Below are 72089 nucleotides of genomic sequence, written 5' to 3' on the forward strand. Positions count from 1 at the left end.
TTGAGGATTTCGTAGTAGAAGACGGAGAAGTTGAGGGCCAGGCCCAGGCGGATGGGGTGTGTGGGCGGCAGCTCGATCATGGCGATGTCACTGGCTGCTTTGTACGCTACCAAACTGTTCTCCGCAGCTTCCTTCCTGTCGTTGCCCGTGGCGAACTCTGCCAGGTACCTGTGGTAGTCACCCTTCCTGCACACACACACCCGCAAACACACAAACGCAGACCTTAAACACTTCTGACAGCTGGGCTGAAGTAACTCAAAGCAGTTTTGAAGAGTGTGAGACAAATGTGCAGTTCTCTTGTAGGAAAAATACCTTGTTTTTCGATCTAATCTCTTTCTCTACCACATATTTTCTATTATATGTGACACATATGTAAAAAAAGGAGAAAAACTAGAATTTTTCAGTTGCAATTCGGTCCACTTCCATATGTGGCATTAAAATCTGATACATATCCAACATGAAGCAATGCAACTCAGTCTGAACGGCCACCTTTGAATTCAAGTGACCGTTATGTTAATTAAACATTCAACATTTGTTGACTGCCGTGGTGAGATAATAAACATGAAAGTGACAGGAGATACTGCTGTTTAAATTAAATTAGAAGATTTTAAGTTTAGTGAAACCATGTAGGTAATGCAAAGAAGTGAGTGTGGCTGGAAAAACATGAACTTTTTAGAAAGCTGGCATGAATTCAGTAATAAGACAATTCTGTGGCTAACAGCTAGGCTTAACAGCTTCTGTGGTGCTAGATAAATGAAACAGAACCTTCACGTGAAGCCCAGCTCTTCTGAAAATACTCATTAGTTTAGGAGTGTGGACTGTTCAACAAATGTTGGCTATTTGCAGTGTGAATGTAACTTACGTAATCAATTTAATTAAAAGTTCTGTGGTTGAAATACTGTTTCTGAATCAGTTTCTCCGATTTTGATATTTATAGGTATGAGTAAAATGAACATTGTTTAATTCTATATAACTACTGCCAGTATTTCTCCCAAATTCCATATAAAAATAGTGTCATTAAAGCATTTATTTGCATAAAATGAGAAATGGCTGGAATAAAAAAAAGATGCAGAGCCTTTAGCCCTCAAACAATGCAATAAAAACAAGTTTATATTTATAAAGTTTCAGAAATCAATATTTGGTGGAATAACCCTGGTTTTTAATCACAGTTTTCATGTTAGCATCTTGGCATCATGTTCTCCTCCACCAGTCTTACACACTGCTTTTAGAGAACTTTATGCTACTCTTGGTGCAGAAATTCAAGCAGTTCAGTTTGGTTTGATGGCTTGTAATCATCAATCTTTCTCTTGATTATATTCCAGAGGTTTTTAATTTGGTAAAATTAAAGAAATCATTTCTTTAAGTGGTTTTTAAGTGGTCTCTTATTTTTTTCCAGAGCTGTATGTACATACAAACTTCACACATTCTCTCCAAATTAAAACAGCTGGTCATAGGTTCCCAAAGCCATGCACATTTTAACTGAGCTGGCTTCAAATCCTTTTCTAAACACAGAGACAAACTACTAAAGTACTGTTAAGATAAATTAATAAGTTGAAAATCTTAAAATAAAAGAGTTATAATGTGTTAGTATGAACACTAATGACGACGGACATGCAACTGAATTGAGCTCAGGGCAGCATAAGAGGGCAGTATGTGTGTTATTCCTCTGAATGAGGATGAATAAGGACGTACATTTTGTAGTAGAAAACCTTCGACTCTCCCGTGTTGGCTGCAGGAATGAGGTGTTTGTCCAGTACATCCAGAATGTCGTTACAGATTGATTTCAGCTCCTTTTCAACCTACAGATGGAGGAAAGGAAAAAAAGTGGTGTTGGTTTACTTTCACTTTTTTAAAGGTTATTTTATTTCTTTGTTAAAGGAGTTTCAGTGAAGTTTCTTCAGCACAGAGGCTGGAGTAGAATTAGCATTTGCTGTTAACCACAGTGCTAGCTTTTTTCCGTTCAGAGATGAGTATATCGGACTGTTGTCTGTGCGTTTACTGTGTTAAAGCAAGCTACTTGGGACAAACTGCTAGCTGATAGTGCCCTGGGTTACCAGAACACTCTGGGTTCCTGAGTGTAGTGCATTTACTAGCGCTACTAAGTGCAGCTAGTGCTGCTGCAAACTGCGCTGTTGAAAACATTGGAAATCTAAGCTTACTGTAAATAAACAGAAGTGCTTTACTCAACCAAATAAATAGTTTTAGGAGAGAAATCTGCAGATTAATACCCAGCGCTTGTTTGATTTTTTTTTTTTAAGAATTAGTTTTGTTCACTTGGGTGCCTTTCAACCCTGCCCATGTTCTGAACCCACCGTTTGCCTGTATTCCCGGATCATTTTGAGTTTGTCTTCTCCTCCTTTGCTCTCCTCCTTCTGTTCAATGCTGCTGATTATCCTCCAGGAGGCTCTTCTGGCACCGATCACGTTCTTATAGGCCACAGATAGCAGGTTCCTCTCCTCCACTGTCAGCTCCACGTCCTTCCCCGCTACACTCTTCATCGACTCCACCATTTCTGCACAAAAAAATACAAGAAAAAACACAAAAGAAGAGTGTTAATTTCAATGTTTCATCTGTTTTACAACATGAAACCTTAATGCTTATACGAATTAGACCAGAAATGTCCACCTTAAATGATGCTGCAGTATTGGACATATACAGAACTGGGTCCAGAATGATCCACTGCCGATTCAAGAGTGCCAAGTAAAAGCATTCACAATTCACAAACCCTAGTCTCAAATCACACACCAGCAGCACAGGTCGAAAACGCACAGATACCCAAACTCAACATGGAAGAAGTCTCTTAAATCACTTTAATAAGTTAACATTAACCCAATAATTAACATTTAACTCCAAATGTGATGACCTTCAGACTGTTAACAGCGAAGGAGATAAAGTGATACTTTGCACAAGTAACACTGTGTTGCTGTTGGAATTTGTTCAGATGGGATGAAATGCTTGAGCTGTTGTGAGTAAACAGGTGAGCCCACTGTTTGCCCAGGTGAAGGCTGAGCCTCATTGACTAATCAGCACAGATGATGAGTTGAAACCAGATTAGTGCAGCAGATCCTGGATGAGCTGTATAAGTGTCTATAAGGCCACAGCAGGAGCAGAAGAAGAGTGAAATCTTACATACCTTACTATGGTTGATGGCAGCAACTATTACCGTATGTTTCGCTCTATAAAGCACAGTTAAAATCCTTTAATTTTCCAAAAATCATCAGTGCAGTCATGTTCTACAGGAGTTTTAGCTTAGTTCTCCAGCACAGGGGCTGGAGGAGCATTAGCATTAGCCGCTAACCGCTTTCCAGGTTGAGAGGTGAGTATTATTGGACTGTAGCCTGCTGGCAACCCCGCCTAGCACTGCTGGAGCAGTATTAGCATTAGTCGCTAACCGTGCTAGTTCTTTCGTTGTTCAGAGTGTATATATATATATATATATATATATATATATATATATATATATATATATATATATATATATATATATATATATATATATATATATATGTGTGTGTGTTCAGTGTTAAAACAAGCTATGTGGGACAAACCACTAGCTAATATTGCCCTGGGTTAGCCAATATTAATCAGGGTTCCTCAGTGGCTCAGTTAGCCACTAACTGCAAGCAGTTACCAGCTCATGTATACGCTCCAGCCTTAGTGCTGGAGAAATTTGGGAATCTAAGCTTACTGTAAATAAACGGAAGTGCTTTACTCACCCGAATGAACAGTTTCCAGGAGGGAAATTTGTGTAGATTAACATCCAGCACTTGTTTGCCTTTAAGAGTCTTTTTTGTTACAGTTTTGTTTACTAAGCTTAGCTTTACTTAACTTAGTTAGCTACACAGGTACACGTAGGTTCAACAGAGTAGTAATATGTTGGCTTATCCTTGCAGACTCCTGCAGTCTGCTTAGCTCAGGTTTGAGAAGTCATTAAATTAAAGAGTGATCACCCTGTGTGTCATTAGGTTTCTAACCTGCCAGTTCCCTGTTAGGCCCCTGGCACTGATATCCAGTCTCTAAAAGCGCAACCAGACTTTGGACCTGTTCACCTGTGACCCATATGTAAACCTCCCTCTCTTCTGCTGAGTGTCTCTCACTATGATGGTGAGAGTTTTGCTGAAGCAACACTTTTCTTTGGCCCACAGGAGTTGTCAGCTTTACAACCAATTTATTACACTTGCAAAAAAAAAAAAAAAAAAAAAAAACGGATACTGCTTAGCGAAAACTGCAGTTTGATGGGAACATTACAGTCTTAATGAATCAGTACTGATTATATTACAGCTAAACGTGTGGTCCTTTGTTAAGCCAATCTTTTAATGCTCCATTTATACTATGGTCATAGAGCTGACATTATTTCAGAAAACTGCTGAAGGTTGAGAATATTAATTTAACAAGCTAAATTTAAGTATCTGTAGTATAAAGCTACAGGTGCATCACCAAAAAAATAATATTGGAGTTACTTTATTTTAGTAATTCAGTTCAAAATGTTAAAACTCATTGTATAGATTTCTTTTATTGTTGATGATTATGGCTTACAGCCAATGAAAACCCAAAAGTCAGTGTCTCAGAAAATATAAGAATAAGAATATTATATAAAACAAATTGTTACATTTATGTATCAGTGTGCCAAGTCCTGCTGGAAAATAAAATCCACTGACTTTGGACTTAATAAAACACAGTGGACCAACACCGGCAGATGACATGGCTTTCCAAACAACCACTGATCAAGAGTAAATATTGCAATAAAACTGTTCTCCATCAAGTAGTGGAGATGAAAAAATCTGATGAACATCCAACATCCTGATGTCACTAAAGTTCTAGTTACTGAATGCATTCAATTCCTCTCAGAAAACCTCCACAATCTAGTAGAAAGCCTTCTTGGGGCAACTCACAGCAGAGAAACTGCTCAGTAGAGACTCTTTAAAACATTTAAATACCATCATTTTAATACACATGTCAATTTCAGAACAGAAAAACAACCATTTCTATTGGCCATTAATAAATCAAGAGTTATGAACAGACACACTTACAATATCACTCTCCAATTTTTGCCAACTTCTACCAAATACAAGTATGGCGATTGGTGTTTTCCCCCCCTTCATATGTAACTTATTGTCCAAGTTAGGACACTTCAATTTGGAAAAGTTGTCAGTAGTTAAATTAAAAATACACCAAACTAGTCAGTGATTTACAGTCTTAGCCTAACATGAACATTTATAGCCAGACCTGACCTAACAGTCATTACACAGAGTCATTCCAGCAGAAAGTAGAGAGGAGCAGTGTGCTTTTTTCTACCCAAACTCACCTTCGACCTTTCCCACCAAGCTGGTTGCTGAGCAACTCTAACCGTGGGGGGAATTCTTGGTGGTTAAGAGCGGTTGATTGGCTGCGCTGCATGCGTACAGAAACCAGGTTAAAGAGTTTCCAAGCCCTCCAGCTCTTCTTCATAGAGCTTCAGTGAGTGTCAGCAATGCATTTACTACTGCAGCCATTACTCTGCACACTACACACTACATCAGCCTATCAGAAAGGAGCTGTGTGTAGAACTGGGGTGTGACAAAGACAAAACCATTAACTCTGCAAAGCTTTAAAATTAGCTTTTTTTAACTCACTATTATCGGCCAATGATATGGGGTGTAGGGCTGGCCTGAATAGCGTTTTTTGAGCTCCGGATATTCGGCACTGATTCAAAGCGAATATTCGAATATTCGTTTTTTTAAAAAGAGGTAAAAAAATAAAATAAAAAAAGCAAATCACGGCCCCTTTAATCCACTGAAAAATGTTCAATTTGCTCTGACCGACGAGACATATTCACCCCGGATTTTTGGTGTTTTTATCCCCCATATTTTTGTGTTTTCACCCCATATTTTTTCTGTGTTTTTAGCCCAGATTTCTTTGTGTTTTCATCCCGGAATTTCTGCTGCCCCACACCGTGGCTTATCCACTGCGTAAGCAGGCTAGGAGGCTGCTGCACGGTTTCTCCGCTGCGCAAGCCAGCCCAGTAAATTGCTGTTTGTGTTTTCACACTTAGGCTATTTGCTTAAAAAAACAAACAAAAAAAAACGTTTGTTCAGGAAGTATTTTATATTCTTAAACATTGTTAATTATATTAGAGGACAGTCATTGTAAACTGTACTTGGTCTATTTCGGTTAAAGGTTTTGTGCAGGGCATATTACTGATTTTGTATTTTTGCACTTGGGCTATAAGCTCAATATTAAATATTTCGTTTGTTTAGAAATTATTTTATATTTTTAAACCATGTTAAATTATATTAGAGTAGAGGAAAGTCATTGTTAATGACGTTATTGTACTTGGTCTATTTCGGTTTAAGGATTGTGCAGGGCATAGCCGTATTACTGATTTTGTATTTTTGCACTTGGGCTATAAGCTCAATATTAAATATTTCGTTTGCTTAGAAATTATTTTATATTTTTAAACCATTTTAAATTATATTAGATAAGAGGAAATTCGTTCAGACATCATTTTTGTAGGCCAGGCTTTTGTAACCTACTGTTGCCACATTACCCCTTACGTTTTATTATATAAATCAGTTTCGAAGAGCCTGCATTTTTTTTTATCATGTATAATAGAGGTCTGCGCGAGACTGATTTTTAAACCCACTCTTCCACGTCTCGTTACCGCGCCGCAAAAAAATTGCTTCTTTTAATCCCGCGCCCGCCCGCCACATACACATTTCTGCCGCTCCCGCCCCACGTTCCTAATATAAATTAAATAAACTACATTTAATGCTTAAAATTTACTTATATATTTATTAAAACAGCAGCGCTGAATAGTGCGGTCCCGTTCCTTACCCCAGTCCAAACACCATCGGTGTGTGCTTGTGTGTGTCGGTCCATCCTGCGCGTTGAGAGTTTTCTTTAGGTTTTTTTTTTTTTTTTACAATTATTACAGTTTTCTTAACTATTTATTAATTTGCTGCCGCATCGTCTGGATTAAACTCCCGCTCCAGCCAATAACAGTTCAGTTCTGTCCCGCGCGCAAGATATTCTGACGGGACCCGCGAAAACAGAAGTGGTTAGAGTGAGGTGGAACTCTGGAAAGGAGAAAAAAAACGAATATCCGAATACCAAAATTAAAAACCGAATACCTACTCAACGAATATCCGAATACCCGAATATTCGGGTCCAGCCCTAATGGGGTGGAGGGAAAAAAGAACGAAAAAAGCTAATTAAGACTACGGCAGAGCTGACATTATTAAAATCCACCAAATAGGAGCATCTGCTAATCATGTAACTAGTGCTATCTAGATAGATAGATAGATATTTTTATAATCACAAAAAAAAAATAATGATTATACAGTGTGTAAAATCGGGATTACCCCATTAAAAAAAAAAAAAAAAAAAAAAAAAAAAAAACATTAAAATTTTAATCAAATTCATTGTGAAAAATCACCCAGCGCTACATGTAACAAACAAAATAGTAAACATAACCTTTGTTTATTTTACAGGATGCAGATTAGACTGGAGGGCTGATGATACAAATAACACAGCAAAAAGCAGAAATGGGTAATAAATCAACCTGGATTAGGTTTACACTACATACAGTGTGAAAGTGTCTCCTTCATGATTTTTTTCATTTTTAGCATGTTTGTCACTTAAATATTTTATAAACAAATTTAAATATTAGTTAAAGACAACACAAGTAAACAACATGCAGTTTTGAAATAAAGGTTTTCATTTTTTAAGGGAGAAATAATGTGTTTGACCCCCAGTTATAATATAACATAACTGTGGTTTATCACTCCTGAGCTTAATTTCTGATCTAAACCCTATTGAGACCCTAAAAAGGTGCTGGAAAACCCTCAAAAATAGTGGAAATACAACAATTCTCCAAAAATGAGTGGGCCAAAATTTCTTCACAGCACTGTAAAAGACTCATTGACAGTTACTGCATACAGTTGATTGCAGTTGTAGCTGTTAAGGGTAGCCAAACCTGTTATTAGGTTTAGGGGGCAAACACTTTTTTACACAGGGCCATGTAGGCTTGGATTTTTCTACCTTAATAATAAAAATCATTTAGTGTTTGTGTTGTCTCAGACTAATATTTAAATGTCTTTGAAGATCTGAAACATTTAAGAGCGACAAACATGCAAAAAAAAAAAAAATAAATAAAAAAAAAAATCATGAAGGGGCATACACTTTCACACCACTGTATATTTACAGTGTTGACTAATTAAGCAATAATACTCGAGAGGGAGTGCTATAACGTGTAATATTACACGTTATAGCACAAACCTCAAATGTAGCATTGCAATTATACCACATATCCATTGTCGCTGTTTACTAAAGAATTTAAGTTAAAAGAGGATGAGAAAATATGATCTGATAAAATTGTTCCATTGCTGCTCTGTTTGTAACTGCGCTGTTTAACTGGTAAGCACTGCATCATTGCTGGGTTTCCTGTATGTGGTGGAGTAATACATAGAGAGCTTCGGTTACAGTGCATTACCGGCTGATAACGGCACTCATAGAACACCTCTAAGCCAATCACATTGCAGGGTCGAAATTAACTGTGGTATAATATAGCTTGAATAACATGTGAAAGGACAATATCACTGTGAAACAAGCTTCCTTTTTACGTGCATTCTGGCACTCAAAGCACTTAAATCCCAGTGTCCCGACAAATCAATAAATTACTACAGCAAAATATAGTTTAGGGATTCCAACATATGTTGACAAGTTCTTGAGGCAGTGGTGGCTCAGCGGTTACAACACCAGGCCATCGACAACAAGGTTGCTTGTCTTGTCGTTGGTGGTCATCACTATAGACCACACCATCCACTCTTATACAATGATGGTGGGCCGAAAAGCACTTAAATCAGACATTCATGGAAACAGTTGAATCAGTTAAATCAGAAGCCCTTCATCAAGATCTTTTTCAGAGACTGTAAAAAAGATGGACGCCGTGTCGCCATTCCATTCATTCAATGAAAATGAAGCCAAAATCTTCCCTCCATGTTGGCGATCCTGAAACCCGAGTCTGCGCAGTAGAGACCAGAGGAGGGAGAAAGACTGTGGAGAGACCGCCTACTCATTTAAATAACCCTGCCCCTGAGGGCTGCCTCCACTGAGATATTCACAGTCTATGGTCCCGCCCATACAGTCATTGGTCCCACCCCGGCTAGGTGTAACCCAGCCCTTTTACAATAACCACACCTTTTTGAGTAGAGCTGAATAATGTTTAATTTAACAATATAGAGAGAGCAGAGGTTACACTAGTTGTTGCATTTAAATAATGGAGGTAGAAATACAGTATACTGGGAAAAAAAACATGATTGAAAGTTGTCTGTTTTGCCATTGAAACCTATGGCGATGGGTGGGGTTACACAGTGGGCGCCCGACCTGTGGTGGCTTCACTTTTGAGACGATGCTCTGTCCAGCTATACACAGTCTATGATCTTAATCAAGACACAGCTACTAAATCTGCTGTTAAGTGATCCAGCTCACTCTCGGAGCATGCAGGGCTAAAATTAGCTCAAAGAAACTAGAAGACAGTTCTACAGTTATATTCCCCATTTAATCCATTTAAAACCTTTAAAACAGTCAGAACACATAAAACAGTAGGACACTGGCTTTGGGTGAAGTTCTAGTAAAATAAACCTTCAGTTAAGCACAAAAAAAAAAATCCCAGAACTACATAAATCTGGTGTGCTCCTCCCCGTTAACGGTTTACCTTGTGAAATATGCACCAGCTTTGCTTTGAGGTTGAGCCCTAAAGGCAGCTGAACAGACTTCATAACCGCAGGCATGCAAAACAAGCATGCTACTACAATTAGCACAGATTTGAATGATCCAGGTCCATGAAAAAAGAATTCACAAGATCCCACACCTCAGCCTTGAGGAACCCCAGCCTGCCAATCAGCTTTCAGCTGTGAACACAATGATTTTCCTGCTTCTGTAATAATGAGTCAGTCATGACTCATCCAGTCATTGATTTTAATGAATTCAAAGTGAACGCTCCACTGAAGAAAAAAAAAAAAATAGGACACTGTGTGAGGTGGTGCTTTCTATTGGTCAGGTTCACATCACTAGCCTATCACTAGATGCCAACAGTGTGCTGGAAGTGTGTAGGAAGAGAACTTAAGCACCAATATTCCAGAAAACACCATTATCTCCACTGCTTCACAGATCAACACTCTCTTGTACAACTCTAGGGCACACCAGACATTGGGCAAGGTGCAAGATTCAGGGTTATCTGCTGCAGAGGGTCCTATTGTAATGGCATGTCTCAACATATTTACAGCACCAGTCAAACATTTACACACTTTCTCAATGTTTAATTTTTTTTCTTTTTATTTTACTACATTGTAAATAAATTTGTAAAGTCATCCAGATTATGAAGGAACACATTAGAAATCATGTAGTAACTTTTAAGTGTTCATCAAACTAAAATACTCTCATCTGTGGTGCTTAACTTGCATTTAACTGCTAAGCTTATTCTGTGCAACAGAGGTAACTCTTGGTACTACTTTCCTGGGGCAGTCCTGATACGTGCCAGTTTCATAACGTTTTTGATGGTCTTTTCGACTGCACTTAAGGATGCTTTCAAAAGCTTTTAAAATTTCTGGTTTCTGGTTGACTGATCTTAATTTCTTAAAGTACTTAGTCGATTAGTTCTTGCCATAATATGGATTAGAACATTAATCAAATATTCACTATTCACTGTATACCTGTAACTCTACCTCTTCACAACTTTACAACTGATGCTCTCAAACATATTAAGAGACAAGAAATTCAAGTAATAAACTCTTGAAGTTCAGCACAGCTGTTAACTGAAAACCTGAATTCCAGGTGACTCTACCTCATAAAGCTGACTGAGAAAATCCAGCAGAGATGTGCAAAGCTGTGAAGAAGTACTTTGCAAAGTTGAAGAATCTAAAATATTAGATTGACCTTTTTTTTCAACATTATTTTTTGTTTACGAAATAATTGCATGTTTATTTTTCTTCAGAGTGAGCATGCCTTTAATATTAATCTACAAAGCAGAACATTTTAAAATTAAGATATTTCAGTGACTCAGCAGACTGCATGATTGAGAATAAAATAGTTGATGCAGTGCTCACAGACTGTACTCTCTTCCCCATTAAAAAAACAATGCATATTCTTTTTAGAATTGAATCATGTGGTACCTTCCTCATCAGGCTAGGGCTAGCTGCAATGATTAGTTGATATAACTGACAAATGTCGATTATTTAAATTTGTCGAACACAAATTTCATTGTCAACTAATCGTCAAAGTGCTGGGGACAAAAGTGCAATGGGAGATGGGTAAATGGTTTGCTCACACAGTTTACAATCAATTTAGTTTGTGTCTCCAGAAGTGCCCAAACACAACAAATTACATATTTAATCCCTAAATATCAGTACTTTTCACGTTTAAGTAACATTCAGATATTTAAATGCCATTTAAATATCACGTTCTGCTGTTTCTATTGTTTTTAGTGCTGACAGAAATAATCGTGGACTAATCGAAAAATAATCGTCAGATTAGTCGACTACCAAAATAATCATTATTTGCAGCCCTACATCAGTCATGATATTACAAAATATTTGAATATATCCACATTTATGATATACTGTCCAGCCCCAATCACAATAATCATGCAGTCAATAACAGTGAGCCAGCCTTAGCAACAAATGTTTGTGAACAATAGCAGAACATCTAGGCTAATAAATGTTAGTTATCAGAAGTGACCTTGTCTAGAGGAGCCATGGACACAGAGCTGCATTTCCCTACACTGTTCCTTCTTTTTTTTTATTTATTTTTTTTTAGAGCTTTAAAGAGATTAGGAGGAGGCACCTTTAAAAGCGTCATTTCCACCCCACTCGCTTCCTCTCTCTAATGGAGGGGCTGGGGGACTGCCAGCACCCTTTGCGCAGCAGAACGCAAGAGAGCCCATCCATTACAGATTGTGCTGAGTGCACGCCGAGTGCACGCCTGGCTGTTTATGCTGATTCAGGACCTGCTGTTCCCTGACTCCATCAACTGGGAGACACTCTCAAAGCTGATCCCAGGCTAGGGTTAAATACACGACAACAACACAGCCAAACCAAGTGCCGCAATACTACGCCCAGCGTAGAGCATGTGGACATGGCCACCAGCCATTTCTAGTGGGGCAGGCATTCAGGAGTCAAGCCCAGGCACGCAGGGAGGAGTCCATTCATAACTCAGCAGGAGAAGAGCAAGGGCACGGCCAGCCTCCGTCAGACACCAGGGAACCGGGTCTCTGTGAAGATTAGCAGGGGAACGGGAGGGATGAGGTCACTGGAACAGAAACCCTGACGAGCCTTCGGTAGTGGAGGGCTTGTCCAAAGCTCGTGGGCACTCGTGTGCTGATGCAGGACGTTTTGCGATGATGTATGGTGTTCCAAACATAGCAACAGCACCTCTGGAGAGAAACACACTGGTCAGCACTGCCTGACCAATGAGAGGAGAACTCCTTACAGGTCCTGATGAAACGCAAAGCCTATTGCCAAAGCCAGACTGCAAGAAAGATTGAGGGAAAGTCCAAATCTGAGCCTATAGGTTTGGTGCTACAGTGGCACAAAACACTACAAGAATCTACTACTTCCCATATTTGATACCTGACTTGCAGGAGGCATATACTAATAGCAATAGCCCTAAACACTAAGGGCGTTTACACACAATCCCGAATACGAGATTGAACCAATGAAAACGCTGATATAAACCAATCACGTGACCCAACACACCACACTGGGAGCAGAAAGCATCCACACCTGCAGCAGATGGCACTGGAGTTGTCAGATATGTGCTTTGACCAAAAAAAAAAAAAAATCCCACAATGCATGTCGATTGTGTTACCTGCAAAGTTACGGCCTACCGCCACTACACGGCAGTGTAGTCATTGATGTGAAAACGCTGCCGTACTGTTTATTGTAATTAAAGCATCTGATTAGTTTGATGCAAGGCTATTGTAGAACAGTGTTTTTGGCGAAATGCTACATCAGCTCACAATTTTTAATATTTTACTAATTAAGGCTCTTTTCAGTATGTCAAACATTTTGATCAAAGTTATTATTATAACTTGTTTGATGTTATTTTTTATTCACTTAAATAGTTTTATCCTTGATTGATTAAGTTTATTGATTTTATAACATGACGAATTAAAAGGATTGGTTATAATCAAGCAACAAGCAACATTTCCCATGCAACTAATGTTTTAACTGAATAGGTAATACATTTAGAGTTATTTAACATTAAGGAGTAGTTGCATTCATTTGTTTATTACATGTGTTTACATTTATAAAAGTTACATCCTGCCTTTTGAGGATAGTCCTTGGTGCAAATGAGACACCCCTGTTTTAGACAAAAGAGGAACAGTGGAACAAAAGATGGGCTATGGACGGATGGATGGAGAGGTTTTAAAAGAAACGGTATCATGAGAAGAATCTTTTTATAGTATCAACAATACATTGTGCATTGTAAACGTGTCTTTAAATAACGTGATGCAGGATTTCTTACTTCTACCAAATAGCCTAGCTTTATCAGTGTGATTACGTTCATCATTGGCTGTGGCCGTTGTACTCTTCATATCGATATTTAACTCATATTGACCAAAATTAAGAAATATATTGGTGACCATTTTCAGCCATATCATCCAGAAAACCTATTCTGAGCTATAAAATATTATGGTGGTCCTACAAATTGTTTAATACAACAAATCTACTGTTGGCTTCATACCAAAGGGATGAACCATAAGGAGTCTGTGAAACCTTAAAACAAGTGCATCAAAATGCTTCAGAACAAAGAAAAAATGAAAATTCCTCTCTGATTATTAGACATATTGGACCGTCTGGGGCAGGATCAAGAAAGTAAATACCAAAAGGAGGCAATGGCAAAGATGGCATTTGCCAACAGCTGCTGTAATTATTGGCCCAATATACCTGGTTAGGTCACACCTGCAGAGCTGCTTGGCTTTAACTTCTGGAGAACATATGTTAGTTGAGTCGTAGAAAAAGTTATTTGTTTTTTTCATTACAGTGGCTTTTAGGTCCACATTTTGTTGTTTTGTTTTGTGAGTTGGAGCAAGAAAGTGGACCACTTTGTGAACCAAAGCCCTCGGTTTAAAGAATCCTTTAAGAAAATCATCCTAAAAAAGTGAAGACGGTTCAATGCCAGTTAAAGAAATGCACTCTAGTGTCCCGCAGGGTGTAGAGCGAGTCCCCTGTGGAACATGGAGAGCAGAAAAACATTAGATTGATATCTTTAATTACTCAGCGTCTCGAGAGCCAGGGCTGGGAGGGGCAGCAGCAGGGCGTAAATCTGCACAGCGAGAGTTGGAGAGGTGGTGCGGTAGGCGAGGCTGATGTATGACTTGTTCCATGCTGAAGACTGCCTGGTGTGGAAGTGCCTGTCGGGGCGAGGGTGTTGGGGGTGGGTGGTGGTGGTGAAGGAGTACAAGAGGGAGGGAAAGGAAAGGCATCACCATTACACCACTGCGCTGGAATTCCTGCAGGTCGGCTGGGTGGCCAGAGACGGGCCCTCCCACTGCGCCTGGAGCTGCACTGCTCTTCACTTCCTCACTGCCAAACTGGGGGAGAACAAAGGAGCTGGACTGGAGAGAAGGAGGGAGTGAGGGCGTGAAGGTACCTATGAAAACCCTACAGTGAACAAAGATGCACTGTGTGTCCAAATGTTTGTGGACACCCCTTCTAATGAATGAATGCACACATTTGCCTATGGTTAAGTTGCACCCATTGCTGACAGATGTGCAAATACAGCTTGAGATACAGCTTGTCTAGACCTTGTAGCGAAGTTTAGTCAATATAATACAGGACTTAAACGTTAGTATATGTACATATAGTGTACATTACCAGTCAACTTAAATTCTGTGTTTTGTAATTATTTTTTATACTAAAGTCATCCAAACTATTAAGAAACACATTGGAATTAGTTAGTAAACAAAAAAAGCGTTTTAGATCCTTCAATGTATCTCATCCTGTGTAGGTGACAGTTTTGCACATCTTGGCTGGATTTTCTTAGTCAGCTTTATGAGAGAGTCACCTGGAATCCAGACTTTCAGTTAACAGCTGTGCTGAAGAGTTAATAACTTAAATTTCTTGTGTTTGAGAGCATAAGTTGTAAAGTTTTGAAGAGGTAGAGTTGGTATACAGTGAATAGCTCTATTTGAGTAATGTTTTAATTCATATTATGAGAAGCAAGAACTACTCAACTAAGTTAAGGAAAAAAAATGACGTTAATAATTGAAGGTCAGTCAATCTGAAACATTTCAAATTTAAAAGTATCCTCAAGTGCAGTTGCAAAAAGACCATCAAAAACATTATGACGAAACTGGCACTCATCAGGATCGCCCCAGAAAATGAAGAACAAGAGTTTCATCTGTTGTACAGAATAAGTTTATCAGAATTACCAGCCTCTGAAACCACAAATTTCCACAGCTCCCCAGATAAGAGCACCTAAATGCTTCTTCACAGAGTATTTTGGTTTGATTAACACTTTTAATTACTACATGATTCCTTATGTGTTCCTTCATAGTCTGGATGACTTTAATATTCATCTACAAAAAGAAAAACAATGAATTAGAGGTTGTGCTTTTATATACCTCGAGTACTGTGTACCATAAAATACTCATTATTTTGTATCACCCACCTCTTAAAGGTAATGGGATAAACATGGAAGGAGGAAGAGTGAGCTAATGAGAGCTTGAGTCGTCCAGAAGAAGACAGGAAGGCGGAGAGTGTTCTAGCAGGAGTTTTTCCTGAGAGGAGGCCAGGCTAGTGCTCCATATGCACAGAGGGGGACCGGACTGGACTAGCCTGTTCTGTTCTTTTCAGAGCTTATGTAAGAGAAGAGAATCAACCCCCCCTACCCCCCACTCTCTCTCTCTCACTCTGTCACACACTGGTTTGCTCTCACACACACACCTCCCTCGTGTGTGCTCGCCTGGCCCGACCCCAGCTGCACTCTGCCTGGCGGGCTCCAGCCGGCTGAGCAGGGCCCGAACAGACTGGAGTGAAGAAAAGCTCTAAAGAGAACAGTCTCTCCATCCCCCCCCCCCTCAATATTAAGGCCCAATCCCATTTATCTTTTGTACCCTTACCCCTAGTTTTACCCTTGAAAAAGAGCTACACAAGAAAAGGGGTGATATCCGCTCCTTAAGAACTGTGAGAATCCTTTACGAACCTGTGGGTGACCTTGCTGGTCTGATGTGATAGCAGTGGAGCACTAAAGTTTAGCAACTTCAGCAAGCTTATAAGCCTTTATCTTTCCATTCCACCTTAAAAGCTGCAACCTCTGCTTTCTGTTGCACCATTTAAGGTGGAATGGCAAAGTTAGCTAGTTAGCTATCTACTGAGACGAACTGATAGCATTTTTTTTATGCACATTATGAAGAAAACAGCCATAAAACATTTAAACTACACCATAAATTATGGTAATATAGTGGTGGTCATAATTTTTAAAAAGGAAATTGATAAAATTTTTAAAGGTCACCTTCCGTCGTTTTTTCTTTCATTTTAAAATGTCTAGTTGTGGTCTCTAGTATGAATGAATGACATGTGAGCCGTTTTTGTAAAAAAAAAAGTGCTCAGGTGTCTCTGTATAGCTCTTTTTTAATGGACTGTTTTAGGGGTGTGTCCAAAATGACCGGATTCCAGCTTTGCTCATGAATATTCATACATGCAAACAGCATGCAAATATCTCTCCTCTGATTGGCTAGGAGCACTGCGACGCCCCTTCGCCGCTCTGCCGCTCACTGCCTCCCACCTCCTAACTGATGAGCGGTGATGTTGCGTCGCTTCAGCTCCGCCTCTGGGAGTTTCTCGAGCCAAGGTGGGCTGGTCTGTGAGTTTCTGCCTACGTAGGCAGAAAGATAATTCAAAATTCACCCGTTTTTCGGAGGGGGGGGAGGGGGGATTTCTTTGCTTAGCTCCTGCAGACAATGGGGGCTGCAAAACAGTTTAATGTGCAGGTGTACACATTCAACTCGGAGAGACCTACTGTATTCCACAAAAAACAAGAAAAATCGGATTTTCGCGGAAGGTGAGCTTTAATACATCTATATAATATGAGTTTCACATTTTGAACTGAATTACAGAATAAAGTAACTTTTCAATTATATATATATATTTTTAATGCACCTGTATGTCAAATTGATATACAGCTCTGAAACAAAATAAAGAAACCACTTAAAAATGATTATTCTTTTTGATTTAGGAATATAATCAATAGGAAGATGGATAATCACAGCCACCAAAATAAGCTGAACTGCTTGAATTTTTGCACCAGGAGTGGCATTAAGCTATCCAAAAGCAGTGTGTAAGACTGGTGGAGGAGAACATGCCAAGACGTATAAAAACAGATTAAAACCAGGGTTACTGCACCAAATATTGATTTCTGAACTCTTAAAACTTTATGAATATGAACTTGTTTTCTTTGCATTATTTGAGGTCTGAAAGCTCTGCATCTTTTTTGTTATTTCAGCCATTTTTTATTTTCTGCAAATAGTCTAAATGACAACATTTTTATTTCGAATTTGGGAGAAATGTTGTCTGTAGTTTATTGGGTAAAATGAACATTGTTCTTTTATTCTAACATATACCTATAAATAGCAAAATCAGAGAACCTGATTCAGAAACTGAAGTGATCTCAATTTTTTCCAGAACTGTATATAGTATAGTACATTTACTAGTAGGGCTCAACAAACCACATGAGGTACCAGAGCAACCACCTGGCAAACTATGCCATCCGCTTAGCAACCACTATTACATACAAACCAAGATAATATGCCTTAATGTGCGCAACTGGAAACTAGGAATTTCTGTCCAAGTCTTAACTTGGCCTCACACATAGTTGCCCATTGGGGTCTCTAAATGGACCAGGAGGGATTAGACATTTCTTCTTTTTATAAAAAATCTCAAAAATCAAGACTAGACTTAATCCCGGTCTAGAAAAAAAAAAAAAAAAAAAAAAAAAAAAAAAAAAAACAAGTGTTACAGTATGCATGATAATTTTTTTTCTGGGATGACAACACGAATAAAGAGAAATAACAATACAGTAGAATACAATGTGTCCTAAATTCAGCCCCCCAACTCGAGACACAAAGCCTAAAAAACAAACGTGATACCTAGACAACAAGGCAGCTTGGGGAAAGTCTTGCTGGTAAAGAAACATGCCATCCATTAACATTTAGCTAAGGGGCAGGATTTTAAAGGGTAGTGGAGCAGGTCAGCAGAACAGCCTGCCGTAGACTGAGGGCAGTTACGCACTGAAAGAAATAAAACATGCCTATTGTGGCAGAGAGTGAAGGAGTGTCTTAGTTTACAGGAGAACGCCTCCCCGAACACAACGTACCTGTCCATTCTTAAAACTGGTCTTACCAGACTCCAAGAAGCAGAAAGCTCTGGGAGTTTGATGAATTGTCCAGTGGAAAAGCACTTTAAGCTAAAGTCTGATGCCTCAGTTATAGGTGGGGTCAGTGGGTGCAGGAGGGGAAAGCAGATACATAGACACTTTTACACAGCTTAAGATCTAGAGTGAAGATTCTTTGTGTTGCAGTTTGCATATTCATTCACTTCATATTGTGGTAGATTTTTGATACTAGTAGTACTTTAGTAGTATATTAGTAGTATATTATTAAAATGACTTGTTTTTTGTGTTCTGTCAAATCGGCAAGAATATTTTAATCTAAAAAATGGTACACACTTCTTAATATGCTTCTTTGAACAGTGCCATAGAACAACCTCTTTTGGACGCTTAAAGAACCATATTTATAACAGATGCGCGAGTGTAAAGAACCTTGTAAAGAACGCGGTATTTTCGCGACTTTTATTTTGACAACGCGCTCAGCGTTACGTCACCCTCACCCGGGAAGAGAGAGACGGAGGTTTGAGCAGCGGCAAAAATGGAAGCGGCGAGAGAAAACAGCGATTTTAAAGGAATAAAAGCATTTTATGTTCGAACTGTGACCTGTACTCGGTGCAGTGCCAAAACAGCGCGTTTTAATGCTGCACCATCTGAGCCGAGGACACCCGAGACGCGAGGACGCCGAGAGAGCAGGTAAATATAACTTATAATAAATCAATGAGATTAACATTAATGTGAATTAATAACAAAACGACAGCGCTTTGGAGTGTGAATTAATAGAAGCACTGTCTATAATGTGTGGTTAGTTTATTAGAACAGAGACAAGTTCATACGTGCTTTATGTAAAAAGTAAACACAGCGCTGTGGAGTTCTGAATATAAACAATAAAAATGTTAAAAGTTAGCGAAACTGAAGTTACTTTGGCTGGAAACTAAATGCATAATTTCTTCATCTAAGAGTACATTTGGCCGGTGAGACAAAAACTGTATGAACACTGTTGTTCATAAAAGGAAGTGTGTCTCTTATTTATTGGATAAAATATTAATTACCACTAGTGTCTAATGTGCCCCAATGCGATAGGTTTCAATCTTAGTGTTCATAAATGCACGGCCATGAACTTATTATTAGAGTTATTAGTCTTAGTGATGTAATTAGACCCAAGTAGTCCAACATATAAATAAAGAAAAAAGCAACATTTGTAATACTTGTGTATCACAATTATTCCACAGGTCCTGATATATTTGGGAGAAGTGGCTTGGTGGTAAAAGAATGCAGCGCACTGATCCAACACTGGCAGAACTGACAACGTCTCTGCTGTTCAGAAGCTAAGATGCACAACACAAAGACGATGTTTATGCTTTTTTTATTGATTTATACACTATATTTGATATTTACAAGAAATCCTAATGTGAAAGTAATGTAATTACTAATATTTTTTTTATTGTGGTATTTATTTATTTATTGTGTTTTATTTATTTGTATTTGCAATTTGGAAATGTATGTTGTGAATTAAAAAATATAACTTATCTAAAAAAGGAAACCAATTGGTCATTCATTACTAAGTAAAATGCCTTTTTAATTGCTCTTTAACAAAAAAAATGTTTTATCCGATTACTCGATTAATCGAATCGATTTTTCAGTAGAGTACCCGATTACAAAAATAATCGATAGCTGCAGCCCTTTTTAATAGTGAACTTTAATAGTCAGGTGGTATTCAGTAATACCGCTTGAGAATAGCTTTGCGCTAGATTTTCACTTTGACATTGGTGTGAGTTTTTGAATGAATCAACTAAATGTAAAAGCACTGGTCCAATCAGGCTTACTGATGCTGGATGATCTGTTCAGCCACTCCAAGTCTGAAAAGTCATGCTGAAATGGTATTAATGGAGCAACAACACTTTAAAGAACACCATTCTAATTCTCCACAGCCCAAGACTAGATGGCCTTGGCTGCTCCAGAGCATCCAATTGTTGTCAATGCTTTTTATGGAGATTATACAAGCTGTGTGTGCAGCTGAACACCTGCATATAAAATCAGAAACTGTTCGAGGCAGCAAGAGACCACACAGTTTATCCAGTCCCTGCAGAGAAGTATTGCCAACAGAATAAGACTCTAACATTAGGAACGAACATTCCTTCTAACATTTTATTTAAAACGGTAATGGAGGGCATGTTTTTCTTTTTTTTTTTTCCCCAGCAACCCTTTTCCCCCCTCCAAGCTTAACAAAAATAATGGAAGGTTATCATTAAATCATTTTAAATTCTGTATAAATTCATAAAATATTCCATGATTAAATAAATGTACAAGTACTTTAGTTTGTAAAACCATTTATATCACATTTATTAAATGTTATGCGTCACTTGCAACATTGTTTTTCATCATTTTAAGTTTTTGTGAATGTTCCGGCAAACATTTCCAGAAAATGATTTACTAACTGGCAAAGTTCTTTTCACATTATGATTCAAGCAACTATTACTACACCACACATTTTCAGAACATCCCTGGAAGAATATTTATAATGCAAAACATTCTTACAACATTCTCTGTAAGATAGGAAGGTAAAAGAGGCCCATTTTCAGGCTGACTCATTTCTCCTGATCCTTAGCATTTCCATATTCCATATGGAAACGCCTGTGTGTGCAGCCATGACACTTTCTCCTCCACGGCCTAGATATTAGAAAGTGACCGGACCTGCGCAACACCCTCAATTTATCTGCTCGTAATTTAGAGCGCACACACACACACACACAGTCCAGGCCCTCCTCTTAACAAAGCCCACACTGTGATTTAGACAATGATGACAGCCTTATCGCTATGGCAACTGACTACTTTATTGCTGTGTGTGTATGAGCATGTGTGTGTGTAAGAGTGCGAGTGTGTGTTACTTCTCCATTCAGCTGCACAGTACTACTGTGTTTATTCTGAAGTAGTAATGTAATGTCATTTGAGGGTGTGGCCTAAAAGCATCAATGCCCATCACAAAGATAATTTGAATTTATTATGCTTGTTTGTTTACATGCTGTAAATACGGTTAGAAAAATCAAGCTGGTTTGGTGGTCAAGGTGGTTATAGAGCTGGTCATCCAATCAAACACATATGTTCTTATGTTGTTAAACCAGCTAGATAACCTACTTATACGTCCGTATATAGTGAATGTTCCATTTGATTTTGGCCATGCTTTTCAATCAGGGTGGTCACGTTGGTCATACTAGCCTTCCAACATGCATCACCACAGTAAAAATCAAATGGCATGTTTCCACTTGGATGTTTTCTCTAAACCAACATTTTTAATGCTTGGTCAGACTGATCATGCTTGTTGACCAGCTAATGCTAACCACACACTAGACGACTTTGAAAATGACTCTGAAAAGACTTTATAGACTAAATATGACACCTTCTCACATATAAAGGTCACAGACTTTTTAGTTACAGACTAAGATTTAGCAAAGACTGGGGATCTTGCAACATTTGCAAAACTGCAACTAGATTCTTTTTGAGATTATTTTATTTTATTTATTTTATTATTATAATAAATGGGAAGAAACGTCAAAGAGACACTTTTGCTCACTCCACAGCTCCACCAGTTTCTCTTCCTTTTGTATACTCCAGGAGAATCGTGGTTTCCGAGCCATAGCCGGAGTCTCATCTGTGTGCTTGCGGCTTCCTGTAGCTCTCCTATTGGTTGTTGACGTTGTTCATGTCACTATTTGCATGAGGCAAATCTTAAGTCTTTTCATATTAAAGCACAGTTTATTTTATCTGAACGCCAGAATGAGAAAAAGGCTGACTTCCAAACCACCGTACACTGAACATAAATTGACGCAATCACAACTCGACTCTAGCAAGACACTTGATTTTATACCGACAATGGAAATTTGTCTGTGACAGTGAAACCGCTCGTAAATCGTTTGGTGTAAGGTCAGCATAAACCACCAAAGACTTGTCTACATATAAACTGGTCGAACATTTTAACCAGGTTGAGCTGCTCATGCTCTTTTTATTTCAGCAGTATAGGGTGCAAGCTACTTCTTTAAGTTTCTCCAGACAGGGATTATGCCAGGTCTTTGACTACTCAACATTTTTAAATGGAGATTTTCCATTAAAAGTAAAATATAATCTTGGACCAGGTCTAATCCCTTTCTGGGAAACTGTCCCTTAATTTTTTGTTTGTGCATGAGTCAGTAAACCAGGTTTTATTAGGCTAATACTACACCCGAACACTCTATTATTTGGTTGTGGTGAGGTTTCACTTCTCCATTTCTAGCATTATGAGCAAAGAAAACAGATTAAGAAGCCAACATGGTTGTCAAATGTTCTGTTTCAACTTGAATATTGCAGCACTTACTAGCTAAGTACTGCAGCATTTAAGGTGGAATGGAGAGTTCTGAACAAACAGAATGATTAAACCTCCTTTACACATTTTATAGAGAAAAACAGTGCATATGTCTACGTGAAACATTCAATTTCGGGATATATCGACTGCCCAAACCCTCTGGTGTGATTTAAGTTATTTAACAACCCCTAAAATCACTAGATAGCCATCCTTTCTTAGCTCTTAGTTACTACAGGCTAAAGTGTGTTACTGAATCTCACCTGAAACCCAATCCCGTGCAGAGCTTCCCAGCTGATACAAATCTGGACATTATACAAAGGAAATCACAGACTTCATTTACCTAGAGTTAGAAACTATAACTACATTGAAAATTATTTATGTGCTTGCTAGTTGCTAATACACCCCCTAAAATCCCCAAATCTGAACCTGAAGTTAGCGAAGCTAACTAGTTAGCTAATAACACCCCTAGAGCCCACATATCTATCTGAAGCTGAAGGTTAGCTAAACTAGTTAGCTAGCTAATAAACCCCCTAAAATCCCTATATCTGAACCTGGAAGTTTGCTAAGCTAACTAGCTAATAACCCTATAAAATCCACATATCTGAACGTGAACGTTAGCTAAGCTATCTTAAATCTAGTTAGCTAGCTAATGAACGCCATAGATTCCATATATCTAAACCTGTACGTCAGCTAACCTAGCTTAAATCTAGTTATCTAACGTTAGTTAATGAACCCCTTAAATTCCACATATCTGAACCTAAACGTTAGCTAAGCTAACTAGCTAATAACCCCCCTAAAATCCACATATATGAAACTGGCCGTTTGCAAAGCTAACTAGCTAATAAACCCCTAAAATCCATCTGAACATAAGCTAAGCTGTCTTAAATATAGCTAGTTAATGAACCCCATAAATCCCATATATTTTAACATGAAGGTTAGTTAAGATAACCAGCTAATAGCCCCCCTAAATCCACATATATATTAACCTGGACACTGGCTAGCTACCTAATTACCCAAGCCAGTTCAAATCTAGTTAGTTAGCTAGCTAGGCTAACTAATAACCCCCTTTAAATTCTAAATTAAATTCTCATATCAGAACCGGGACGCTAAGCTAAGCTAACCCATCTCAAAGCTAACGAGCTAACAGCTAGCTAATAACGTGACTGAATCAGACCGCTGGCTAATCTAATCTCAGTCATTCATCCTGCACTGCCTGTATAAACGCTCTCATTACTCTTTATTCCATTTAGAGGCCTTAACACAGATATGTCTGATACATAACAGGCTTTAAATAAGCTATTCTGAAACATGCGGGAGGTTCTAAGAGGCAAGCTTGCTACAATCAACATATCTGAACCTGGACTTTAGCTAAGCTAACTAGCTAATAAACCCCATAAAATCCACATAACGTTATCTGTACCTGACCGTTAGCTAAGCTAACTAGCTTATAAACCCCCTTACAATCCACATATCTAAACCAGAACATGAGCTAAGCTAACTAGCTAATAAACCCCATAAAATCCACATATCTGAACATGAATGTTAGCTAAGCTAACCGGCTAATAAACCCCCTAAAATACACATATCTGAATCTGAACGTTAGCTAAGCTAACTATCTTTTAAACCCCCTTACAATCCACATATCTAAACCAGAACATTAGCTAAGCTAACTAGCTAATAAACCCCATAAAATCCACATATCTGAACCTGAATGTTAGGTAAGCTAACTAGCTAACAAACCCCATAATATCCCTATATCAGAACCTGAACGTTAGCTAAGCTCACTAGCTAATAAACCCTATAAAATCTACATATATGTGAATCTGGATATAAACGCTCTCAGTCCACTCTATTCCATTTAAAGGCCTTTACACACGTTTAATGTCTAACAGGCTTTGAATAAGCTATTCTGACACATGTGGGAGGTTGTAGTAGGTGGTTCTCTTGCTACATAGATGGACAGACAATTAGCTGGCTAGCTAGCTAAAGTAGTAGTAGTAGCAGTAGCTGTAGTAGTGGATGTGGTGGTGGTAGTAGTAGGTTACAGGGGGGCCTTTCTAGCCATCCAGCCAAGCAACAGCAATGTCGCTCCCCTCCCATTTTTGAGCAACACAGAATGAAACAAGCCAAAATCAGGCAGAATTGAACCGTAAATCTGATGTATTTAAGGTGTAAGATGGTTACCGATAAGCTGGGGGTATTTTAACAGTCATAAAAAAGTGCAAAAAGGGAGCACCAGGGAAAAGGGGGAACAGTGAAGAGGCCTGGGATTGAAGTGAACAGTGTGTGTGTAGCTCTGTGTGAGTGTGTGTGTAGCAGATACACCGCAATGTTCACCGAACCGCAAACAGGCAAAGAGAAAGCCAGCGTCCAGCTTACCGTCGTATCTCTCCGCCTGCTCGGCGAGCTTCGCCTGGTACACGAAGTGCTCTCGGTCTGCCATGGCTCTGGGCGGCGGGCGGGTGGTGGGGAACAGGCGGCGCTGGAGCGAGGCTAGGCGGCGCTGGAGCGAGGCTAGGCGGCGCTGGAGCGAGGCTGGGCGGGCGGGCGGGCGGGCGGGCGGCTGGCTGACTGTGCGCGGCTCAGAGCTCCCACTCTACCGGTAGCTCTCCTGTAAAGATGGCGACTTAACTCTATCCGGGAAAGCTCTCTCTCTCTCTCTCTCTCTCTCTCTCTCTCTCTCTCTCTCTCTCTCTCTCTCTCTCTCTCTCTCTCTCTCTCTCTCTCTCTCACACACACACACACACACACACACACACACACACACACATACACATACACACATACAAAGCAGGATCCCCCCCCAGTTTAGCCAGATAACTTAAAACCAAAGTTGAGCACTGTCCAGTAGAAATGGACTGTTTGATTGTTTTGGGTCAGTATACCGTTTATTGACTGTTTTGTTGGAGGCTAAATGCAAAAATAGAAAATTGGATGTAAAAACTCATTATTCCCATTATTACTATTTTTCATGTAGTGCAAGAATACAAGAAACAAGTTTTCATTCTTTTTTTTCAGAAAAAATGAAAAAGTGAATATTTTCTATATTTTCAGATTTTTCCATTTTTGCAATTTGGAAGTTGGACTATACCATCAGGTTGGCGTTACAAGACACAAAAATGGACAAATCTAAAGATAAAATCTAGAGAAGGTTCTAATTTTTCTTAAAATTCTGTCTACGAAAGGCTGAATGAAAAAAATAGATAATAAAAATATTCTATGAAAACTTACTTCTTCTTCACTCTACTGAATGGGAAAAAACGAATGATTAAGTTTAATACCCAATTTTCCACTTCCGTATTTAGCTGCAGTCAGAAAATGAAACTGCTTAACGTTACACTGACCGGTCTGGGATTCATTTTTAAGTTTAGCCACATAATTTAATCATAAACTGTCTTTCTAAAGAATTTCAGTTATTTCTAATGGGACAAACTTCAAAAAATGAAGGAGACTTTATTGTCATGCACATAAATTGTTAAAATAAATAATATAAAGTATAAAATAGATATATAGATAGATAAATAGATATATAATTTAATCTTAATAACAGCATAACTGCTTTTTAATTTTGCGTGTGTGAGGGCTCAGTGCACTGCAGAGCAGAGAGAAAGTGGGTTGTACCGTTTATACAACAAAAGGGAGACTGCTAAAAGTTTGTTCTTTAAATTCTGTTTAATTATATACTTTCTCCATTTTTTTTTATCTTACCTGGGACATACTTACAACAAACAACAAAAAACAGCCTTTTGCTTTTCATTTTTGGGGTGCTGGAATACCCCTGCTAAAAAAATTCGGCTGGTCATCCAGAGAAAACATATCCTATGCTGGTCAAGAGCTAGTTAACCAGCTAGTCTACCATCATAAGGCAGGTGTTTTCTGGTTGACCAAGCTTGTCTTGAGCTGGATTTTTAGCAGTAATGCTTAAACACCTTGATAAAAGGGCTAGCCGAACGACTGATAAGCCATTTATCAAGCTCAAGTTACCAGGATAAACTGTGAAGTTCTGCTCTAAAACTAAGGCTGATTTCAAGAAAACACTTTAGGGACATTTCTTCTGGTGTCCCTCTTGTAAAGATGGGGATTTACCTGTATTTAGAAAATTCACAAACAGACATACAAATAAGTTTGGCCAGATATCTTGAACCCAAAGCAGAGGACAGCAGAAATGGTTTGGGATTAATTTCTAAAGATTTCCAGCTAGATATTATAATCATAAACTCTCTTTGTAAGGAATCTCAGTTATTTTCTCATTGGACAACCTAGATTTTAGATTTTGGATAACCCCAAGGGGTGAATCTAGGGTCAGAGTTTATCTGCTCAATCTGGGCAAAGAAGTTCCATAATTTATTTTCACCTTATCCTCTTACCTGAAACTGAATCTTTTGACATCCTGGTTATAACTTATGAGGAGAGATATTTCCCTTTATATCTCTGCTTATACCTTATTAAACATGCTTGAAATTTGGGATTAAAATATCTGGCTAAATTTGAAAATTGAACTTCGCTTATCCAGATGAATAAAACTAAATGTCAAGTCTGTTCATTATGAAAAGACCGGAGTGACATTATTGGATTATTTTTGGATAGTACTCAACTTTATGCTCGAGTTTGCTTTCTGTAAAAGTCAAGCCCTGTTCATTATAACAAGATCATTACAAGATCTAAAGCACAATCTTACTTTAGGCTTGAATTATCTGACAACTGCTAAATTATGTTTGGATACAGGTGCAAAAAAAAATACTATAATTGAAAAGTTACTTTATTTCAGTGAAACTCATATTATATAGATGTATGCTGACGACTATTATGGAGATGCAGATTTTATTTTCCAGCAGGACTTATATTATATTAATTGGTCTTATATAACATTCTATTTTTCTCAAATGCTGACCTTTGGGTTTTCATTAGCAACAATAATAGGTCATAATCAACAATAAAAGGAATAAACTATTAAAATAGATCACTGTGTGTGTAATACATCTATATGAGTTTTACATTATGAACTGAATCACTGAAATAAAAGTAACTTTTCTACTTTGTTTGAGATGCACCTGTATCTTAAACTTAAATTCAAATCTGTTTAGTATGAAAAGAACTGAAGGGAAACAATGTGTTCCTGTGGTTAATACCTAAATCTAATAACTGAACTGCAGTTGACCACTATTTACCTCATTACCACTGTTTATATCTGTCCTCACCACACAGGAGAATAGAATAGGGTTGTGGATTCACCCACAGGTCAAACAACATGTCTAATCATGCACTGTGTAACCACCAGTGGTTCACAACCCAGTTTAAAACCACTGCTTCAGAGCATCCCATTGTTATACCTGTGTATTTGAATGGAGATTATGTATACAGTCTTGTGTGTGGATATGAACACCTGGATGAGCAACGGGTGGGAATATGAAGCTGTTTTTCATTTAAATACAAGTTGGATTCCTCACCGAACTTGGATTCAGAATCTAAGACGGCTGCTCTACACATCAACAGCAGTAATAATACCAGTATTACACAGTTTATCACATTTATCTATCTGTGTAGGCCTGTCATAATAACTAGTTTTGTTTGAATAAAATATATATATATATTTAAAAATATATATTTAAAACAATATATATACATATATATATTTTTTTTTTTAATTTGTCATTTGCTAAAAAAAATAATCAGATTAATCACACCTTTTCTCTTTCATAAGACTTTTAAGCCTTTAATAATGGAGGTTTAAATGTAAGTAAAATAATCAATTATAGATTTATAGAGTGGTGTCAATTGCTTAATTAATTAAGTGTATTAATTGCACCAATATTCAGTAATTATCATAAATAAAACCACAGAGAGATTTATTCCATATATTAGAATAAACACAGAGTAATATACAGCTCTGAAAAAAAGTTATTAAACCGCTATAAATAAATAATCAGTTTCTCTGATTTAACTATTTATAGGTATACGTTTGGGTAAAAGTAACATTGTTGTTTTATTTTATAAACTACTGACGACATTTCTCCCAATTTCCAAATATAAATAAAAATATTAATTTAGAGCATTTATATGCGGAAAATGAGAAATGGTCAAATTAATGAAAAAATGCAGAGCTTTCAAACCTTAAAATAATGCAAAGAAAACAAGTTTATATAATTTTAGAAACAACAATATTACTAAAGTTGTATCTAAGGATATCAGAATCAATAATTGGTTGAACTGGTAGAACTGTTATGCAAGGAGTGGAATAACGTTACCCAAAAGCCATGTGAAAGACTTGTGGAGGACATGCCAAGATTAAAAATCAGGGATATTCCACCAAATATTGACTTCCTAACTCTTAAAACGTAGCATTGTTGTTTCTAAATGAATATAAACTTCTTTTGTTGTTTAAGGTTTAAAAGCACTGTATCTTTTTCTTTCATTTGACTTTTTTTCATTTTCTGCAAAGAAATGCTCTAATAGACAATATTTGTATTTGTAACTACGGAGAAATGTTATCCGTAGTTTATAATATAAACCATAATGTTCATTTTACTCAAATATATACCTATAAATAGTGAAATCAGAGAAACTGCTTATTTTGCATCAGCATGCTCTGTAAAATAAGTGAATTCCCACCCTTAGTTTACACTACTGTAGACCTTTTAATCATATCCAAACAAACCAATGAAAAAACAAAAACACCAAACAAGTCAGTTTTCACTAATATGCTTTTATTTACTAAGTGTATTAACACATTACATGCCTCATAAAACGTAAATCTGAACTTAAAATAATAGCTATAACACAATGGCACGTTTCAGAATCAATAGAAAAGGTTCCCTCTTGGCTTCCCCTTCCCCCAGTCCTCCTGCAACATGAGGAAAATGGAAGAGAAGGATCTGTAGGGCTATAAATCAATATAAATCAATATAAAAGACACAAGGGACGATTCTTACTCATATGTAAGTTGCAAAGGAGGAGGCCATCAGGAGGTAAGGTGCATATCATCTCATGATTCAGTGTGGAGGTTCACACAGTTATCCTCCTTAAAGAGCAAACCTCCTGACTGAGAATAATCTTGATCAATATAAAGAGCACTTCCACCAGTTTATTCTGAATTATTCAGATAGTTCAGATGTAAACAGTCATTCCACTTGGTTTGATCTTTAATGCTGCACTGTAGCAGTGATTAATGCTGATAATGACTGTAAAGTATTAGTACATCCAGGTTCCGAGCTCTCTGGATGCCTTAAGGCTGGTTTATATTTTATACATTGCCTCAGTTTTCATGCATCTTGGCATGTCCTCCTCCACCAGTCTTACACACTGCTTTTGGATAACTTAATGCCACTACTGGTGCAAAATTTCAAGCAGTTCAGCTTGGTGAGGTTTGATGGCTTGTGATCATCCATCTTCCTATCCTTTTGCTTTGGTAAAATCAAGCTGTATATACTGCGCATCTGCATTTCTCTGCAGACTGAACCGTGAGAGCAGAAATGTGTGGGCAACTCAATCACAGCTGCTGCTGTCCACGTTGTGCAATGCCTAGTTACATTTCTGAGGAGGTGCGAGTCAGGCTATGGCGATGTAGGTATGCAGAAGTATGAATTGATCTTTAGAAAACCCTCAAAATCTCAAAAACTTCTAAACTTTCACTGGAATCAGTGCTAAAAAATCTTATTCCAAATCATTTTGGAGCATAAAATGATGACGCACATTCCCACATTATAAATAAAGAGAACAGGCACTGCACTGGTTGAAATATGATTGGGAGTTCTAGTAACGCTTAACATGGCGTGTGTTTAAGCATAAAAGTCCCACCCCTCCAATTAGGGTTGACCTGCGAATTGTGAACAGACTTCTAAGGACTTAAGCAGTAAATGCTGCATACAGACAATAAGTCACTCAAAATGTGAAATCTAAAGTTTCAAATTCATGCCATTTCAGTCAGATATGGTACAAGGACCACATATTTCGACCGATAATGTGAACATAGTCTTGGGGATCAGAAAGCGTATTACTATATAACTACTACGTCATGCATTTCTGATGCATCTTAGGCCATGTTTAAACAGCAGACAAAAGTGGACTAAATTCGATACTTTTCATCATACGTAAAAGAGTTGTGTGTGGCTGAGTAAAGGGCAAAAAAAAAAAAAAAAAAAACGCAGAATCCAATATTTTTTGTTCCAATTTGGTCCGCAGGTGTTTTGTGTGGCTGTGTGAATGGCCAAAAAAGAAAAAAAAAGACAGAAAAACCACCACACCTCAAAATCTAATACTTTCAATTCCTTTTTGGGCCACAGGCAGAAAAAAAATAAAATCAGTGTTAAAAGAAACCAAGAACACACCAATAAAATGGGTGTGTTCGATTGACATGTCCTTTTTTTTAGTGATCCATGTATCCTCTCCGATAAGCCCATCTATCAGCCACTTGAGACACCCAATACATTCAATGATGAAACTGAAACTTTAAATAAAATGTTATATCAGATTTGGTAAAAGAAATCTGATTTGAGATTTGAGCCACTTGAGTCTGACAACGTGTGAAGCTCTAGTTCCTTTCCGACTTGGTTACGGCTCTCTAGAATGGAAAATTTCACACCAAATCATTCAGAATGACTTTACACCTTAATGATTATAAACACAAAGAAAATGAGAAATTAAGAAAATCTAAATAAGTGGAAATCCCATTTTTACCCAGTTCTCCATTCTGTAAAGGCAAAGTAGTGGTTTAGACATATAGTTTATAATGAAGGAGTGAACATAAACCAGTTTAAAATGTATTTAAAGACACGGTAGATCAGTACACAGTTCAGTGTAGCATTTTGAGCACATGTTGAGAGACTGTCCATCAGAGAATTGCTTAAAGCACAGGCATACTTGTTCCTATGCCTTACAAATACTAAGCAATAATAAACAAAATCAACAAAACAAGCAAAAACAAAAATAAAATAAAATAAAAGAGAAGGTCCAATAAAAGAAAAATACACATTGTGTACACTCTCCCCACAGCCTCTCAGTCAGTCTCTTTTTCCACAGCGTGAAGCGGTCGAGTCAGTGAATACTCGTTCTGTCCGAGTAATAATGCATCTCTCTCTCTGTCTCTAATTCAAGTCATTCATTCCTTTGTACAGTTTCTGCCCTTTCCCCCCTGCAGCCCTGCACACAGAGCGGAGTGAGATAAGGGTTAGAGAAAGAACAGAACGACAGCAGCTTGGGTTACAAACAGCGCTTTTCAGGCCAAGACGCGTACGAGAAAAAGGCAGCCCGGACAGCGTAATGGAAAAGCTTACGTAATGTGAGCGTACGAGTACGTACAGGAATGGTTCGTGAAAAATCGATGACTCCAGATTGAGCCAATCAGGATAGAGATAGGCTAGGCTAACAAAGAGTGGTCTTTTGATTGCTCAGATTGAATTTGGATCTGTTTATTATGTGATGTTAACATGAAATGCATGTGCAGACTGAGAATAGAATACCTGACAGAATAGAATACCTTACATTTACCTGGTAAATGTAGATATTGGGCACAGATGCATTGAGAAATCAGATTACTGAGATTTCCTAATTAAACTTCTAGACCATAGTTCGATATAAAAAATGTTTTTTCTAAGTTTACTTTGTTTGCAAAACAAATTTACGATCAGATCATTAAATACATGTAATCACTGAACAGGCCTGTCACGATCATTTTTTATTGTGACAAAACATTCATTTTAATTGCCACTGATGAAATGATAATAGAATAGCATAACAAAAACAATTATACCCTTTTATTATACATTTTTCATTTCCTACTGCAGTCTGTGTACACTGTGTGTATGGAGTCACCGCTATTAAAGCATTAGTCAGGTATGTCATGACTGGAGTAATTACTGTTCACTGTTATAAATGTGAACAAACATCCAAATAAACACAATAGACAATAGATAATCACCATTATCCAATATAATCAAGTTCATGTCCATTTATTTTACAATAATTCGAATATGTAATTATCATGACAGTCCTAACACTGAATAATGGTAAAGATGGTAATAGACTTTCAAGTCCATACAGCCAAAAATAAGGCAAAAAATATAAGATCTGCTTCACTTCAGTCATAGCCGAATGTCAAGTGAGTTGGGATTCATAATATAAATGACATACAATGTTATGTTAGCAGCATTAGCCTAGCTATCCTTTAACCGTTACATTTCAATTAAATTAGAGGGGGGAAAAAGCATCAATACACATGAGAACTTGTGTTTGCTAAGCTGGTAGGGTTCTGAACTTTAACAGCAGTCAAGAATAATGCAGCATCCCTGTGGCTCATCAAATAATACAGAATCATGCATCATGACTTTATATGTAAAGTCAGATTTAATACTACAAACAATTAGGACAGCAGAATTTTCTAATTTTGATCTGGGCAACATTAAATGTTTGGCAACAACGTTCAACCTGCTTAGTTTCTGGGAAAATGCAAAAAACAAACAAAAATAATCTCGAACCCTAAACTGTCAGCACCTTTTTTGTTCCCTTGAATGACGCATCATGACTTTATACATAAAAGTCCGTTTTAATAGTACAAACTAAGTAAACACAGTAGAATTTTCTTATTTTGTTCTAGGCAACATTACATTTTTTAACCTGCTTAGTTTTCAAATGGCTTCAATAATGAATAATTAGTCTAATAAGTCTGTTGGGATAAACATGGCATGACATTTATTTGGGACGAGAGAAACGTAGCGTTTATTTCTGTTGGGTCACAAAAAGCAGTAAGCTAAAACTGAATGAAATTCAGATATTTCTAAGCCCTATCTGGATGGGATTAGTTTCTCAGGGGGACGTCTGTGAAAAATATTTACACAGTGAGCAGTGAGTTTTTTTGGCTTTCTCGATCACGACATTGCGTTCAGTAGCTTCTCCATTTCCACTCGCTGTTGTGTTTACGTGGATCTCTGTGGAAACGCGTGTCCAAAGTTTAATTACTGAGCGTAGCAGTGAACAAATAGCTATTTTATTAAACGTGAGGTGACGAAACTCAGACACGTGAATCTTGACGGGACTAAAATTACCGGAGGACCACGGAGTTCAGAGAAAAACAGTAGATAAGTCAGCCTGTAATTTTCTCAGAGGATGTCTAAGAAACACATACATGGTCGTTTGGGACAGGAATAAAATCAAAGAGCACCCTCTATAAAAGAGAAAATTACCCCCGGACACTCTGATAAACTAATCCCGTCCAGATAGGGCTTTAGTGTAATAACCCAACCTCAGCCAACTGCTTTTGTGACCCCACAGAAATAAATGATGTTTCTTTCATCAGCATTGGGTGCAACAGTTTCTTCTAAACTAAACGTAAAGACCAATCAGCAGACTGCCTGTGGCCTTCCTAGAATCCTGACTGGCCCAGCTGACAAAGCTCATGATTGATAGTCTGGGTGATCGGAATGCTTTTACAGACGCCGTGGCTCCGCTGCACCTTCAACAAGCATTACGTAAGCTCATCTGTCAGTCAATCACAGCTGTCGCTGCCGCCTCTGTCCTAATAGAGGAGTCAGCAGAGCGAGAACGACAAGAGACGAGCCGCTGGAGACGCCCTGCAGGATCCCACCTGTCTGCGTCCATCTGTCCTGTCTCCCTCTAGGCCCAGGCAACGGCCTGCGCAACAGTCTGGTCCCACAGAAACACATGGAGACACGAAAGCGCGATAAATAAATTATATTGTGCCTCAGGGAAACTAATGTACGCCTGCCAAAGTAAACACAATCAATACGGAAACCCTACGTTTTCTACTACTAGATGTGAAACTACATTGTCCATAATACAGCTGTGGAAAAGTTCCAGAATACTGAGGAGCACGCCTGTGGATTTAAGAGTTTGGACACAAAGCACAATGGTGTTTGTTTGGAGCAGGAAAAATAAGCAAGGCAGCAGGGCGGACACGTGCTGCGCGTCTTTGGCACCGGAAGCTGGAGGAAGGGACTTGGAAGGAGAAGGGAATGGGAAAGAGACAGAGAAGATGAGATCTTGTCGTCTTTTAGTCAGTATTCGATGAAGGTCCTCCATCATTCACCTCTCTGGGAGAATGAACATAACGAAAAATAATAAGATCTTGGACCCTAAATTGTCAGCATTTTTTTTCTTAAATGTAATTTCTATTGTTTTAAATCAGTGAGTGCGTTTACATGTACTTCACAAACGAAAATGATGTACTGCAGTGATCAGATCATCAGTCATCTGGTTAAAGCACTGAGGAATTTGCAGGAGCTTGGGTAATCAGATAATGGGAAAGTCAGGCAATAAATCAGATGATTTTGCTTGGCAATCAGCCAATAAACTGACAGAATAATGTGATGTTAATATAATGCAATATAATGAAACTTTTTAACACGTCGAAAAACAATATCAACATACATTAGTCGATATAATTGTTAATGTTGATTAGAAATGTGAGTTAGGCCTCTCACTCAAACAGTTCAAACTAGGAATGCATGAATACCAATACTGGTACTGGTAGGCTCCGATACCAACATCCAAAACATTGCTGTGTTAACAGGGAAAAAAAAAAAAAACACCACCACATATGTTGATCTGAGAGGGGGAAAGGTATTTGTGGGGTGAAAGGTATTAATGCATCCCTAGTTCAAACAAATAAACACTACTGATTAAACTATTAGGCCTACAGTTAAATTATTTTAGAGCTTTATTGTGTATTTTTTGGACAACAGTTGTGCAGACTTGAGAAGGCGAGGTAAATCCTGCATTGGAATGGCAGAATTAGTCGTCGACTCGACTAAATGAAGGAAAAAAAAAAAAAAAAAGCTAGAAGATTAATTTATATCTTAAAGAAGGTTCATTTAAATCTTGTAGTTTCAGTGTGGCTCCTAAAGTGTTTAGATTAGGGCTGCACGATATATTGTTTAAGCATCATCATCATGTGCGCATGCGCAATAGTCACATTACAGGACGTGTGATGTCACTTAAGGCAATTAGATCAAACATGTCATGTTGCAATGTTGAGATTCTTGACACAAGAAGTAGATACACAGCGCTGTCTCTGTGTCTGTGGGAGTGACAAGCTGCTGCTCCCTGAGAAGCGCGAGGGGGGGGGGAGCATGCTTGGGCACATGCTTGAAAACGCACGTGTTGAAAGCTGTGCACCTCAGTCCAGGACAGTTTTGCACAGATATTTCCAGTTACAACTGAATTCATGCTTTTAATTCAAAAAACCTTTAAAAAGCCATTTAAATGCCTGATTAAAGAGCCAATTACTGTTGTTTTGCTGTTTTCCTGGGGTTTTGAGTGGAGCTCGGCGCTGACTCTTGATTGGTCCGGACGTGAGACAGCACGTGGGTGGGGGCGGGGCTGGTGACATCATGGGCCCTGCATTGTTTAATATCGTGATACATATAGCCGAAAAAAGAACATTTGCAATGTCATTTTTTTTACAATATCGTGCAGCCCTAGTTTAGACACCATCTTGTGGGTGCTGTGTTAAACACTTCGTGCTTCTTTCTGGTACCACGGTCTGTTCACTCATACACAGACTGAGACATCCCAGAATACTCCGGTTAAGAGTTTACTGAGCTAAAATCCACATTTTAAGACCTAACTCTCTAAGAATTTAACGTATGCTTTGTTTTTTTGTTTTTCTAAAACATGATCACCTAAATAATCAGATAACTGCAGTACCGTAATCAGATTATGAACGTGCATGTAAAACACACTTAATGATCTCAAAACACATTGTCTGGAAACATATACATAGTAACCAGCAGGGTCATCATCATTATCATCGGGCATGATAAACAGAGTAAAATACAAATAATAATAATAAAAAAATGGCATAAGAATATTTAGCATGTAATGTTTTTTATATATATAATATATATGTCTTTTTTTTCCTTAATAATATTTTCCATTTCTTTTCAGTACAAAAGGTAGACTGGAGGGCGACTGGTAGTGTTGGTTGGCCCCTATGCCCCTATAAGAGTGTTGGTGTAGACTTCCAGAGGAGGGCAGTGCAAGCCTAGCCACAGTCTTTGAGACGAGAGACAGATGAGCAGTGCTTCCCCTTTATCTCTCTCTCTCTCTCTCTCTCTCTCTCTTTCTCTATTTTTCTCTCCATTATGTCAGCAGTCAGAGGGTATTGTTCACTCTTTCAGTCCGAGAGTTTCCCACTGCACTGTTTTTTAGACAATAAGAGTCTTTACTAGAGAAAGGGAACACTGAGTGGCTGTATTTTGTTTTATGCTTGTCTGTGAATGCAGATGTGTGTTTACGCTATACACTATTGCTATGAAATCCTGTATGTATGTGTGCGTGCATGTAAGTGAATCAGTAGGCCTACATTTTCTATGGATGAAATGATCTAAATGATCATGACAGAGCATGGAGAACTGCAGTGTGTTTATGCGTGTATGTGTGTGTGTGTGTGTGTATATATGTGTGTGTGAGCATGAGTGCACATGTGCCTCAGCTCTCATCCTCAGGCTGTTGTGGGTCGAGCAGACGGACGTGTGTGAAGGGGAAATGGCCTTTCTTGCCCTTGCACTCTCCCTCCCACTGGCCGTTCACGTTGATCTTCGTCACCGTCACCATGTCTCCCACCTGCACACACAAAAGCTCAGTTAGAAGACAACAGGATCATCCTTCTGCAGTGACGATGACACTGCTGCTGCTTCCTAATGGAGACCATATGCAGATACACTGCTATCTATTGTGAAGGATAAACACTACATGGGGTTGGTTCAAGCGCATGCCAGAAAACCAGTGGGCGTAAGCAAAGGGCTTATGCCTATCATTTTAGACTGAAGCCAAGACAGGGTATCTGCACCATTTTTAAAGCTTAAATTTAATGACTTTTAATACCTTTTTAATACCGCTCACAAGAAAATATAATACTATTACTGTGGCAAAAAAGGCAAATTAGGTGACTAGCTCCGCAAGACTAAAATTAAACACTCAGTGCAGCTAAAATGAAACACTCTGCCTCAGATATAACTTAATGCCTCCCCTCCTAAAAAAAAAAAAAAAACGTAATTTTTATACCTTAAATATGTTAAATTAAATTTAAGACATTTTAAGACTTTTAAAGGATCTGTGGGTACCTTGCGAGAACAAAACCACTTTTTGATGTCTTAAAAAAAAGCCTTCTAAACAATGAAACAAAATGAGTGAAAGAGTCTCAATACTTTTGTTCATTTAAAGCAGGGGGGGGGGGGGGGGAACTGAGGGCCAGAGTCCAGCACAGTTTGCTTTTTTCCTGGTAATTGACAGATGAGTTGAATCAGAAGTTTATGAGCAGAAAAAGAGTGCTTGAGAATATAAGCAGGAAATTATGATGGAAGCATACTGTGTGTGTGTGTGTGTGTGTGTGTGTGTGTGTGTGTGTGTGTTAAACAGAAGGAACTGTTCCTGCTCTACTTCCTATGAAGCATTTCATAAAGAGTTCTCCAGCTTGGACTTGCCCTCTGCTTGGTAATGCAGGCTCTGGATTTAATATACTATTTGTTAGAGAGGGAGGGGTAATAATTACTCAGGCTCTGAGAAATAATAGTTATACTCTGGTCATTATTATTCAATTACTCAAATTAGGGATGGACAATAAATCAGTATCAAAATATGCAAATATCACGGTAATGCATATCTTCAGGTATTTCTATATAAAGTAATCACAGAATCCATGACTGACTGTTTACTACAGATCAGATTACATGAACTGGCAAATTCCTTTTTTTGAAGTTTGTAGGTACAGGTATCCATTGTGGGCATTCTTGGCTGTTTTTCTTGTTTATATTAACATCACAATATTAACAAATCAAATATAAAAATCGTGATAGTCAAATATTTATACTATTAAAACAATGCTGTAATTTGTTAATTCGGCAATAAAATGTGCCTCTAAATAAACATTTTAGTCTTAAAGTATACTCGTTTCATCTTGCAAACCAAAGAGAAAAAATATATTTAAAACTTTGTATGGACATCAATGTAAACTTATGATAAATGTATGTGTTGTGTACTGGCAAAGTTAAGAATGTCTTAACTGATTATTAACTAACTCTGGTTGAGACACTGTTTCAAAATTGTCAACTAATCACTCAATAAATTATTTGTATTATAATAAATTATTGAAAACATTCTTAAGCATACAAAATTGAATAATGTTCAATAATAATAAAAATAATGTTGAGACATTAATTTAACAACATTAAACTATGTTTAATACTGTCATAAGTACTGTTAATTGATGTGAACGTATTGTAAAGAGTATTGATTTTTACCTTTTAATTGACAGACACAGACAGACACAGACAGACACAGACAGACACAGACAGACACAGACAGACACAGACAGACACAGACAGACACAGACAGACACAGACAGGTTGTTCACTCTCTACTACAGATTACAACCAATTTATCTAACTGCTTTTTTTTGCTTTTGTTGCCCTTCACCTGAATATATTAGACCTGTGTGGAAGTATAATGACTTTTTAACATTCATTTAACATTCTGACCAGTGGTAGGATGGTCCCCCCTTATATGCAAGTCTTGGTCATTCCAAGGTTTCTTCCTCCTCCACCTCTGAGGGAGATTTACCTCGTCCCTGTGCTCACTAGAGGTTCTGTATTATATGTTCAGTGTTTTGTCTAAATCACTTTCCAGTAAAGCTGCTTTGTATCAGCTATCAGTTGTAAAAAGGGATATACAAATAAGTTTGATTTGAAACTTATGTTTTTTGCGAATCATTGTTTTTTGTGGCTTATGTGAATAAATCTGTTAACTCCATGTCTCTTGTTTAAAATTTCTCTACTACAGGACAGTCTGCTCTTACCTCTAGGGCGAGGGCAGTCTTGTCATAGGCATTGGGCACCCTCTTCTGGATAGCCCTGGCGTACACCGGCCCGTTCTGCAGGTTAGGAAGAGGAGTGTTGACCACAGGCTGGGCGTAGTCGAGCTTTGTGGGGACTGGACCTCCGTTACCATCCAGTGAGCCGACCGAGGGGGTCCCCAGACCTGTCTGACCCACAGGAGCCCCGCCTAGTTGAGAAGTTGGTGAAGACGGCCGGTACTTCTCCACGTAGGGCACCGGGATCATGCCAGAGCGTCCCTCGCTGTTCTGAGCGTTCCACCACTGCTCCTCAGGCTTCTCCAGCACCCGCAGCACGTCGCCCTTACGGAACGGCAGGTCCTCGTCATCGTTTCCGGGGAAGTCGAAGAGGGCGCGTACGTACTCCGCATCCTCGGACCTCTGGGGAGCTCCAGCTGGTGCAGCTGTGCTGATGAAGCTGGCGTGCTTGGATCTGTTGATGGGCTCGATTAGCGTGGTGGTGTCCAGGTAGTGGATCTTGTAGAACTCTAGCAGACCTGGAAGGGTGTCGAACTCCTGGTCCCCGATACGGAAACGCGAAGACATCAAACCTGGACAAAAATCAGGGTTAAGATTAGAGCCAGAAAAATTAAAGTTAATAGAATAACACAGAAATTGAAAATGTAATATGTTAATTGTTTGTTTATTTGACTGTCCTCAGTAATCGTTAAGTAATTTTATTTTATCTAGACTAAACAATTACTGGGGTCAAATTGACCACAAAGATAAGAGGGTTAAATGTATTTTTGCTTTTCACATTTACCTCAGAAGTAGAATTTAGTAATATATTCACTTTAGAAGTGTAAACTTGCTCATAAATTTATCTGGTCACAAATTAACCTCAGGACTAGGGGTGTGCCATATCGCATTGTACACAAGAATATCGGAAACATTTTTTATATCTTGCAATATTGCAATATTATTTTAGGACCATGTGTGTCATCACACATGCACACTGTTCTTATTTCCCATTAAATATCTACTAGATCCTTTATTTTACTTCAATCATGGATACATTAGTACATGAGTACATTATTAGTATCATGACATGCCGATTAATTAATTATTAACTTCTGTTATAATCTTATGAAAATGGCTAAACTTTAATATTCAATTTGTTGCAGCAGACATTTACATTTTTAGGTCAATGTTTTGTCATTGCTTAGAATAGTTAAAATATTGGTGATGATATTTTAAGACAATTTCGCCCACCCCTACTCAGCATTACTATTTAAGTTGGCTTGGAAAAGCCAATTTATTGTTCTTCGTAATCTTCTTATTCTTATTATTAAGTTGGCTGGGAATACGCTACTCCTCCCACAGCTTTCAACCTACAACCATGAAACTTCAGAGAATCGTAGGACCTATGCCCACTTAGGTTGCTTGTGCTTTTTGGAGCGATACATCACACGGTTTTTGTAAAAATTCGTAAATGTACGACTTTTTTCCCATAGACAATGAATTGGGAGAATTTTGAACGCCCATGTTTTTCACAATTTTTGAGATACAAAGACGAAAATCGAAAGTCATATAGAACTTATCTTGTTCTTTCCGAAAACAATACGACATACGGTTTTCGTACAAATGTCGTACGAAGTTTCCCCATAGGAATGAATGGGCGGAATGTTGGCCTTCTCACACACACCAGCCGGTGCTGCGCACGGCCCCCCTCTCTGCCCTGCTCCTCAGTACTGTATCTGTATATATAAGATCCTACTGAATAAACCAGATACTGACCACACAGCTTCAGCCACACACCACACACTCCACACACCACACACTACACACCCCACACTCCACACACCCACAACACACTCACCCCACTACACACTCTCACACACACCCCACACACCAGAACTCACACCCCACACTACACTACACACTCCACACCACACGCTCACCCCACTACACACACTCACACACACTACACACACCCAACACTACGCACACACCACACATACCCCACACCCTCCACACCACACATACCCCACACCACACACACTCCACACCACACCCCACGGACAGACACCACACCCACACACTTCACACCCCACACACAGTCCACACCTCACATACCACACAAACCACACCCCACACAGTCCACACCCCCACCACACACACTACACACCCCACACACACTCTACACACCACACCACATCACACACAATCCACACCACACATACCCCACACCACTCACACCACACCACACACACCCCACACACAGTCCACACCCCACACCACACACACTCCATACAACACAAACCCCACACCATACATGCTTTAAACCACACACACACTCCACAGCTCACATACCCCACACCACACACTCCACCCAACACATACCACACACACTTCACACCCCACACCACATACACTGCACAGCACACATACCCCACACCATACACACTCCACACCACACATACCACACACAGTTCACACCACACATAGCCCACACCACACACACTCCACACCTGACACACACACCCCACACATACACCACACCACTTACTCCACACCCCACCCCAAACACACTCCACACCCCACCCCACACACAACCAACACCACACCACACACTCTACACACCCCACACACTCCACACCACAAACACTTCGAACCACACATACCCCACACCACACACGCTTCAAACCACACATACCCCACACCACACACACTCCAGACCACACAAACACCACACACACTTCAAACCACACAAACCCCACACCACACACACTTTAAACCACACACACTCCACAGCTTACATAGCCCACACCACACACTCCACCCCACACACACTTCATACCCCACACCACACACACTTTAAACCACACACACACTCCACAGTTCACATACCCCACACCCCACACACTCCACAGCTCACATACCCCACACCACACACACTCCACACCACACCCCACCCCACGGACAGACACCACACCCACACACTTCACACCACACACACTGAACACCCCACACACAGTCCACACCTCACATACCACACACCACACACTCCACCCCACACACACTTCATACCCCACACCACACACACTTTAAACCACACACACACACTCCACAGTTCACATACCCCACACCCCACACACTCCACAGCTCACATACCCCACACCACACACACTCCACACCACACCCCACGGACAGACACCACACCCACACACTTCACACCACACACACTGAACACCCCACACACAGTCCACACCTCACATACCACACACCCCACACAGTCCACACCCCCACCACACACACTACACACCCCACACACACTCTACACACCACACCACATCACACACAATCCACACCACACAAACCCCACACCACACACACTTTAAACCACACACACTCCACAGCTTACATAGCCCACACCACACACTCCACCCCACACACACTTCATACCCCACACCACACACACTTTAAACCACACACACACTCCACAGTTCACATACCCCACACCCCACACACTCCACACCACACCCAACGGACAGACACCACACCCACACACTTCACACCACACACACTGAACATCCCACACACAGTCCACACCTCACATACCACACACCACACACTCCACCCCACACACACTTCATACCCCACACCACACACACTTTAAACCACACACACACACTCCACAGTTCACATACCCCACACCCCACACACTCCACAGCTCACATACCCCACACCACACACACTCCACACCACACCCCACGGACAGACACCACACCCACACACTTCACACCACACACACTTAACACCCCACACACAGTCCACACCTCACATACCACACACCCCACACAGTCCACACCCCCACCACACACTCTACACACCCCACACCACACACAATCCACACCACACATACCCCACACCACTCACACCACACCACACCCTACACACTACATCATATACCACACACACTTCACACCACACATACCCCACACAACACACCAGACAAACTCCACAGCTCACACCACACACCCCACCCCACACACACTTCATACCCCACACCACACACACTTTAAACCACACACACTCCACAGCTCACATACACCACACACACTCCACCCCACACATACCACACACACCCCACACCATACACTCCACACCACACATACCCACACACTTTAAACCACACACACACTCCACAGCTCATATACCCCACACCACACACACTCCACACCACACATACCCCATACCCCACACTCTCCATACCACACACACTCCACAGCTCACATACCCCACACCATACACACTCCACCCCACACATACCACACACAGTTCACACCACACATACCCCTCACAACACACACTCCACACCTGACACACACCCCACACTCCACCACACATACACCACACCACATACACCACACCACACACTCCACACCCCACCCCACATACCCCACACACTTTAAACCACACACACACTCCACAGCTCATATACCCCACACCACACACACTCCACACCACACATACCCCATACCCCACACATACCACACACAGTTCACACCACACATACCCCTCACAACACACACTCCACACCTGACACACACCCCACACTCCACCACACATACACCACACCACATACACCACACCACACACACCACACCACATACACCCCACACCACACCACGCACTCTACACACCCCACAAACTCCTCACCCAACACACTCCACACCACACACTCTACAGCCCACACTACAACCAGTTAGCAACACCTTAGCCACACCACACCACGCACTCCACACACCACACACGCTCAACACCACACACACTCTACAACCCACACCACAACCAGTTAGCAACACCTTAGCAACCACCTGGAAAACGTTAGCAACTGCCTAGCAACAGCTTAGCAACCACTTTAGAAATGACAGCAACTGCCTAGCAACCACTTAGTAACCACATGGATACGTTAGCAACTGCCTAACAACCACTTAGCAACCACTTTAGAAATGATAGCAACTGCCTAGCAACCACGTAGAAAACGTTAGCAACTGCCTAGCAACCACTCAGCAACCACTTTAGGAATGATAGCAACTGCCTAGCAACCACTTAGCAAACACTTAGCAACCACATGGAAAACGTTAGCAACTGCCTAGCAACCACTTAGCAAACACTTTAGAAATGATAGCAACTGCCTAGCAACCACTTAGCAAACACTATAGAAATGATAGCAACTGCCTAGCAACCAGTTAGCAACACCATAGCAACCACCTAGAAAACATTGGCAACTGCCTAGCAACCAGTTAGCAACCACATTGAATACGTTAGCAACTGCCTAACAACCACTTAGCAACCACTTTAGAAATGATAGCAACTGCCTAGCAACCACTTAGCAACCACTTTAGAAATTATAGCAACTGCCTAGCAACCAGTTACCAACACCTTAGCAACCACATGGAAAACGTTAGCAACTGCCTAGCAACCACTTAGCAACCACTTTATAAATGATAGCAACTGCCTAGCAACCACTTAACAACATCTTAGCAACCACCTGGAAAACGCTAGAAACTGCCTAGCAACCACTTAGCAACCATGTGGAATATGTTAGCAACTGCCTAGCAACCAGATAGCAACACCTTAACAACCACCTGGAAAGTTTTTAGATTTCAGCATGTAACCAGAAGTTTTAGATTTCAGCATTTAACCAAAGGTTTTTAGATTTCAGCGTTTAACCAAACATTTTAAGATTTCAGCGTTTAACCAAACGTTTTAAGATTTCAGCGTTTAACCAAAAGTTTTTCGATTTCAGCATTTTACCAAACATTTCTAGATTTAAGCATTTAACCAAACGTTTTTAGATTTCAGCATTTTTGGTATTTAGCTTTTAGCCAAAGGTTAACAGCATATCAACGACTCTTCACACTCTTCCGACAGAAACAGCTTAGCAACTATTTTAACTTTTCAAATGTTATTAGCGTACTTTTCCAAGCCAACTTAAAGTTCGTTCACGAACTTTGCCTTTTCTAGTTAAATATGCTATTCTCATGAATATGAGAGTGAATATAAATTTTAGAGACACTGCAATATGACTTTAAATAAATTGGTCACTGTTCAGAACAACTTCGACTGTCTTTTTACAAATTCAGTCATTTTTCGGTTGCCAAATATTCAGTGTACCTCTACTGTGCACCAAACTGTGAAGGCTCAGTTACACACCTAATGGCTACTGCTGACCATAAATTCACAAAATAACAAATCTTCTGATGTGTGTCAGCTTTCTGGCAATGTTGTAGAGTTGAAATAGGTGTGTTTTTGAGCATCTAGCCTACTCCTGAATTAAGCCTGAGAACCAATGATTAAGGATTTTGAGGCAGGTTTAAATAGATCATTAAACGCAAACCAGGAAAATCCCTAATCCGAACAAAGCCTATCCTTCAACATGTCCATCATGACGCACCATGAATCGTCCACTAAATAAAAACATCTCTGTCTGCATTTCTGAACCATGAATCAACCAATCACCAAACGTAATGTGCCAAATCTGAGTCATTACAAAGCCAAGTCAACTGACCAACATACTGTCAGGTGCCAAGGTCTGAATGTCCTGGTACATTGCTAACGTTTAAAATGGACGTATGTAAAAACATACTTTTAAATGTGGATTTTTTTACAGTAATTACTACAGAAATTATTCAATTTACCTGATTGTTTTACATTATTAATGTAGTTATTCTACAAGAGAGGGTGGTTACAAAAGGATGTGGCCTCAAATACGAACGTAAGAAAAAAAAAATTAACATACTAAAGTATTGAACGTCTGGGATACTGTATCAATCTGATGAATAGTTCACAATAACAATGTAACGATTGGTGGCAGATCAATGTGGTTTATTCATATTGTTATATTAACTGTGGTCATTAATACAAAAATATTGCATAGATAGGTTCTCGTCAATACACTACTAATACTGCCAAGTTGTCTGACATGTAAATTCCTCTTACATTGACTTAGGGCTGGACAATACAGCAAAAATAATGATATATTTCTTAATTTCGAGCAACACAATACAATTCCGATATTGATATAAACAGTATAAAAGTCACCACCCTCTGTGTATGCAATTACGCACGGAGTGCTCAGCGATATGGTAAATATGTTTAATAATATTTTAAAAGAATTATTCTTGCAGACAGACAAAATGCTTCAGCAGTGGCAGATTCAGCTATTCAAAAGCTTGGTAATGAACAGTACAGTGCTTTAATTTTTTCCACACACATCCAATTTTTTTACACTCTCCCCAATTACATGTATAGTATGATAACATCAATAAGCTTATTGTTGACACAATAAAAATGCAATAAAACAACTGATATTGTCCAGCGTTACATTTAAAGTTAAAAAACAAAAAATAAAATAAATAAATAAATAATTTGCCCTTAACGGCATCAATCTATTTTATCTAAATCTTTTAACTATAACAAGTCAGATCTGCCTCAGGATTCACATCATTAACTAGAGTAAAGTACTCAGCAGGCGGGTCTAGAACTGGTGTGTGAAACTAGCTACAGCATGTGACTGCAGGTTTATATTCCAGCCGAGCAGAAACACAAGCCTTCAATTTAACTGAATAACTGAATAAACAAGTGGAATCTGGTGTGCCACTGATGATTTAGAAAGACAGTCTGCAGCGATTAAGGTTTGTCACCCTGTTCTAGAAGAAAAATCTCCAATACAGCCCACTACACACATGCTTTAGTAATTACCAGCCAACTTAAATATCAGATCAAAAATAATGGTGCTTTTTTATGACCATTTAAATTAGAGCTTAGATTGTCTGCCCAAACCCAACCTGACCCGGTTCGGGCCGAGATTTCCCACCACATTCTTCGGGTCGGGTCGGGCTCCAGAAAATAGTCTGAGATGTAGGCATTTGTTTTTTAATTATATTTTTATTTTTACATAAAGCTCTGGTGTGATAATCAAAATGTTGCTAAGTAACCAATTATTATTGTTAACGAAATCGAACCAAATAACGAAAACTGAAAGTGAAAAAAATAATTTATTTATAAGAGCTGTTTTCATTCCCGCAGTTGTACAGCGGGGGGTGTTGTGCCGATTCTGTCCGCGAAGCAGGAGTCAGATTCAGCAGGGAGTCGGATTCGGCACAACAGCGGCAGTGCGGTCCGCGGTGTTAGTTGTAAGCGCTCGCGCTAGCCTCAAAATACAACAGAAAACACTAAGGGAGCTGCAGAATTATGTATGGGACTAGAATATGAGCACAAGGAGATAAAAGAGAAAAATGAGATACAGTATGTGAGAACCTTTACCTGTGAGTAGCTCATACACCAGAACATGCAAATATCTCGCTCTTTCTTTCTCTCTTTCTTTCTCTCTCTCTTTCTTTCTTTCTTTCTTTCTTTCTCTCTTTCTTTCTCTCTCTCTTTCTTTCTCTCTCTCTTTCTTTCTTTCTCTCTTTCTTTCTCTCTCTCTTTCTTTCTCTCTCTCTTTCTTTCTTTCTCTCTCTCTTTCTTTCTTTCTTTCTCTCTTTCTTTCTTTCTCTCTTTCTTTCTCTCTTTCTTTCTCTCTATCTTTCTCTCTCTCTCTCTCTTTCTCTCTCTCTTTCTCTCTTTCTCTCTTTCTCTCTTTCTTTCTCTCTTTCTTTCTCTCTTTCTCTCTCTCTTTCTCTCTCTCTTTCTCTCTCTCTTTCTCTCTCTCTCTTTCTCTCTCTCTCTTTCTCTCTCTCTTTCTTTCTTTCTCTCTTTCTTTCTCTCTCTCTTTCTTTCTTTCTCTCTTTCTTTCTCTCTCTCTTTCTTTCTTTCTCTCTCTCTTTCTTTCTTTCTTTCTCTCTTTCTTTCTTTCTCTCTTTCTTTCTTTCTCTCTTTCTTTCTTTCTCTCTTTCTCTCTTTCTTTCTCTCTTTCTTTCTCTCTTTCTTTCTCTCTATCTTTCTCTCTCTCTCTCTCTTTCTTTCTCTCTTTCTTTCTCTCTTTCTCTCTCTCTTTCTCTCTCTCTTTCTCTCTCTCTTTCTCTCTCTCTTTCTCTCTCTCTTTCTCTCTCTCTCTCTCTCTCTCTCTCTCTCTCTCTCTCTCTCTCTCTCTCTCTCTCTCTCTCTCTCTCTCTCTCTCTCTCTCTCTCTCTCTCTCTCTCTCTGTCTCTCTCTCGACTTGCAGCACTCTATGTAGCTGTTCTTAAAAATCATTTTGATTAAATAGTAGTTCTATGCTTCTATGTTACAGTGTTAATTAACATAATTCTGATCATATTTCGCTCATTCAAACAGTCCGAAAACAGCCAGTTTATGGGGCGGGGCGGATCGGGCTCATAATGACAGTTCATGGCTCGGGTTGGGTTGGGCTAGGGCAGAACGTGCACGGTCTCGGAAAAAGCAACACCGGTGCCATTACATAACATATACTGCAAAATTAATTCTGCTGACATGCATGAATTCCAGCTGCTGCTGAAAATATCTGGTGACTGCACATGAGACTGAAGGAGCACCATACAACAAACCAACAAACAGCATGAACTTAGCTCAAATGATTCTACTGCTCAGTGACTCGTCAGTTGACTTAGTGTGACTTAATATCAAGGTGTCAGCACTTTGAGAACTACTTGAAGGTACTGTGTGTATAAACAGCGTTTTTAATAAACTATTTGTGCACTTTTAGAGCTCTTAGGGCCTCATTTTAAATGTCAGAGCCCTTTGAATTCTACCATTGAAGTGTGGAGCTACTTTGTGCTTGTTAATGGTCTAAGTAGTGATTTTTTTAATGGGTAATGCCCTTATCACTATCATTTTAAGCCTGTTGGGAGCATCGGCTAAAAGTGCTGTATTTCATAATGCTGAGGGTTTCTCCTTTAACCCTTTGAACTCTAGGCTGTTTTGGTGTGGTTTTTTTTTTCCGTTTTTGTCAGTTCCTCTTTCAGGTCTTATAACACAGTAATTATATCAGACAGACACATGCCCTGATCTCTTTTACTCCAGAAGCTATACGGCCGCTCAAAGATGTAATCGTTAAAAATGTAAAAGGAAGCAGAATTGTTATATTTTCCTGGAACTGATCATGTTTTGGTAAAAATTTTACCAAGCGCCTGATTTTTGAATGTATAGACTTTAAATATATTCACACCTAAGATATCTTTTCAATTTTTTTTAGCCTGAGTGTATATGAGTTGAAAGCATAAGAATATTGATGATAGTTCATTACATGACTTATTAATTATTACTTTAACAAAATACATGGAGAAACAGCATCAGGTGGATTTATTTTTCTTGATAATCAATAATCACACCTCTAGGATACATGTAGATACGAAAAACCTGACAATCAGAGCAGCCTATGCCTTTCAGTATTTTAATCAGGACACACAAAGAAAACTATATACAAAAATGTGAACTTTTTAGTCTAAATAAATAAAAATAACTACTTAGTAAAAATGTGCAAGTAAAATAAAAACTATATAAAGTAGTGTGCACAACATACCTAGCTTTAGTTTGAGTAAAGCAGGTAGTTTCACACTTTTTCTGTGAACACTTTTGAGTCATTTACTGATATTATTATTTGGTTTGAAACAACATAAATATGTTTGAAGGTAAATAATATTGGTTGGGGAAGGAGATCTCATTTTTTTAGGTGTTTTTCTCAATGGGTTTCTTGTAGATTTAGCTTTACCACACTGGGATGTCATCACTATTTTTAGAAAGAATAAGTTTCGCCCTATCTAACCATATATGGATTATGTATATGTGTGAAGGGATTCCTAAATAATTAAGCTGAGAACACAAGGTGCGATTTTGGATGTAAAATCCTTCCGTAGGGTTCTAAGGGTTAACCTTGTGCAGAAGAAAGTTGAGGATTTGTACTTCATCTAGAGTCAACAACAACAAATGCAATAAATGTAAATATAAAACAAATAATCACAACTAAGGCTGCCCCAGCATTTTGCATACAACCGTACATCAGCAACAGAAAGCATATCAGCAACGAGTCACTGGATCATTTGTGGCAGAACAGATCCTGCTTCTTTCCTCTACAGTTATACTGAGGCCTGTAGATCAGTAACAGAGGTGATTCAGAGCTGCAGGAAAATGTGACCATAGCTCATGTTCTCTTACACACAGAAGGAACCAGCCCTGCCACTTCATTCATCCTGTTAGATCCAGCTGTCTGCACATGCGTACCCGAGAGGACGAGGCACAAGATCACACACATTCCACAAACACCATACTGAACAGTCATCCTGGCTGTGTCACCCAACCCATTCATTCCCAGCATAAGCCTCTGAGTGTCAAGCACCTTGCAGTTCCGCCGGGAAATTCCACTTCTCCACCCTCCACCCTCCCAACCTTCCTCACTCTGTCTACACACTCAGGTAAAAACTGGGCATGGGTTCACCGAGCAGTAAAACTGCTCAAGCATCGGAGCATTAGATAAAAGCACTATATTTCAGAATGCTGGAGGTGAACGGAGGTGTGCTTTTTAACAAAAGTTTGTACTCGTTATTATGTTTCACTACAACGCAAGCCCATTCCACACCAGATTTCTTCTTTAAAAACAGCAAAATGAGCTTTACCTAAAACAAATAAGACTAATTTACACTTTGCAGTGTGTTTTTTAAAAAGCACTGATGAAATCCACAATATACCATATTCTTTGCACTCTAAGGCGCACTTAAAATCCTTTAATTTTCCCAAAAATAGTCAGTGCGTCCTATAATCCGGTGTGCCTAATGTGTGTAAGGAGCAGTGAAGCCATTATACAGTAGTTTTAGTGAAGGTTCTCCAGCACCAGGGTGGGGTAGCATTAGCATTAGCCACTATTTCCCTGTTCAGGTGAGTATTATCAGCCTGATGCCTGCTCCTAACCCTGGCTAGCACTGCTGTAGCAGCATTAGCATTACTCATTAACTGCACTTGTTATTTACCCGTTCAGAGGGGAGTTTTATTAGCCTGTTGCCTGCTCCTAGACCTGGCTAGCACTGCAGGAGTAGCATTAGCATTAACCGCTAACTGTACTCGCTATTTACCCATTCAGAGGGGGGTATTATCAGCCTGTAGCCTGCTCCTAACCCTGGCTAGCACTGCTGGAGCAGTATTAGCATTACCCGTTAACTGCGCTTGCTATTTCCCTATTCAGAGGGGAGTATTATCAGCATGTTACCTGCTCCTAACCCTGGCTAGCACTGCTGGAGCAGTTAGCTGCTAATGCTCCAGCCTAGTGCTGGAGAAAATCAAGAATCTAAGCTCACTGTAAATTAACAATAGTGCTTTACTCACCCAGATAAACAGTTTCTAGGAGAGAAATCTGTGTAGATTAACATCTAGCACTCGTTTGACTTTAAAAGAAAGTCATAAAATATAAAATCATTTAGCCCTGCACCACATACGAGCATAACAAAGACTAAAGAATAACATACAACTTCAGTGGTCTATGTCTTTTGGTGGTACAAAACTTTGAGGTCCAAATTACAGCCACACCTTTACACTGAAAATCTACAGTGGTACCACATTAAAAGCTATACTAGGGAAAAGAGTCATAAATAAGCAGCTGCAGCTTCAGTATTCAATTGTTCATTTGCAAGTTGCCAAAACTCTCTTTAACCATACCCTTTACCCTTTATCAGATTTTTTAATTCAGTGGATCCTAATGACCCACCTCCATCTGCGGGTTTGCTTTTGGTATCACTGAAGATCTCAGAAATCTGTGACAGTGCTCATGTTGAAAGCAGCAGCCATGCTTCTGAATATGAACTTGTATCTGCCTGTCTTGGAAACTGACGACATGCCTGACGGAACATCACATCCTTTCCAAAAATCACACACCAGTCAGTCACAGCCACACACACATTCTCAGATTTGACTGTAGAGCTAAGAGGTTACACTGAAGTCATATTATATGGAGTAAGAGAGACTATACATTTTTACATAAAGACCCTACTAGATGGAATCTCTGTAGATAGGCTTCTATAAAAACTTTTATTACAGTGATTTTCATTTTTTACATTTTCCTTCAATGAAATGTAGATGTTTTTGCACGTTGTTCAAAATATAAGCTGCTAGTAAGTTCTTTAAAAAAATAGCTAAATAAAAACTTATTTTTATATGGGTCCCCCACCCAAAGCCTAGTTTTTTTGACTAGTGTGAGCACTGTGTACCATGCCACAGCACGGTACAGTGAACTTTGCTTGGGTCCACTTGAAAAGGTGTGCAGGTTAAAACTTAGGCATGGTACACATCTACAAAGATTGCAAACCATTCTGGAGGATAGAATGTGAACATGATACCTGTGAGGCTACCTTGATTAACAGAATATTACTATGTTGCAAAATCAAGTGCAAAATATAGCCGCAAGCGGCAATCATCGGGTTCAAGCACCAACTTGCACAATGGTGCCTACTGGAGCATTGAATGGTGATGTGTAAGAAGGTCTAATATGATTGGAGATGCCCTGTCACATTTAGAAATTATCAAGTTTTTCACCTGTTATTAATGTTGAGCAGAGGCCTTTCAACCTGATCAGTGCTTAAATTCACATGTAAATCTAGTGAACTTTGTAGGATATTCATTAAGTGAGTTAGAACTAGTCAAAAGGTGTCTACATGTTATTGGTATTGATCAGGTGGCTTCAACCAGAATGTTCACAAAGTGGTATTCAGATTGACCTTTGAACCTTTGCAGAACAAGCTGAAATGTTTGACCAAACAAGTTTAAATTAACACAAAGGAGTGAATGTTCTGATGTGACATGTAATTACGAAGTTATTATAAATCTAGTTCTGAATTAAATGGCGCTTCATCAAGCACCAACTAGCACAATGGTGCCTACTAGAGCATAGGATGGTGATGTGTAAGAAGGTCTAACACAATTGGAGACATTCTGTCACATTTAAAATGATCAAAAGTCTTTCACCTGTTATTAATGTTGAGAAGAGGCACAAAGGAGTGAATGTTCTGATATGACATGTAATGTCAAGTTATTCTTAATCTAGTTCTGTATTAAATGGCGCTTCATCAGAGTGATATTGTACAGAGGTCTTTAACATTGTGAGATTACAGCAAATACTGCAGAGTTACAGCAATTTAGGTTAGAAATTCCAAGGACGCACAGATTGCTTGATGCCTGGAGAGTATTGTATGTGAAATTTTCACAAATGTTTTTAATGAACATTTACCTAGAGACTCTACAGTGTGCAGCAAGACTGAAATGGAGGTGATAGGCCAAATATCCAGAGAGTAGTTTCAATATAGCTATTTTCAAACAATTAGCAATTATGAATGAACAAAGCACTTTTTAAACATAGTTGTATTGAGAAATTTGTCAGAGCCACTGTACTAAATATGGCAAAAACAATTAGATGTCAAAATAGTACAGCATGATTGACATTTACTCGTTTTTTTGGAACAGCGCCCCCCAGTGGGCGGATTGTTTCAGCACTTTGCAGGTCACTACAGTGTCTCCACCTGAACATAACTGCCAAATATCATCCAGATTGGGCAACATTCAGCCTGCCAAAATGTCTGCTGAATGCTGATTGGCTGATGGTGTTCAGCCATGTTGATTGATCAAGTTGCCCTTTGAACATCCTTTAGAGGCTGTATGATAGACTCTGCATGCAAAGTTTCAACTTGCTAGGTTGCACGGTTGCTGAGAAACAGTGCTCCAAATTTATCTCTTGAAGTGAATGGGGCATATATCCGGAAGGACTAATTTGCATATGGCGGCCATATTGTTTACATATTTCAACTTTTTCTTAATGAATATTGAAGCGCATGCTCTCACGAGTGTTTTGATACCAAACATGCCAGGATTGGTCAAAATTCCTAGGACTAGTTTGCAAAAGTAGGTTTTGCATATTATGCAAATTAGCACAAAATCTATATAGACGGAAGTGCATGGTCCAAATTGGAAAGTTGTTGGTATTGACCCAAGGAATCCATCAAAAAAAGAATTTTGAATGTAGGTCTTATGGTTTTTGAGTTATTGAGAAAATTGTGAAAAACTGAATTTCCTTGTTTATAGCGCCACCACTTGACCAATCGGTGCCATTTTTGTTGTCCACCGAGATGCACTGATCCTACATCTACCTACCAAGTTTCATTTCTCTATGACTTACGGTTTAGGCTGCACAACTGTTTTTACAGGAGAAAAAGAATAATAAGAAGAAGAAGAAGAAGAAGAAGAAGAAAAATCTTAGCAAAAACAATAGGGTTCTACGCACCTTCGGTGCTTGAACCCTAATAATGTGCAATGAGAGATTTCTTCCCCTGGATGAAACAATAATTTGTTTGCAATTAGTTTCGGCAGGGGTGAACAATAAACATAGTAACCACACTTTAATGTGGACCAAAACAACCACACCAAGATCCTTCAGAATCCAAATTACCTCTGAAGTGGTTAGTCTGTGGTGGGCCCAGCTATCTGGTGTACAAAAAGTTTTAAATAAATAGCTCCTATAGCCTGTTGGTATGGCAAATTTACTTCAAAATTGTTTAACTACAGAAACCCATTTACACTGGACCCTGTTAGTTTGTGTCCCACTCTTCCCAACCATCACTCAGAAAAGCTTAACTTATCACGATAACCATAAAATATCATGGCCTTCCTTTGAAAAAAACTCTTTTGCAGGCAGCTAATAAAAAAAACGTCCTTTTGTGCAGCTTTTACCGACCCCTGATAAAAGATGTGCAGTGTACCCAGGTAAGATATCATCCTTTCATCCACCACTGATAAAGTTTAGACCTTTTACCCACTAGTGATGCACTTATGTGGAAATTCTGGGCCGATGCTGATATGCGATATTTGCATGTATATCTCTAGACATTAATAACTTACAAAGAAACAAATGTAACATTTATATAACTTGCATTTTAGCTTTGAACCAACTGTATTCAATAAAATACGTAAAAGTTGTCTCCTGAGTCGTTTACTTTTACATTTTGTTTTCACATTTATTTAGCCAATTGGCCCTGACAAAGACTGTTTACAACTACAAACCCTCTTTTTTAATTAGCAGGTTAAATAAAAACAAATCAACAACTGAAAGTAAAAAAACTTGACCTGGGGAACGAGATTGTCAAGATTTTTTACATTTAAAAAGGTGAAACACTTAATGTGGTGGGTAAAATGATGTTTTCTTAGGAGGGTAGAAGGTAAACAAGAGGGCCTCAGATAAAATATTTACTGTTTGTCTACCCAGATATCATCTTATTGCTCAACTCTATATTATACTTTTGTCCACCACTAATTAAATCTACTTATTTTCCCCTTGCCAAAAAAAAACTTCTTTCCACCTTTTTGCCCAAGCAGATATTGTTTATTACTGTTTTTCTTTTTTTCACATTTTACGTTTTTAGTGCAGCTTTTGCCCATCCATGATATAAATATTGTCTCTGATCCATTTGCCAACCCCCTAATAAAATATTGCCTTTTTGCTCACCTTCTGCCCTCCCCTGATATAAAACATCCTCCTTCTGCCCAACACTAATAAAATCTACACCTTTTGTCCACCCCTAATAAAATATTCCACCTTCTTAAATGAAAAAAAATGTTGACAACCTTGACCCGGAGTTAAAGATTTTTTTTTTTATACACAGGACTTTCAGAGCTGAAGAGAGAGGACAGCAGAAGAATACCAATATGACTGTATGTGTATGTGTGTGTGTGTGTTCTGTCCACACCCCTTTAAACAGCCATGTTGGACAAAGGGGGAGTGGACACTGTCTAGGAGAGCTAGCTACCACTAACCAGCCCAACATGAGATCTTTAGCTGACTATCCCTCTCCCCCAAGCTGACAGACATTAGAACATGTGGAGAAGATCAGCTACATACTGCTATATAAACGAAACACAGACTAGTAAGTTGGTTAACTAACTAATTACATATAGAGTTTTCTGGTTAAAAACAATGATCAGCTAGCTAACCCAGCTCATTTAAAACCACTAAGATGAAGATATGTGACAGTAAAATTGCTCTGTAGGTTAAATGAAAAATGTGCAGTGTAACTCAATATCCTATATAATAATTAAGTAACAATTTGTGATATATTATATTAGTTATGAACTGTCTTAACCGAGACCTTTCATTTCTCACTTCTATTGACCCTAGTTTACTAATAAGCTAAATAATCCTTTAGATTAGAAAATCAGAAAATGTAAATTGATAATTTCATAAAAAATAAGGCTTGAAAGTTCAAAGGAAAATCTTTAAGTCTACTTATAGTGGAATTAAACCCGAAATACACCCTCGCCAACTAAAATGCAAGGTTAAATAATATGTGATAAATTATTTTAGCTAACATAGATAACACAAATTAACTTAACAGGCTGGTAGTACAAATAATGTAACTACATAACTGAAAAACTTATTTTCTCAACTAAATTACTAACTAAGCTATAAATGAAAAACATGGTCATGAAGGCAGCCGGTTGCTCTGCAGATGGAAAACATGCAATTTAATATACACCTTATAAATAAAAGGTTATATAATTATAGAGATAAAATTGATTTATTATATGGCTATGAACTGTCTTATCAAAGACCAACATTTGCTAGTTAGAAACTTTACACTACTAAACCAAGCAAGCTAGGTTAACTAATTACTGGCAAATAATCATTAAGTTATTTTTAGATAATGTAAGTTAAATTGATAATTTCATAAAGATAAGGTTTGAAATGTCAAAGGAAAAGTCTTTAAGTCTAACTTATTTAACGTGTAAATAAATCCCAAGAAAGTAAGAAGTAGGGGTGGGCAATATTATATCGTATACAATATATCGTGACACAGAAATATCATGATATTAAAAATCCATATCGTGATAATAGGGCTGTTCTGTCTTAAAAGTAGTCTATTATTTACTGTGAAGCTTTAGGTGTATTTATTGTTTAATTGTTTTAGTTGCAATTTATATGCATGCACTAAATATTCTGCAATATTTTTTGCTGCATTATATTATTTTATGCTATATTATTTATTTTGCCACATTATGATTATTCTGTTATACTATTATACTATATTCCAGGAATGAATTAGTTTAGTTTTCCTATATTGCCAAGTATATCGTTATCGCAAAAATACCCTGAAATATCGTGATATTATTTTAGAGCCATATCGCCCACCCCTAGTAAGAAGTTAAGCTTACTAGCCAACATGCTATGCTTAATAATCTGTGGTAACAGTTCAATTGTTTTAGAAAACGTAAATTAACGATAAATAGTTAAACAACGGGCTGGTGTTATAAATACTAACTGTAGGTTAAATTAATTTCCCCAATTATAAGTAAAAGTGACCCTAGAACTGTAGTTAGCTAATTAACGTTAGCTGTTAGCTAGCTCATATGCTAAGCTATCAATCTAGCAAACGCTAGTAGGTTAACGCTAAATAATTCGTGTTAAGCTGTTTTAGATACCGTAAATTAGTTAAATAATAAACCATTTATAGAAATAAGAAGCCTAAAATAGGCTTTCTCCCGAACTAAAAGTAAAAAGTAACGTTAAATTTAGAAGTAAGTTATGGTAGCTAAAAAAAAAAAAGAAACTAGCGTTAGCTAAGCTAAACAAGCTTGCTAAGATAACTAACTAACGCTGTAACTGATACAGCTCTGAAAAAATAGGAGCCCACTTGAAAATGATGAGTTTCTTTTTGATTTTACCAAAATGAAAATATTTGGAAAATAATTAAGAGGAAGATTGACTATCAAGCCAACAAACCAAACTGAACTGCTTGAATTTCTGCACCAGGAGTAAAGGCATAAAGTTATCCAAAAGCAGTGTGTAAGACTGGTGGAGGAGAACATCATGCAGAGACGTATAAAAATTGATTAAAAACCACCAGGGTTATTCCACCAAATATTGATTTCTGAACTCTTAAAACTTTATAAGTATGAACTTGTTCTATTTGAAATTATTTGAGGTCTAGAAGCTCTGCATCTTTTTAGTTATGTCAGCCATTTCTCATTTTCTGCAAATAACATTACATGCTGTAAACGACTGTGTTTTTATTTGGAATTTGGAAGTTAGTTTGTAGAATAAAACAACAATGTTCATTTTACTCAAACATATAACAGTTACCTATAAATAGCAAAATCAGAAACTGATTCAGAAACTGAAGTGGTCTGTTTTTTTTCTTTCAGAGCTGTAAGTTAGTTAGCTAGCTAGCTAGCATGCTAACGAGCTAGTTAGCGTAGCCACATAAACTACAGCTAAACTAACGTTACAGTTAAAGCCAGCCAACGACTCTTATTTTAAAGCAGATTTTCATTAGGTTATTAACCTAGATAGTTAACTAATAGTTAATTAAAGCGCTGTATCATTGTTTAATCTAGATAGATATAAGTGTTAAACAGTACCTGATCCAGACTGCCGGTTGTTGCTAATGCTGTTGATTATATAATGGGACACTTTGGAGTTTTCGGACACGGACAGCACATAGTCTCCCCGGATGGTGGTCGAGTCCCGGACCAGGAACACGCCGTGCCGCTGACCCTGCAGCAGAGTCACGGCCTCCTTCCGGTTGATCTTCCCCCAGTACCAGCTCCCGCGGTCCTCGGCGTCAAAGTTTCCAGCCATGTCCCGCAGTGTGTGTGTTTCTCTCTCCCCGCAGAGGCGCTTCCCAGGCCTCCCTGTCCCTGAGCTCCACTTCAACTCATACAACAAACTTCAGCTCCAGCTCCAGCTCCAGCCCCGGAGCCCCGCAGCGCCTCCGCCCGCCTGCCCGGCTACGATAACACCGACCCGCCCGCTCCAAACCTCCCGGCCGCGCAGCTCCCTCTCTCTCTCTCCTCAGCCCGGTCCTTAACTCTCCCCTCTCGCTCTCACCGCGGAGAAAAAAGCCCCAAACTCGCCCTGTTTTCCCGCATGCAGCTCCCAACTCCACAGCTGAAATGGCGGCTGCTGGGAGAATTATTGCCCCCGTCGGCCGGATGTGAGGTACGGGCTCTGGTTTGAAAATTAACCCGGACGGTCGGAGGGTGGGAGAGTCTACTCACACCCCCCTCCACCAATACACCACCTCCACTACACCACACCACCTTTAGGCTGCGCCCTAAACCACACACACACACACACACACTGGCCCAATCCCATTTCACCCCTACCATCAAGCAATGCATCATAATTTATAAATGCATCATCAATAAGCAAATTTAAACGAAAACTTGAATTATTTAATTATTTTGCAAGTTTTCCTTTAATTAATCATCTTGTTTATGATTATAATAAAACACAGGAAAAAAAGTTAAATAAAAATACTTTCATTAAGTAACTCAGATATGTTTTTTCTCTGCCTTTAGTTAGGCTGTTTTATTTAGATCTAATCTGTCGGAGTCATTAGATAATCACACTCTGATAATGTTTTATATTCTCTGTTTTACACAAATCCAGTAAAACTAATTCCATCTCTTTGCCTTCCTCAGAGTTACTGACTGCCCACCTGTCTGAGCCCTGATACCGATGGATGTTGGACCCTCAGGCTCTCATGTCTACTGTCCGGCCAGACTGATGGAGTTTCTGAAGTCAGCTCTTCTCCATCCACCACCCACCACAGATCAGCTGCTCATCATCCATCTCATTCTCCACTACCGATTACATCCAAGCCATTAGTGGCGCTGCTATACTCCTGAATATATAAAACCTATGTGGATGTATAAAGACTTTTTAAAATTAATTTAAAAGCCGTTTGACCAGTGGTAGGATGGTCCGCCCTTAAATGTGAGTCTTGGTTCTCCCAAGGTTTCTTCCTCCTCCTGCAGCTCACCGCGGTCACGCCATCTGCACTTAGAAAACGCTCGGTCGCGCTATCCGCGGTCACGCCATCTGCACTTAGAAAACGCTCGGTCGCGCTATCCACACCGAAAACTGGAGTGCGCGTCTAAACCGTGTTTTACTGTAGCAGCGTGCACAGCGCACCCGGAGGAGCGGAGACTGGCGCTTCTCGTGCAGAGACTTAAAATGGAACAGAAACGAGTTTTACAACTAAATAAACATGATTTAACGAGGTCTAATCCACAAATATACACCAGAAAGACCACTTCTTATCTGTAGAACAGTGTAACGTTTTGAAAAGGGTTGGAGTGTTATTAAATAAGCAAATCAAATTGTTATAAAATCACAGCCCTAAATTCTTAAAGATCTTATTCTCATGTATCCCAGATATATGTTTAAAGTGATATTACTGTATCATTTTTGAGTAATTGAATACCAAAACTATCTATTCGGTTTTGTATAAAAGGGATTTTGGAGTGCTATAAAACCAAAAAAATCTAATTCTTCTTAAATCAGAACATGAAATCCTTAAATAATACCTTCCATACTATTAATGTCATGCATGTATACTGATTGTACAGTATCATTTTGGAGTAAATGAATACCAAACTTAGGAAAAATGTATATTCGGTTGTGCATAAACCAGATTTCGGTGTCCTATAAAACCTTCAAATCAAATTGTTATCCAATGAACCCAAGAAAGTCTTGAAGAAAACATTCCATTCTATTAATGACATGAGTAACAAGTGATATTACTGTATCATTTTGGATTAATTGGATACCAAACTTAGGAAAAATGTTTATTCGATTGTGCAAAAACCTGATTTCAGAGTCCTATAAAACCAGCAAATCAAATTGTTATCCAATGGCACTGACAAAGTCTTGAAGAACACATTCTATACTATTATTGACATGAGTATCAAGTGATTTTACTGTATCATTTTTAAATAATTGGATACCAAACTTGGAAAAATGTCTATTTGGTTGTGCATAAACCAGATTTCGGAGTCCCATAAAACCAGCAAATCAAATTGTTATCCAATGGCACTAACAAAGTCTTGAAGAACACATGCTATACTATTTTTGACATGAGTATCAAGTGATTTTACTGTATCATTTTGGAGTAATTGGATACCAAACTTGGAAAAAATGTCTATTCGGTTGTGCATAAACCACATTTCAGAGTCCTATAAAACCAGCAAATCAAATTGTTATCCAATGACACTAACAAAGTCTTGAAGAACACATTCTATACTATTACTGACATGAGTATCAAGTGATTTTACTGTATCATTTTGAAATAATTGGATACCAAACTTGGAAAAATGTCTATTCGGTTGTGCATAAACCAGATTTCGGAGTCCCATAAAACCAGCAAATCAAATTGTTATCCAATGGCACTAACAAAGTCTTGAAGAACACATGCTACACTATTATTGACATGAGTATCAAGTGATTTTACTGTATCATTTTGGAGTAATTGGATACCAAACTTGGAAAAAGGTTGTGCATAAACCACATTTCAGAGTCCTAGAAAACCAGCAAATCAAATTGTTATCCAATGGCACTAACAAAGTCTTGAAGAACACATGCTATACTATTATTGACATGAGTATCAAGTGATTTTACTGTATCATTTTGGAGTAATTGGATACCAAACTTGGAAAAAATGTCTATTCGGTTGTGCATAAACCACATTTCAGAGTCCTATAAAACCAGCAAATCAAATTGTTATCCAATGACACTAACAAAGTCTTGAAGAACAAGTTCTATACTATTATTGACATGAGTATCAAGTGACATTACTGTATCATTTTGGAGTAATTGGATACCAAACTTAGGAAAAATGTTTATTCGATTGTGCAAAAACCTGATTTCAGAGTCCTATAAAACCAGCAAATCAAATTGTTATCCAATGGCACTGACAAAGTCTTGAAGAACACATTCTATACTATTATTGACATGAGTATCAAGTGATTTTACTGTATCATTTTGAAATAATTGGATACCAAACTTGGAAAAATGTCTATTTGGTTGTGCATAAACCAGATTTCGGAGTCCCATAAAACCAGCAAATCAAATTGTTATCCAATGGCACTAACAAAGTCTTGAAGAACACATGCTATACTATTTTTGACATGAGTATCAAGTGATTTTACTGTATCATTTTGGAGTAATTGGATACCAAACTTGGAAAAAATGTCTATTCGGTTGTGCATAAACCACATTTCAGAGTCCTATAAAACCAGCAAATCAAATTGTTATCCAATGACACTAACAAAGTCTTGAAGAACACATTCTATACTATTACTGACATGAGTATCAAGTGATTTTACTGTATCATTTTGAAATAATTGGATACCAAACTTGGAAAAATGTCTATTCGGTTGTGCATAAACCAGATTTCGGAGTCCCATAAAACCAGCAAATCAAATTGTTATCCAATGGCACTAACAAAGTCTTGAAGAACACATGCTACACTATTATTGACATGAGTATCAAGTGATTTTACTGTATCATTTTGGAGTAATTGGATACCAAACTTGGAAAAAATGTCTATTTGGTTGTGCATAAACCACATTTCAGAGTCCTAGAAAACCAGCAAATCAAATTGTTATCCAATGGCACTAACAAAGTCTTGAAGAACACATGCTATACTATTATTGACATGAGTATCAAGTGATTTTACTGTATCATTTTGGAGTAATTGGATACCAAACTTGGAAAAAATGTCTATTCGGTTGTGCATAAACCACATTTCAGAGTCCTATAAAACCAGCAAATCAAATTGTTATCCAATGACACTAACAAAGTCTTGAAGAACAAGTTCTATACTATTATTGACATGAGTATCAAGTGACATTACTGTATCATTTTGGAGTAATTGGATACCAAACTTAGGAAAAATGTTTATTCGATTGTGCAAAAACCTGATTTCAGAGTCCTATAAAACCAGCAAATCAAATTGTTATCCAATGGCACTGACAAAGTCTTGAAGAACACATTCTATACTATTATTGACATGAGTATCAAGTGATTTTACTGTATCATTTTGAAATAATTGGATACCAAACTTGGAAAAATGTCTATTTGGTTGTGCATAAACCAGATTTCGGAGTCCCATAAAACCAGCAAATCAAATTGTTATCCAATGACACTAACAAAGTCTTGAAGAACAAGTTCTATACTATTATTGACATGAGTATCAAGTGACATTACTGTATCATTTTGGAGTAATTGGATACCAAACTTGGAAAAAATGTCTATTCGGTTGTGCATAAACCACATTTCAGAGTCCTATAAAACCAGCAAATCAAATTGTTATCCAATGACACTAACAAAGTCTTGAAGAACACATTCTATACTATTATTGACATGAGTATCAAGTGATTTTACTGTATCATTTTGAAATAATTGGATACCAAACTTGGAAAAATGTCTATTCGGTTGTGCATAAACCAGATTTCGGAGTCCCATAAAACCAGCAAATCAAATTGTTATCCAATGGCACTAACAAAGTCTTGAAGAACACATGCTACACTATTATTGACATGAGTATCAAGTGATTTTACTGTATCATTTTGGAGTAATTGGATACCAAACTTGGAAAAAATGTCTATTTGGTTGTGCATAAACCACATTTCAGAGTCCTAGAAAACCAGCAAATCAAATTGTTATCCAATGGCACTAACAAAGTCTTGAAGAACACATGCTATACTATTATTGACATGAGTATCAAGTGATTTTACTGTATCATTTTGGAGTAATTGGATACCAAACTTGGAAAAAATGTCTATTCGGTTGTGCATAAACCACATTTCAGAGTCCTATAAAACCAGCAAATCAAATTGTTATCCAATGACACTAACAAAGTCTTGAAGAACAAGTTCTATACTATTATTGACATGAGTATCAAGTGACATTACTGTATCATTTTGGAGTAATTGGATACCAAACTTAGGAAAAATGTTTATTCGATTGTGCAAAAACCTGATTTCAGAGTCCTATAAAACCAGCAAATCAAATTGTTATCCAATGGCACTGACAAAGTCTTGAAGAACACATTCTATACTATTATTGACATGAGTATCAAGTGATTTTACTGTATCATTTTGAAATAATTGGATACCAAACTTGGAAAAATGTCTATTTGGTTGTGCATAAACCAGATTTCGGAGTCCCATAAAACCAGCAAATCAAATTGTTATCCAATGGCACTAACAAAGTCTTGAAGAACACATGCTATACTATTATTGACATGAGTATCAAGTGATTTTACTGTATCATTTTGGAGTAATTGGATACCAAACTTGGAAAAAATGTCTATTCGGTTGTGCATAAACCACATTTCAGAGTCCTATAAAACCAGCAAATCAAATTGTTATCCAATGACACTAACAAAGTCTTGAAGAACAAGTTCTATACTATTATTGACATGAGTATCAAGTGACATTACTGTATCATTTTGGAGTAATTGGATACCAAACTTAGGAAAAATGTTTATTCGATTGTGCAAAAACCTGATTTCAGAGTCCTATAAAACCAGCAAATCAAATTGTTATCCAATGGCACTGACAAAGTCTTGAAGAACACATTCTATACTATTATTGACATGAGTATCAAGTGATTTTACTGTATCATTTTGAAATAATTGGATACCAAACTTGGAAAAATGTCTATTTGGTTGTGCATAAACCAGATTTCGGAGTCCCATAAAACCAGCAAATCAAATTGTTATCCAATGGCACTAACAAAGTCTTGAAGAACACATGCTATACTATTTTTGACATGAGTATCAAGTGATTTTACTGTATCATTTTGGAGTAATTGGATACCAAACTTGGAAAAAATGTCTATTCGGTTGTGCATAAACCACATTTCAGAGTCCTATAAAACCAGCAAATCAAATTGTTATCCAATGACACTAACAAAGTCTTGAAGAACACATTCTATACTATTATTGACATGAGTATCAAGTGATTTTACTGTATCATTTTGAAATAATTGGATACCAAACTTGGAAAAATGTCTATTCGGTTGTGCATAAACCAGATTTCGGAGTCCCATAAAACCAGCAAATCAAATTGTTATCCAATGGCACTAACAAAGTCTTGAAGAACACATGCTACACTATTATTGACATGAGTATCAAGTGATTTTACTGTATCATTTTGGAGTAATTGGATACCAAACTTGGAAAAAATGTCTATTTGGTTGTGCATAAACCACATTTCAGAGTCCTAGAAAACCAGCAAATCAAATTGTTATCCAATGGCACTAACAAAGTCTTGAAGAACACATGCTATACTATTATTGACATGAGTATCAAGTGATTTTACTGTATCATTTTGGAGTAATTGGATACCAAACTTGGAAAAAATGTCTATTCGGTTGTGCATAAACCACATTTCAGAGTCCTATAAAACCAGCAAATCAAATTGTTATCCAATGACACTAACAAAGTCTTGAAGAACACATTCTATACTATTATTGACATGAGTATCAAGTGATTTTACTGTATCATTTTGGAGTAATTGGATACCAAACTTGGAAAAAATGTCTATTCGGTTGTGCATAAACCACATTTCAGAGTCCTATAAAACCAGCAAATCAAATTGTTATCCAATGACACTAACAAAGTCTTGAAAAACACATTCTATACTATTAATAACATAAGTATCAAGTGATTTTACTTTACCATTTTGGAGTAATTAATTATCAAACATACGAAAAATGTTGATTCACTTCTGTATAAACCAGATTTCAGAGTCCTACAAACCATTAAATCAAATTGTTATCCAATGCCACTGATAAAGTCTTGAAAAGCACATTCTATACTATTATTGACATGAGTATCAAGTGATTTTACTCTATCATTTTGGAGTAATTGGATACCAAACTTGGAAAAAATGTCTATTCGGTTGTGCATAAACCACATTTCAGAGTCCTATAAAACCAGCAAATCAAATTGTTATCCAATGGCACTAACAAAGTCTTGAAGAACACATTCCATACCATTAGTGACATGAGTAACAAGTGATATAACTGTTTAGTTTTGGAATAATTGAATACCGAACATAGGAAAAATGTCTATTCGTTTGTGCATAAACCAAATCCTATAAAACCAGCAAATCAAATTGTTGTCTAATAAAACCAAAACAGTCTTGAAGAAAATATTCCAATCTACCAAGAACATTAGTCACAAGTGATATTACTGTGTCATTTTTGAGTAATTGGATAGCAAATTTAGAAAAAAATTCCTGTTCAGTTGTGCATAAACCAGATTTTGGAGTCCTATAAACCATCAAATCAAATTGTTATCCAATGGAACCAAGTCCTTCTTGATAAACACATTCCATACTAGTTTTATAGGACCCCGAAATCTGGTTTATTCACAACCGCATAGACATTTGGTATCCAATTAATCCAAAATTATACAGTAATATCACTTGTTACTCATGTCAATAATAGTATGGAATGTGTTCTGCAAGACTGTCTCAGTGGAATTGGATAAAAATTTGATTTGCTGGTTTTATGGGACCTTAAAATCTGGTTTATGCACAACCGAATAAACATTTATTCTAAGTTTGGTATCCAATTAATCCAAAATGATACAGTAATATCACTTGATACTCATGTCAATAATAGTATAGAATGTGTTCTTCGAGACTTTGTTAGTATCATTGGATAACAGTTTGATTTGCTGGTTTTATGGGACTCCCAAATCTGGTTTATGCACAACCAAATAGAATTTTTTTCTATGTTTGGTATCCAATTACTCCAAAATGATACAGTAATATTCTTTGTTACTCATGTCATTAATAACATGGAATGTGTTATTTAAGGCTGTATTGGTGGCATTGGATAACAATTTGATTTGCTGGTTTTATAGGACTCCGAAATCTGGTTTATGAACAACCGAATATACATTTTTCCTAGGTTTGGTATCCAATTACTCCAAAATGAAACAATAATATTCTTTGTTACTCATGTCATGCATAGTATGAAATGTCTTCTTTAAGGCTATCTCAGTGGCATTGGATAACAATTTGATTTGCTGGTTTTATAGGACTCCCAAATCTAGTTTATGCACAAACAAATATAATTTTTTCCTAAGTTTGGTATCCAATTACTCCAAAATGATACAGTAATATCCTTTGTTACTCACGTCACTAATAGTATGTAATGTGTTCTTCAAGAGTGTCTCAGTCACATTGGATAACAATTTGATTTGCTGGTTTTATAGGACTCCCAAATCTAGTTTATGCACAAACAAATAGAATTTTTTCCTAAGTTTGGTATCCAATTACTCCAAAATGATACAGTAATATCCTTTGTTACTCACGTCACTAATAGTATGTAATGTGTTCTTCAAGAGTGTCTCAGTCACATTGGATAACAATTTGATTTGCTGGTTTTATAGGACTCTGAAATGTGGTTTATGCACAACTGAATAGACATTTTTTCCAAGTTTGGTATCCAATTACTCCAAAATGATACAGTAAAATCACTTGATACTCATGTCATGCATAGTATGGAATGTCTTCTTTAAGGCTGTCTCGGTGGCATTGGATAACAATTTGACTTGCTGGTTTTATAGGACTCTGAAATCTGGTTTGTGCAAAAGTGAATTAACATTTTTCGTATGTTTGATATTTAATTACTCCAAAATGGTACAGTAAAATCACTTGATACATATGTTATTAATAGTATAGAATGTGGTTTTCAAGACGTTATTAGTTGCATTGGATAACAATTTGATTTGCTGGTTTTATAGGACTCCAAAATGTGGTTTATCACAACTGAATAGACATTTTTTCCAAGTTTGGTATCCAATTATTTCAAAATGATACAGTAAAATCACTTGATACTCATGTCAATAATAGTGTAGCATGTGTTCTTCAAGACTTTGTTAGTGCCATTGGATAACAATTTGATTTGCTGGTTTTATAGGACTCCAAAATGTGGTTTATCACAACTGAATAGACATTTTTCCTAAGTTTGGTATTCTATTACTCCAAAATAATACAGTAATATGACTTTTCACTCATGTCATTAATAGTATGACATGTGTTCTTCAAGACAGTCTTGGTGGCATTGGATAACAATTTGATTTGCTGGTTTTGTAGGACTCCGAAATCAGGTTTTTGCACAACCGAATAGACATTTATTCCTAAATTTGGTATCCAATTAATCCAAAATGATACAGTAATATCCTTTGTTACTCACGTCATTAATAGTAAGGAATGTGTTTCTTAAGGTAGTCTTGGTAGCATTGGATAACAATTTGATTTGCAGGTTTTATAGGACCTTAAAATCTGGTTTATGCAAAAGAAAATAGACATTTTTCCTAAGCTTGGTATCCAATTACTCCAAAATGATACAGTAATATCCTTTGTTATTCATGTCCTTACTAGTATGGAATGTGTTCTTTAAGGCTGTCTTGGTGGCATTTGATAACAATTTGATTTACTGTTTTTTTAGGACTCTAAAAAATTATGCACAATCGAATAGACATTTTTCCTAAGTTTGGTATTCAATTACTCCAGAATGATACAGTAATATCATTTGTTACTCATGTCAATGGTAGTATGGAATGTGATTTTCAAGAATGTCTTGGTGGCATTGGATAACAATTTAATTTGCTGGTTTTATGGGACCTTAAAATCTGGTTTATGCACAACTGAACAGGCATTTTTTTTCTAAATTTGCTATCCAATTACTCAAAAATGACACAGTAATATCACTTGTGACTAATGTTCTTGGTAGATTGGAATATTTTCTTCAAGACTGTTTTGGTTTTATTAGACAACAATTTGATTTGCTGGTTTTATAGGATTTGGTTTATGCACAAACGAATAGACATTTGTCCTATGTTTGGTATTCAATTATTCCAAAATGATACAGTAATATGACTTGATACCCATAACATTACAAGTATAGAATGTGTTTTTCAAGACCTTATTAGTGGCATTGGATAACAATTTGATTTACTGGTTCTATAGGACTCTGAAATCTGGTTTATGCACAACCGAATAGACATTTTTCCTCAGTTTGGTATTCAATTATTCCAAAATTATACAGTAATATCACTTGTTACTCATGTCATTAATGGTATAGAATGTGTTCTTCAAGACTTTGTTAGTGTCATTGGATAACAATTTGATTTGCTGGTTTTATAGGACTCTGAAATGTGGTTTATGCACAACCGAATAGACATTTTTCCAAGTTTGGTATCCAATTATTTCAAAATGATACAGTAAAATCCCTTGATACTCATGTCAATAATAGTATAGCATGTGTTCTTCAAGACTTTGTTAGTGCCATTGGATAACAATTTGATTTGCTGGTTTTATGGGACTCCGAAATCTGGTTTATGCACAACCGAATAGACATTTTTCCAAGTTTGGTATCCAATTATTTCAAAATGATACAGTAAAATCACTTGATACTCATGTCAATAATAGTATAGAATGTGTTCTTCAAGACTTTGTTAGTGTCATTGGATAACAATTTGATTTGCTGGTTTTATAGGACTCTGAAATGTGGTATATGCACAACCGAATAGACATTTTTTCCAAGTTTGGTATCCAATTACTCCAAAATGATACAGTAAAATCACTTGATACTCATGTCAATAATAGTATAGAATGTGTTCTTCAAGACTTTGTCAGTGCCATTGGATAACAATTTGATTTGCTGGTTTTATAGGACTCCGAAATCAGGTTTTTGCACAATCGAATAAACATTTTTCCTAAGTTTGGTATCCAATTACTCCAAAATGATACAGTAATATCACTTGTTACTCAAGTCATTCATAGTATAGAATGTGCTTTTCAAGACTTTATCAGTGGCATTGGATAACAATTTGATTTGCTGGTTTTATGGGACTCCGAAATCTGGTTTATGCACAACCGAATAGACATTTTTCCAAGTTTGGTATCCAATTATTTCAAAATGATACAGTAAAATCACTTGATACTCATGTCAATAATAGTATAGAATGTGTTCTTCAAGACTTTGTCAGTGCCATTGGATAACAATTTGATTTGCTGGTTTTATAGGACTCTGAAATCAGGTTTTTGCACAATCGAATAAACATTTTTCCTAAGTTTGGTATCCAATTACTCCAAAATGATACAGTAATATCACTTGTTACTCAAGTCATTCATAGTATAGAATGTGCTTTTCAAGACTTTATCAGTGGCATTGGATAACAATTTGATTTAATGGTTTGTAGGACTTTGAAATCTGGTTTATACAGAAGTGAATCAACATTTTTTGTATGTTTGATAATTAATTACTCCAAAATGGTAAAGTAAAATCCCTTGATACTTAGGTTATTAATAGTATATAATGTGTTTTTCAAGACTTTATTAGTGGCATTGGATAACAATTTAATTTGCTGGTTTTATAGGACTCTGAAATGTGGTTTATGCAAAAGTGAATCAACATTTTTCGTATGTTTGATATTTAATTACTCCAAAATGGTACAGTAAAATCACTTGTTACTCATGTCATTAATAGTATGGAATGTTTTTTTCAAGACTGTCTAGGTGGCATTGGATAACAATTTGATTTGCTGGTTTTATGCGACCTTAAAATCTGGTTTATACACAACTGAATAGACATTTTTTCTAAGTTTGGTATCCAATTAATCCAAAATTATACAGTAATATCACTTATTACTCATGTTAATAATAGAATGGAATGTGTTCTTCAAGACAGTCTCGGTAGCATTTGATAATTTAATTTGCTGGTTTTACAGGACTCCAAAATCAGGTTTTTGCGCAACCAAATAGACATTTTTCCTAAGCTTCGTATTCAATTACTCCAAAATGATACAGTAATATCCTTTGTTACTCATGTCATTAATAGTATGGAATGTGTTCTTCAAGAATGTCTTAGTGGCATTGGATAACAATTTGATTTGCTTGTTTTATAGGACTCTGAAATCTGATTTATGCAAAAGTAAATTAACATTTTTTGTATATTTGATATTTAATTACTCCAAAATGGTACAGTAAAATCACTTGATATATATGTTATTAATAGTATAGAATGTGTTTTCCAAGACTTTGTTAGTGCCATTGGATAACAATTTGATTTGCTGGTTTTATAGGACTCTGAAATGTGGTTTATGCACAACCGAATAGACATTTTTCCAAGTTTGGTATCCAATTAATCCAAAATGATACAGTAATATCACTTGTTACTCATGTCATTAATAGAATGGAATGTTTTCTTCAAGACTTTCTTGGTTTCATTGGATAACAATTTGATTTTAAGGTTTTATAGGACACCGAAATCTGGTTTATGCACAACCGAATATACATTTTTCCTAAGTTTGGTATTCATTTACTCCAAAATGATACTGTACAATCAGTATACATGCATGACATTAATAGTATGGAAGGTATTATTTAAGGAGTTCATGTTCTGATTTAAGAAGAATTAGATTTTTTTGGTTTTATAGCACTCCAAAATCCCTTTTATACAAAACCGAATAGATAGTTTTGGTATTCAATTACTCAAAAACGATACAGTAATATCACTTTAAACATATATCTGGGATACATGAGAATAAGATCTTTAAGAATTTAGGGCTGTGATTTTATAACAATTTGATTTGCTTATTTAATAACACTCCAACCCTTTTCAAAACGTTACACTGTTCTACAGATAAGAAGTGGTCTTTCTGGTGTATATTTGTGGATTAGACCTCGTTAAATCATGTTTATTTAGGTGTAAAACTCGTTTCTGTTCCATTTTAAGTCTCTGCACGAGAAGCGCCAGTCTCCGCTCCTCCGGGTGCGCTGTGCACGCTGCTACAGTAAAACACGGTT

At 37.8% G+C, this 72089-nt stretch overlaps 2 protein-coding genes across 4 annotated transcripts in view; both read right to left on the reverse strand.

The window, feature by feature from the left end:
- Window positions 1-25228, reverse strand: part of ywhae2 (tyrosine 3-monooxygenase/tryptophan 5-monooxygenase activation protein, epsilon polypeptide 2) — a 35688-nt gene extending 10460 nt beyond the window's left edge. Inside the window, exons 1-4 of one of the 3 annotated variants that reach the window (XM_049467516.1) lie at window positions 25079-25228; window positions 2313-2512; window positions 1693-1799; window positions 1-186 (exon numbers count right to left, since the gene is read on the reverse strand). The exon at window positions 1-186 is cut by the window's left edge and continues 21 nt beyond it. In XM_049467516.1, coding sequence (XP_049323473.1) covers window positions 1-186; window positions 1693-1799; window positions 2313-2512; window positions 25079-25142 — 557 coding nt within the window. In that variant the 5' untranslated portion in view covers window positions 25143-25228. Of the gene's footprint in view, window positions 187-1692; window positions 1800-2312; window positions 2513-2625; window positions 2727-25078 lie in introns of those variants that run through there. The other 2 variants (XM_007229650.3, XM_049467523.1) reach the window with 2 other exon arrangements.
- Window positions 25229-29382: 4154 nt separating this feature from the next.
- Window positions 29383-59471, reverse strand: LOC103038949 (adapter molecule crk). The gene is made up of 3 exons (XM_022665749.2): window positions 58830-59471; window positions 39504-40090; window positions 29383-37273 (listed from the first exon to the last, which is right to left on the reverse strand). Exons 1-3 carry the CDS (start codon window positions 59047-59049, stop codon window positions 37139-37141), a joined length of 942 nt encoding a protein of 313 aa, XP_022521470.1. The 5' UTR covers window positions 59050-59471; the 3' UTR covers window positions 29383-37138.
- Window positions 59472-72089: the final 12618 nt, after the last annotated feature.

This window comes from Astyanax mexicanus, chromosome 1 (genome assembly GCF_023375975.1).
Source record: "Astyanax mexicanus isolate ESR-SI-001 chromosome 1, AstMex3_surface, whole genome shotgun sequence".
In the NCBI taxonomy this organism is placed as follows: Eukaryota; Metazoa; Chordata; class Actinopteri; order Characiformes; family Acestrorhamphidae; genus Astyanax; species Astyanax mexicanus.

Excerpts from the sequence above, each read along its gene's own strand:
- LOC103038949 (XM_022665749.2), bottom strand. The coding sequence starts at position 59,049 with ATGGCTGGAAACTTTGACGCCGAGGACCGCGGGAGCTGGTACTGGGGG. Across the intron at positions 40,091-58,829 it reads CAACCGGCAGTCTGGATCAG|GTTTGATGTCTTCGCGTTTC; the intron begins GTACTGTTTAAC and ends ATTTTTGTCCAG. Across the intron at positions 37,274-39,503 it reads AGACTGCCCTCGCCCTAGAG|GTGGGAGACATGGTGACGGT; the intron begins GTAAGAGCAGAC and ends TTGTGTGTGCAG.